We start from the raw sequence: 70,972 nt of genomic DNA on the forward strand, positions 1-70,972 counted from the left end.
TTTTCGGAACGGCTTAGCCAGGTATTGTAGTTCATGCCTATAATAATGGAGGTACGTTCCAGACTAACCTGGGTTAGTGTGAGACCCTCATCTCTCCCACCTACATAAGACTAAGTCTACATGTTATCTGCTGGCTCCCTTACCTTCCTGAGTGTGTACCCTTGGCTATGCCAGGTAGGTTCAGTCATAGGAGACTTGGTATACAAAAACAACATTAGAAGCAGGTAGCGTGAACAAATCTTTCAAGATAGAAAACAACCAAACAAACAAACAAAAAACAAAAAAGCCACAGAAAACTCCAGTTGGTTGAAGTTACTATTAAAGATTGCTTTTCCTCCAAGCCACCAGGTGAGATAAATTCTTCTCTCTTGAAAATCCAGTGAGGTGGGGGAGGGCCAGAGACTTAAAGTTAGGAAAACATGCCTCCCCATTCCTCTTCGTTCCCAACCATTAAAACAAGGATTTCTATCCCTTTGTGTCAGTGTGTCTCTGTGGATTCTGCATGTGGGTGGACACATTTAAGGCCAGAAGAGAACATCAGATCCCTTCGAACTGGGATTCAGGCAGGTGTGAGCTATTCAACATGGGTGATGGGAATCAAACTCAGGTCCTCTGGAAGAAGGCAGATGGTCTTCAACACCTAGGCATCTGTTTAACACCCTGCACCTCTTTAAATTAGTGCATGTACTACAATTCATAGGTGGAGGTTATAGGACAAATTGTTTGAGTCCTTACTGTCCTTCTACCACATGAAGGTAGAAGTAGATCAAACTCAAGTTGCAGGCATCAGAAGCAAGCGTGGTTACCTACTGAACCATCTTAGCACCCATAGGCTGGCCTTGAACCCTGGATCCCTCGTCTCCTGCTCTCAAGTTCTGAGGTTACAGGCTCCTGTCATCACTTCTAGCTTCCTTTTACAACTTTTCAGATTTCTAATGTGTTGAGGTAGCTTGGAGGAAGAGTATGTGAATCCCACATGCAAGGCCCTGAGTTACCTTCCCCATGTACACAGACACACACACACACACACACACACACACACACACACACACACACACACACACACACACACACAGTTATTTCCATGTCATTTGGAATTCCAAGTTTTTTATTTAACAATAACAACAAAAAGTTCCAAACAAAATATATTATTAACCTGGCACAGATTCATACCATTACATTTTCTGATGTGAACTGTCAAAAAAATGGCTACCACTGCTTATTATTCACTACAATAAAACTCCAAGAAAACATAAGAAAAACTCCATGAAATGTATGGTTTGTTGGTATCTCTTCAGTCATATTAGTTAAAAGGCACTTAACAAATATTTGCTGAGTGGCAGACATAATATCATGTACCTGAAGACCCAGCTACTTAGGAGGCTGAGGTAAAAGGATCACCTAAACCCAGAAGTTGCAGCCCAGCCTGAGCAATATGACAAGATTTCCTCTTATAAATAGCAAAACGGTGGTTGCAGAGATGGTACAAGAGCTCATTGCATTGTCGGCTCTTCCAGGGGATTTAGGTTCAATTCTCAGAACTTATGTGGCTGTCCCAACCATATATTGTGTGTGTATTTATATTTATACACACATACAAAATATATCTAGATAGATAGATAGATAGATAGATAGATAGATAGACAGACAGACAGACAGACAGGGAGACAGACAGACAGACAGACAGGCAGGCAGACAGACAGACAGACAGATAGACAGATAATTTTAAAAAGTGAAACAGGTGGATGGACAGATGACTCAGCATTCAGGAACATCTGATGCTGTTTCAGAGGAATGAAGTTGGTTTCCTGCACCCAAACAAGGCAGCTCACAACCACCTGTAACTCCATGGGGCCTGAAGTCATCATTTGGCTCCCCCAGGCACCTATACGCTCATGACATATATGTGTGTGTGTGTGTGTGTGTGAGGGGGGGAGAGATACATGTACATTTTAAAAAGACTAAACAAGTATCTGTGGATGAATGAGCTAAACTGATCCTCAAAGGATAGTCACAGCGAGTTTAAGTCTTCCATATTCTTTGTGATAGACTCAAAATTTTAGTTTATTTTGCAGTCAATTTTTGGGGTGACTGTTCCATGGCATCATATAAATGAAGTTTCCCATAATTTTGAAGTGTTCAAAGTCTCTATCTACTGCGAATTCTTTTCCGGTGTCCGTCAAGATATGACTTGTCAGCAAAGGTTTTTCCACACTCAGAGCATTTGCCCAGTGTGGAGCTTTTTATGAAAATCAAGGTGTTCTTTGCAGCTGAAGGGTTTCCCACATCCGTTTCATGCATGGGCTCTTTCTCCACTGTGAATTTTCTGATGAACTCAAAGGTTTGACTTCAGAGAGAAGGTTTTTTCTCACATCTAGAACATTCATAAGATTTTTCTCCAGTGTGGATTATTTTTATGTTGAGTAAGGCTCTTCTTCTGGACAAAAGCCCTGTCACAGAGAGGACATTTGTAAGCCTTCACCCCAGCATGGATCTTCTCGTGATCAATGACATTTGCTTCCTGGGCAAAAGCCTTTTCACACAGCCCACATTTGTAGGGTTTTTCTCCTGTGTGTGTGCTCTGGTGTCCACAAGAATCATTTGAAAGATTCTGCACAGTCCTTACATCTGTGAGGCATCTCTCCTGGGAGTATTCTCTTGACTAAAGTCCTTACATCTGTAAGGCTTCTCGCTCCTGGGAGTGTTCTCGTGACTAAAGGCTGAGTTTGTTGGAAGGACTGGCCACGTGCATCACACTTGTAGGCTGTTTCGTCCTTGCGGATTTTCTGGTGATTGCTGTAAGATGACACAGAGGAGAAGGCTCTCCCACAAGCTTGGCCTCTATAGAGTTTCTCTTTGGTGTGACTTTTCTGATGTTGAACGAGGTTGGTCTTCTGCCTGTAGGCTTTTCCACACTCACCACACTTATAGACTTTTCTCTCTGGATGAGTTTTCTGACGTTTACTTAGGTTCCACAGCATTTTGAATGTTCTTCCACATTTATTACATTTAAAGGATTCTTCCCTGCTGTGGATCCTCAGATGCCTCTGAAGGCGTGGCTTTGAATTGAGTAACTTGCCACAGGCATTACACTCAAACTGCTTTTCCATAGATTTGCATAAATTAGGCTCACCTGATTTTCTAGATTCCTGAGAATTGTTTTTTGTGCAAGGCTTCCTATGAAAACGATGTCTCAAATACCTTCCAAGTAGCTGGAATTCTGGTAGCCTGATTCTTGAAGAAACAGTGTCATCGTTTGAGAGAAACATCTCTTCAGGCGCAGTACCTTTTTGCTTGGAGCATGTTTTCTTGAGTGTTGATATAACTCCTATCTTGAGACCCTTTTCCACATTTACAGACATCCCAACCAGCCTTCCAATATTCTGGTCATTTTCTGAAATGGATTAAGGAGAAATGTTCTGTGAGAAAGTTTGCACTCTTGTGGTTTGCGATGAAGGTGTTAGACGTCACCAGTGGGGTTATTCCGGTCTCAGGGAATTGGACTTAAGTCTAGCCGTAGTGAGGAAGTGGTTGACGAGCTCTGTGCCACCATGTCGATGGGCTCCCAATGACCAACTGCTAGTCATACTAGTCAAGAGATTGTGGCAAGGGTTGGAGAGATGCCTTCTTCAGAACTCTCCTGAATATGTTCACACACAGATACTCATTATTAAAAATAAAAGAAAACTGGACTGGAAAGGTGGCTCAGCAGTTAAGAACACTTGCTGCTCTTCCAGAGGACCCCAGTCAGGCTCCAAGCACCCACTTCCAGTGGCTAAAAAATCACCTACAACCCCAAATTTAGAAAAAAATGATCTTTAAACAAGAACAATAACCAAATGGGTGTGGCAATGGCTCAGGGGGTGGAGCACTGGCCGTGCGAGTGTTAGCACCTGAGTGCGGACCTGAAGAACTCAGGAAGAAACTGATATGGTAGGGACGTGTCCGTCCGTGATGCCAGCAAAACAGAGACAGGAGATTTCCTGAAGGTCCATGGACCAGCTAGTCGGTTGTATTCAGGAGTGAATTAGAAAACCCTGTCTCAAATAAGGTCAGTCGAGGGGTAAAATGAGGCTCAACCTCCAAGGTTGTCCTGTGACTTCCAGCTGGTATGTCATGCCATGATCACGCCCACATTCACACACAGATATACACCCCAGACAGACGGATGGATGGACACACCCACACCCGCACGGGCACGGAAACAGGAGGAAAACAATAAAGCAACCATAAAACTCCTCTCCCGGTTCATCCTCAGCCTGGCTCACATAGGATATCCCAAACGTGAAAAGCGGCCCAGAAGCAAATATGCTCAAGCTCGAGCAGGTGCTTGTACAGTTCAGACTTCAGGCCGGCACTCCCAGCCCCCAACCTCAGCCACAATGCCCTCCTCAGCCACAGAGGCCAGGTTGCTGTAGTTCTCTAACATGCTTATACAAGCTTCTCTGCTCAGGGTGCAGCTCCGGCCACTCCTCAGGGGTGAAGTCCACAGTGATGTCCTCAAAGGTCACTGTCCCCTGTAACAGTAAATCCCCCATCTGTAGTAACACGTCACTGCGGGCTGGTGTGGTGGCTAATGCCTGCCTAGAAACTCAGTGTTCTGAAGGCCGAGGAGGGACAATGGCTTTGAGTCAGAAGCCAAAAAGAGCTAGACATTAAGTTCCAGTCCAGTGTGAGACCCTGTCTCAACATAGTAACAAGGCTAGGCTTGTGTTGCACACCTTTAATCCCAGCACTCAGGAGGCAGAAGCAGTTGGATCTCTGTGAGTTCACGGCCAGCCTAGTCATCTACACTGTGAATTTCAGGTCAGCCAGGACTATACAGCAAGACCCTGTCTCAAAAACCAAACCAAACCAAACCAAACCAAGCCAAAACAACAACAACAAAATAAACCAATGAAACAAAACAGGTAACAAAAAGCTTCCAATGGCTTATGAGGACTAGGAATATAAAACTGTGTTCGACTGTTTTGTAAGCAGAGTCATTGAGTACTATACTCTGGGAGAAAACAAACTGAACCTTTAAATATTTTGCAATCAAATCAAAACCCTAAAACTCATTCATGCAACCATCTTACTGAAACGTGCTAAAAGATTCCAGTAATTTTATATTTCAGTGATATGTCTGAAGATGAACTTTAGACAAGGTGAGTGATGGCAGTGGTCAAAAAATGTTCACCTTAGCTGGACACGGTGGTTCACACCTCTAATCCTAGCAAATTAAGGCAAAGGCAGAGGCAGGCAGATCCCCGAGTTTGAGGCCAGCCTGGTCTACACAGTGAGTTTCAGGCCTCAAAAGTAAAGAATAATTTTTTAATTTAAAGATATTCGGCTTTACTAGGATTGTTTTCTTTTCTTGTCTGTCTCTGTTTTGTTTTGCTTTGTTTTTTGAGACAGGGTTTTTCTCTGTGTATCCTTGGTTGTCCTGAAACTCACTTTGTAGACCAGGCTGGCCTATCTCTGCCTGCCTGAGAGCTGGGATCAAAGGCATGTGCCACCACCACCCAGAGAAATGTTTTCACTTTAACAGGGAAAGGGAAATTGGCTGAGGTACAGGCCTGTAACCTCAGCTACTCAGGAGTCTGAGTAGGGAAGATTAAGACTTCAAGGCCTGGCTGAGCTACAGAGTAAATTCAAGGCCAGGCTATCATTCAGCAAGACTTTGTCTCAAATCGAAAAATACAGAAGGACATGGAGATCTGTAGCTCAGTAGTAGGAGGCCTGCCTCGCTTGTGCCGGCCCTGGGTTTGATTCCTCCCCACCCCTCCCCCAAGAGAAAGAGAGAAATCAGAGTCTCTGATGTCTTTCAATAAAGGCAAGGAAGCAAACGTGGGAAATCAATAGCAGAGACTGTGAACAATGGGAACACGACTGACATGATTCTTTCTGGAGGGCTTTCAGATTTGTGGAAGCTATTATTACATTTTGTTCATTTAATGTGTGTGTGTGTGTGTGTCCATCTGTTCGTGTGTGTCCGTATGTGTGGAGTTCAGAGAACATGCAGGATTTGGTTCTCTTGTCACACCGTGTGGCTTCCAGGGATGGAACTCAGGCCAACAGTCTGGGCAACAAGAACTTTATCCACTGAACCATCTCCCGACTGAGCCATCTTGCTGGCTCCTATTTGTTTTGTTTGAGACAGGGTCTCACGTAGCCCAGAGTGGCATTGAACTTACTACAGAGTCAAAGATAGGCTTCGCTGTCTGATTCTCCTGCATCTACCCACTGGTGCTGGAATTACAAGTGTACATCACCACCCCAGCTGATTTCCAAGGTTTTAGTTATTGTTTAGGCTTATTTTGTGTGTATGAATGCTTAGCTACGCGCGCGTGCGTGTGTGTGTGTGTGTGTGTGTGTGTGTGTGTGTGTGTATGTGTGTGTGTGCACCATGTACTTGCCTGGTGCTTGCAGAAATCAGAATCAGACAGCAAATTCCTTAAAACCAGAGTTATAGATAGTTGTGAGCCACAGTTCAGGTACTGAGAACTGAACCCAAGTCCTCCACAAAGAGCAACAAGTGCTCTTAACATCTGAGCCATCTCTTCAGCATCCCGACTTCAAGTTGGGGCTGGTGATACAACGCTGTAGTAAAAAGCTATTTGCCAGACAATAGATTCAAGATCCTGGGGGTGGGCCGGGAGGAATCTCACCTTGAAATCATTCATTTCATTCATTTCTTGTTCTTTTCAAGCCAAGAAGCCAAGACAACCCTGGGGAGGAAGATTTGCTTGGAACTAAAAAAGAAAAAGGCCCGCAAGACCAGCACGTATTTGGAATGTGCCATAGTCCCCACACTAGAGCGCTGGACTTGCTCCCTGTAGGAAGCACTTTTCTCCTCACTAGCCAGGCCACGATGATTAAAGTTCCTACAACCTTCCAAACCAGCACCCTTGGCTGTAGAATGGCCCGTATATATGAACGTAGGGCCTGGGGGGATAGTTCAGCAGGCAGAGGGACCCAGGGCCAGGCTGAAGCTCTGAGTTTGATCCTGAGAACCCACACAGTAGGAGAGAACCAAATCCTCCAGTTGTCCTCTAAGTGCTACATTTGGGCCTTGGCATGCACACACCTACCACACATTTACCCATATTCCCAGACACACACAAGAGAAAGAAAGGAAAAAAGAAAGGAAGGAAGGAAGGAAGGAAGGAAGGAAGGAAGGAAGGAAGGAAGGAAGAAAATGCTATTTTGGCCGGACGGTGGTGGCATACGCATTTAATCCCAGCACTCGGGAGGCAGAGGCAGGTGGATCTCTGTGAGTTCGAGGCCAGCCTGATCTATAAGAGCTAGTTCTGTTACACAGAGAAACCCTGTTTCAAAAAACAAAAAAATTAAAAAATAATAATAGATAATTTTATAAAAGCATATGAGCCAGGCGGTGGTGGCGCATGCCTTTAATCCCAGCACTCGAGAGGCAGAGGCAGGCGGATCTCTGTGAGTTCGAGGCTAGCCTGATCTACAATAGCTAGTTCCAGGACGGGCTCCAAAGCTACAGAGAAACCCTGTTTCAAAAAACCAAAAATAAATAAAAATAAAAATAAAAAATAAAAAAAGCATATGATCCTGTGGGAGGGCGTTATACAGTCAAGTGTAACACCTTCCCTTTTTGTTTTTTTTTTCATTTCTTTTTAAAAATTACATTTTCTTATTTAAGTAATTTATTATTCTGTGTTTGAGCATGTGTGCAGGTACCCCAGAGCACACATGTGGGCAGAGGGCAACTTTCTAAGAACCTGTTTTCTCTTTCTATGGCAATGGGTACAAGGGATCAAACTCAGGTTGTTAGGCTTGATGACAAGTGCCTTAACCTGCAGAACCATCTCATTGGCCCCAATACCCTCCTTTCTTGCTTATAATCCTTAAATGCATATATATGCTACATAAACTACATACTCTCACATATTATATATGAAATATATAACATTAGTAACATTTTGTTATTTAATGTATTTATTACTTACATGTTATACAGTTATTGATTTATTAATTTATACATATTGTTAATTAATGTCAATATATTGAAGGCATTATATGACCAGCAATATATTTGCACATATATAAACGTTTTGTTATGTATAAATATAGTATGTGTTTGGTTGAAAGCATCACCTCGGCTCCCTAACACCGCTTTATACAAAAAGTCAGGATTATTTGCCTGGGGGCTTCACCCCAGCTCCTGGCATAAGCTCTCTCCCTGTTGCTTCAGTCCAAACTCCACCTCCGAGAAAGCCAACCAAATGGTGACTCCTCCGCAGAAAGGGTCAAAGAAAGCCCGCCAAATGGTAACCCCTCCCCAGGGAAGGTCGGGACTACTCCCACAGAGAATGAACACATGGTCTCCAGGTTTCACATCGTCTCCGGGTTTCGCGTGGTCTTCCCCTCTCCATGTTCTCCCAGGGCCACCGGAGTAAAGCCATCTATTAAACATGGGCGTCTTTTAATCAGGTTTAATTCAGTCTAATTGGAATTATTTATGTCCTAAAAAAAACCTAACGCTATGTGCATAATAAATGTATATATGTAAAAGACCCAAAAAGGCATAAACAAAAAGGAAAAATAACTAATTACAGATGTATAAGAAATGATGTTTTAAGTCTATAATCCCAACAGTGGGGAGGCTGACAGTGAGTTCCAGGTCAGCCTACTCTACATAGGGAGTTTGGAAGGCCAGAGTGGGTCACAGTGTGAGATCCTGTCTCAAAAGAACTAAAAATAAAATCGAGTATTCCCACTTCTAGTTAGACATCCAAAGGAAAGAAGATCAGAACTAGGCTCAGTGGTGCATTTCTGAAACCCAAGCAGTGAAGATGAGAGGCAGGAGTTTATGGCAATTCTTCTGCATCACTATCTTGAATGCTGGGACTATAAGTGTGAGCAACCACATAGGGCTCACAATTCCCAAATTTACACGCTCAGGCTTAGGTTCATTTCCAGTACTGAACTGCATATATGACACCGTTATTATTCTATCTTAGAAACGTATCAAACTGACCCTGAGGCCCCTAAACCTCCCATCCTTGCAGCTTTCACACACTAGGAGACAGCAAATCCAATGATTTAGTGATTCAGAAGTCCGAGCCTCTGTGGAGGCTGTTTTGGGCCACGAAACATCTAGGGCAGTAAGGATGGATGATGGAATAAATAAGTTGAATTCCCCACGAAGAATGTTAAGCTTCATTTTCTGTCGCCAGCTCAGAAAACTATCTTGGTAGGAAGTATCTGAAAAAGACAAACCAAAAGAACAGCTGAGCAACAGGATCCACACAAAGTTGCACGAATCCTAAAAGATATTTGTTTATAAATGCTGCTGAACTAATCCAACATAAATATTTTGAAAATACCTTGACTTTAAAATTTGGATCTAAGGACATGATGCTTTGGAAAGGAGTTTCTTTTGTTTTTACAGAAAATGAGACCGTGTGGATTGCTTATATCCCAATATGGTATGATAGACCACGCCCTCCTGAAGGTTGCTGTGAACACCCTCAAAAAATTACCTCACCCAACTGATGACTGAGATGAACCTGGCACACAGGTTACACCATGAAAGATCTGATTAACAGCGTCCCCATTGGGCAAATCTTTTTGCCTCCCAAATTTCTCTGGATGAACAACAGCGGTCTTACCCCTGTTCCTAGGTCCTCCCCTACAAATTCTGTCCTCTAGATGTCCCCGCATTTGAGGGAAACTGGGACCTTTGAGCGCCTTTTACTCTAGATGCGCTCCCCGTTTGGTCGGACAAGTGGGAAAAATAAAAAAAAAACTACATTACCCAGAAGACTATGCTGCGCGCGGGCCCATTAATAGACCAGACCGGAGTGCACTCCGGGTTAGTCGCCGCGGACGCCATTTGCCTCAGCACATCGGTTCCCAAGGGGCTTGAGGTATTTGAACATCGGGAATCTAGGGTCAGTTTCCAAGTCTGTGGCGGGATTCGAAAAGGACCGGAACGTAAAAAATTTCCCCGGAAGCCCGCACGAACCTGTGTGGTCTGGTCCTCCGGAGGACCGCAACCTCTCAGGCTCGTCCTTCAGCCCGCAGCCACCAAGAGCAACGGTTCGGGCAGGTTCGTCATTTTCACGAAAGATCCCGAGTTCCCGAGTACAGCCGGTTTCCGTGGTCACCCGGCTAAGGCCGGATGCGCTTGGGGAGCTTCAGCCGAGGCCTGCAAGGCGCTCGATTCACCCCTCTCCCCTCAAAAAAGTCTAACTATGGCGGCCTGGAAGGACCACCCGCAGGTTAGTGGTCTGTGAGCTTTAAATCACTGATCAGGGAACCGAGACAGCCCCCTGGGTGGAACTCTACCTTTGTCGTTCTTTTGGGGCCACGACGCTTCCGAAAGAAGCTAGGTTTGAACTGGAATTTCCAAAAGGAAGCTGCGCTAGAACGCCAGTGACTGTGGAGGGTCTGGAATGTTGCGGGTCAAGAGCCTGTTTAACAATTATCTTGGGCTATTTTTAGCCTCCTATAGCAGAGGTTTCTCCACTAGGCTCTAACCTACCTGCCTGAAGTGACTGTATTTGAAAAGTTATGTTATTTATGTCCTTTGCTCTGTATCTTAAAACTTTGGAACAACAACAACAAATCAGTAAAATGACATTTTGCTGGGTGGTGGTGGTATACACCTTTAATCCCAGCACTCGGGAGGCAGAGGCAGGTGGATCTCTGTGAGTTTGAGGCCATCCTAGTCTACAAGAGTTAGTTCCGGGACAGGCCACACAAAGAAACAAAGCTACACAGAGAAACCCCTATCTTGAAAAAAAACAAAACAAAGCAAAAATAAAAACAAAATCTTTTGGAACATGGCATTTGCGTTAGCCTAAATCTGAGTTCCAGGACCATGGTCACCCATATTTGGCTTCAGAATAAACTCTTCCCACCTTTGAGGTCAGAGCCGTGTTTTTTACGTTGTCATTGGTAGGTAAGCCTTTGCAAGAGTAAATGATGTTTCCTCTACGGGATCAAGTCATACTTATAATTCCTGCTGTGCTGTAAGGATCCACCAAGACTGACCAGGCGTCTGTGTAGCAATAGTTTAAGAAAGTCAAGGAAGGTTAGGGCATTCTAGGTAGGGAGATGTACCTGGTGTTATTTATCCTTGACCATCATGTTCCCTGATTTTGAAGTGTCCTAACATCGGGGGCAGGGCTGTCAGAATCCTGCAAGGAAAAAGGTAGATGTCTCATTGTGGATTTTCCCTGGGGATCTGGGAGATCTAGACCACAAGGGAAGCTGGTCGGGACGTTGTCTCAAATAGCTGCTAGTACCTTTCTTGTTGTTCTTGTATTTAGACAAGGTCTTTCTGTGTAGCCCAGGCTGGCTTCAAATTTGAAATTTCTTTATCAGCTCCCCTAAAGCTGGGATTACGTGTGTGAACTACCACAACCAACTCAAGTACATTCGTTATGAAACCAGCTATAAACCTTGCTTTGTCTAGCCATGTCAGAGGGTGTTTTTCAGAGGTGATTAAATGAGTTTGTCAGAAAAAAAAAAGAAGAAGAAGAAGAGTGGAAACACTCCACAAACTCCCGATTTTTTTTTAAAAAAGAAATTAAAAAAAACTTCCTTAAGTGATAGCATGTGTAAGCACAAAGGTATGTGCACTTGAGTACTGTGCCCTCAAAGGTCAGAATAGGCCACGTGAAGCCTGGAGCTGGAAATACTGCGGTGGGTGCTGGGAGCCAAACTCAGCAGCTCTCCGGCTCTCCATCTTGTTTTTGAATAAGCTTGTTACTTTAGATTCTCCTTGCTATTAATGGAGTGTCAGAATTACTGATACAACAACCTTAAGCCAGTGTGCCATCCTTGCCTGCAGTCTATGATGTGTGGCCCCTAGTGAGCTGGCCAAGGTCCTTTAGCTTCCGTCACTCACTGCAATGTGAAGATCTGACGATGGTGACCGCAGAGGCTGTGGGGAATTAAGAGCATTTTCATAGTGAGCACTGGAGACTTTCTCTTTTAAAAATTCCTGTTGTCAAGCCGGGCGGTGGTGGCGCACGCCTTTAATCCCAGCACTCGGGAGGCAGAGGCAGACGGATCTCTGTGAGTTCGAGACCAGCCTAGTCTACAAGAGCTAGCTCTAGGACAGGCTCTAAAGCTGCAGAGAAACCCTGTCTCGAAAAAAAAAAAAATCCTGTTGTCAGGGCTGGAGAGATGGCTCAGTGGTTAAGAGCACTGGCTGAGGACCTGGGTTTAAGTCCCAGTACCCACATGGCAGCTCACAGCTATCTACAACTCCAGTTCTGGAGGATCTGGCATTCTCATAAAGGCAGACAGACATCAATGCAGGTAAAAACATCTGTGCACATAAAAATAAGTAAATTAAAAAAAATTCCTGTTGTCGGATAGAAGTGTTTTGTTTTGTTTGTACAGTTATTTAGTGTGTATGCGTGCATGTGTAAGGAGATCAGAGGACAGCCTACGGAAGTTGTGAAGCCATCCTGGATTCAGTGAGCCGTCCTGACAGCCTCGAAAGCGGTTGCTGTGAGCATCACGTAGAGGCTCTGCTCGTGCCTGTACTGTGTCCCCTTTGTGTCTTCATCCTTCTCATTTCCTAGACTCCTTCCTGTCCGCATTTCATAGTCTACGTGTTTTTGTTGTCTGTCCGTCTGACTTTGAGGCAGTAATCTTTTTTATTTCCCGAGACAGGGTTTCACTGTAGCTTTGGAGCCTGTCCTGGAACTAGCTCTTGTAACCCAGGCTGGCCTCAAACTCACAGAGATCCGTCTGCCTTTACCTCCCAAGTGTTGGGATTAAAGGCATGTGCCACCACCGCCAGGCTGAGGCAGTAATCTTTTCACCTGTATTTATTTATTATTTTTTATTGTATATGTTTTTGTTTTTTACTTTATTTATGGGGGGTGTGTGTGCCTGTATGTAACAGCCTGAGTGTGGAGGTCAGAGGACAACTTTAGGGCATCAGTTCTCTCTCTACCATGATTTCCAGGTATTGAACTCGGGTGGGCAAACTTAGCAGCAAGTGCCCTAACCCACTGAGCGTCTTACCAGCCCAGTTTTTCTGTTTTTGTTTTTGTTTTTGAGATAGAGTCTTGTGTAGCACAGGCTGGCCTTAAGTTTGCTGTGTAGCCTGGGCTGACTTTGAAATAAGTCAATCTTCCTGCCTTCAGCCTTGAAGTTTTGGGGTTAGAGGTGTGAGCTGTCAGCCTCTGATGACTCTTAACACGGGACGCTTCTCTCCTTACACCTCCGTGTTCTCCAAGCGTTATCTCCCTAACCTTGAAACCCACCGGGAAGCATAGGTAGGAAGGTGACCTGTGTGGTTTGGGCCTTTATTGCTCTTAATCTGTTTCTGTGGGGCAGGGTCTAGTTCCTCTCATCCAACCTCAAGGTAACACTGATACCTCTGTTTGACTTGGCAAGGTGTCTCCGACCTTTGAAGATGTAGCCGTGGCTTTCACCCAGGAGGAGTGGGGGCAGCTGGACCCTGCTCAGAAGACTCTGTACCAAGAGGTGATGCTGGAAATCTCTGGGTTCCTGGTGTCTCTGGGTAAGATTTCTACTCTACTTTAAAAAATACTTTGTTTTGTATACATGTAGTATGTGGTATACACATGTTGTGTGTGGCTCAAAGGGCAACTTGGAGAAACTAGTGCTATCTTTCGACCATGTGGGTGCTAGGAATCAAACTCCGGTTGTCAGGCTTGGTGGCTAGCAACTTAGCCATCTTGCAAGCCCCCACCCTACCCTGCCCCACTTTTTAAAAAGTAGGATCTTCTCACTCTGCAGCTCAGGCTGACCCAAAATCACACTATGACCTCAAACTTGTAGGGAATCCTTTTGGGATTCATGAACATTTGTGTGCGCGCGCACAAACACACAGATGCACTGTTTAAATGAGAGATGTCCCCATCGACTCAGGCATTTGAACAATTGATCCTTGGTTGGTGATGCAGTTCGGAGAGGTTTTAGGATGTTCAGCCTTGCTAGAGGAAGAGTCTCACTGAGGGTGGGCTTTGAGAGTTGATGGCCTCACTGTCCCTCCGTTCACTCTGCTTCACGCTTGTGGTTAGTGATAGGATATTTCAGCTTCCTGCCCCTATTACCATGCCTGCCTGCTGCCGTGTCTCCCTACTGCTGTGAACCCTTATCCTGCTGAAACCCAAATGATTATGGTATTTTATCACAGCAAAAGAGAAGTAACTGATACACACATAAATAATGCAATAAGTCTTTAAAAATAAATGGATGGATAAATAAATAAGAAGACACTGGTCTCGTTTCCCATGTTCCCTTCAGCCTGAGACTCACCTGCTGCAGGCTCCGTGAGTTCAAGATCGTGCTTGACATTTTCCTGTATGTGGGGAGTGCTCTCAGCACAGTGTAGCATCTCACGTGGCTGCCATTTCTCAGCGCAGTCGGCATCTTCTCACAAGATCTTTCCTGACTCGGTGGTAAAGATGCTTGCCACCAAGCCTGATGACCTAGGTTTGATTCCCAGATCCCACACAGTAGATTGAGCGTACAAGTGGTCTTCTTGTCTCTATCCATGCACACATCGTGGCATGCCATCCCCAACAGACACAAAAACTTTATTTATTTATTTATTTATTTATTTATTTATTTATTTATTTATTTATTTATTTAGAGAAAGGGTTTCTCTGTGCCCCCTGGCTACCCTGTAATTCATTCTGTAGACCAGGCTGGCCTCCAACTCAGAGATCCCCTGCCTCTGCCTCCCGAGTGCTGGGGTTAAAGGCGTGCGCCACCACCGCCTGTTTTCTTAAAGTAAGTGTTGTGGTGTGAGCACCAAGTGCCACCTGAAGATAGTTTATCTGCCTGTCTAAGGCCCTGCCTCATTGCCACCTACTACCCGGTCTCTGCTGTTGAGCCCTCTCGGGGTACCTTTGGCTCTCTCCATTTTGTGGTACTTGGGAGTCCAGAGTCTGCAGCCAGGTCTCTGGTGTCCAGTCCCAACGTTGCTCCCTTTTCCCCCTCTCTTTGAATTGCTTTTTAAAATTTTTGTGCATGTGTATATGTCTCCTTGTCAATATGTGCAGCTCATGCATGCAGCACCCAAAGAGGCCAGAAGAGGATGTTGGCTCCCTTGAAACTGGATGGAGTTACAGGCAACTGTGAGCTGCCCATGCGGGTGCTGGGAACTAAACCGAGGTCCTTTGCAAGAGCAGTGAGTACTTTGATCACTGAGCTATCTCTCCAGCTCCCAGCTTTGCTCTTTAAAATTGTGTCACCCTGGACCTGTTATCCAACCCCCCTGTGTCCCAGCATCATCTGCTTAGCTGTGAACATGCTGAGTATCCATTTCCATGGCTCTTGTCAGTGTGAGTAAGTTGTTAGAGGAGAGGGCTCAGAGCGACACTGCACGGCAGTCCCCACCTGTGCCAGCCATCTGGGTCCCCAGCTACCATTGCGTTTCTAAGATCCTCATGGTTAGCATTCCAGTTGTGCTGCACTCCACACCTGCAGGACTTGGGGGTTAAACAGCACATAGAAAAGAGATGACTGGGACTAGGATTGTATCTTAGTTTAGCTAGTCCTTCTTGCAGCCCACCTGTGATGAAACCTGAGCCTTGCTTTGTCCAGGTATAAAATGGTCCCAATAATGGTTATAGATGCTATAAGAAAATTCTGAAATCGAATCCATATTGAGTCATTGACCTACAGCAAGAACTTAATAAAACCTGCTCAGTTATTCTCCCGTTTTTTGAGGTGAAAGTATCTACAGTAATAGCCCAGGCTAGCCCTCATATTTGCAGTGATCTTCCTGCTTTGGCCTTACAGGTGCTGGGGTTATAGGCATATACCACCATGCACATCTCAAAACTTTGCATTGCGTCTAACTAACAGTGATGATACGTACTGGTTTTGTCTTCCAGGCTCTCTCTCTCTCTCTCTGTCTCTGTGTCTCTGTCTCTGTCTCTCTCTCTCTCTCTCTCCTCTCTCTCTCTCCACACACACAGGGTTTCTTAGTAGCTATGGAGCCAGTCCTGGAACTCGCTCTGTAGACCAGGTTGGCCTCAAACTCATAGAGATCCACTTTCCTCTGCCTCCCTAGTGCTGGAATTAAAAGCCTGCCCCACCAAGGCCTGGCTTCTCCCAGGCTTTTGTGAGGGCAGAATTGTTCTTCCACAGGAGGTTGTGGAGATTGGGGAACTTTTAGAATGGAGATGGCTCATTACCATTCAGGAGTAGGGGATGATTCACCTCCCCCCCACACATTGAGCTAAGTCTTTCTATATCAGTTACCTTAATCAAGACTGTCCTCTGGCAAACATGCCCATAGGCCAACCCAGTGTAGGTAATCCCTCATTGAGGTAGTGTTGAGTTGCCAAAGCTAACCATCATACTAGTGGTTAATGTATTCCTTCATCCACTGCTGATCCTTGAGAGTGTAGTTAGAAAGGTGTGACTGTTCCTATCCCGCTGTCATGCTAACCTCCCCGTCTGTCCCCGCTTGTGCTCTGCCATAGGAGTATGCCAGTGGGGCTACTGAGGAGGACTGTCTTCAAGAGTGACTTACGCCTGTTATCTTACTGTATTGTTCATTGTATTATCCTCTTTGTTAGAGCACAAAAGACAGATACAAATAACTTACTTTTTTGTTTTGTTTGTTTGTTTGTTCTGGTTTTTGAGGTCGATTTTCTTTTTTTTTTTTTTTTTTTTTTTTTTTTTTGGTTTTTCGAGACAGGGTTTCTCTGTGGCTTTGGAGCCTGTCCTGGAACTAGCTCTTGTAGACCAGGCTGGTCTCGAACTCACAGAGATCCGCCTGCCTCTGCCTCCCGAGTGCTGGGATTAAAGGCGTGCGCCACCACCGCCCGGCGAGGTCGATTTTCTTATGTAGACAGGCTGCCCTGAAACTCACTGTGTGGCCCAGGCTGGCCTCTAAGCGGCTGTTATTCTTTCTCAGCTCCTCAAGTGCTGGGATCTGATGTCATCTTATATGGTATGGAACACTGTATTTTTTTTTTTTTTTTTTTTTTTTTTTTTTTTCTTTTTGGTTTTTCATGACAGGATTTCTCTGTGTAGCTCTGTCTGGCCTGAAACTCAGAGATCCAGCTGCTACTGCCTCCCAAGTGCTGGGACTAAAAACGTGCACCACCACCACCTGTCTATTAATTTCTTTAAAAGAAAAAAACTAATTTCAGCCCAGTATGGTAGTTACACACCTTTAATCATAGCATTTAGAAAGCAAAGGCAGATGGATCTCTGCTTTTGAGCCTAGACTGTTCTATATAGTGAGTTCTAGGACAACCAGAGCTCCATAGTGAGACTCTGTCTTTCAAAACAAAACAAAACAGCTGGGTGGTGCTGGCGCACACCTTTAATCCCAGCACTCTGGAGGCAGAGGCAGATGGATCAGCCTAGTCTCCTGAGCGATTTCCAGAATAGACAAGGTTGTTACACAGAGAAATTCTGTCTTGAAAACAAACAAACAATCACACAAACAAAAAATCAGCCTGGCATGGTGGCTCACACTGGGAGGCAGAGGCAGGTGAATCTCTGTGAGTTCAAAGCCAGCCTGGTCTACAAAATGAGTTCCAAGATAGCCAGACTGTTACACAGAGAAACCTGTGTCCACACACCTCCCCTGAAAAAAAAAAAAGAAATGAAAAAAATAAAAAATACATGACATTTAAAATGTTTGTGTGCACACATGTATGCATGCTTGCTACGGCATGTGAGGGTCAGAGAACAAGTTGTGGGAGTTGGTTCTCTTCCGTCCACCATGTGAGTCCCAGGCATCAAACTCAGGCCCTGCCTCAGTTTTAGCAGCAGTGCCTCTGCTGACTGAGTGATTGTGCCAGCCAAGTATCGGTTGCTGATGAACTGTGCAGTATGGCATAGCAAACGTTCAGCTTCTGAGTTGTGTTTCACCTTTTTGTGTAGATGGGAGCAGCTTCCTTCTAGGGTCTGGGCCAAATCCTGTGAGATGGAGGGTCTTTATCTTGTTTCCTCAAATCCTGTGAGATGGAGGGTCTTTATCTTGTTTCCTCAAATCCTATCTTTGTGTGCTTTTTTGTTCTCCCTGAAGGGTATCCTGTTCCCACACTGAAGCTGCTGGAACAAGGGCAGGAACCATGGGCAGTGACAAAGTCCCTCTCCCAAAGCACCTGCTCAGGTAAGAGTCCCCGAGGAAGGGCCTGGAGGTCGGACAGGGGTCTCCTAGGAAGCTCTTTTTATTTCCGTGTCTGTGAGTAGATGCCACAGGTGTGTAGGGGCTGGCAGAGGCAGGAAGAGGGCACTGGGTCCCCTGTGGCTGAAGTTACAGGCCGCCATGAGGCGCCTGGTGTGAGTGCTGGGAACTGAACTTAGATCCTTTGAAAGACCAAGTGTTCTTAACTCCTGAGCCATCTCTCCAGCCTTCTGGGACCTTCTTAGTGGATCACTCCAGGATAAATTAGTGGAACCCTGTGACCTGGCCCTTCTGATTCCCCAGCCTTGACCCATTTGTCCCTGCTCCTGGGAAGGAGCCAGGTTCATAAGGTACTCTCTTGGGACCCCTCTGCCTGCTTGAACTACCCTGGCTTCCTTGTCACGAGCTCTGTGGCTCTGGTGAAGCTGATCGGTCACTTGTGGTGTGAAGCGCATTCATTACTTTCCTATTGCTGTGATAAAACAGCATGGCCAAGCAACTTCAGAAGGAAGCGTTTGTTTGCCTTATGCTTCATGAGGGATAAGAGTCTGTCAGGCAGGGAAGTAAGCTGGCAAGCAGCAGAGTTGGCACCTAGAGAAGGAAGCAGAGAACACACTGGGGATGGCACGAGGCACTTGAACCTCAAAGCCTGCCCCTAGAGATGTGCTTCTTCCAGCAATGTCACACCTCCTAAGCCTCCCTAAACAGTGCCACCGACTGTTTCAAAGCCTATGGGAGACACTGCCCTTTTAACCACCGCAGTAAGTGTGACTAAGTTAGCATTAACTTCCACGTCAAACTCCAGACTCAGTGGCTCAGCATGCAGTGTCTGTGTGGACAGCTGGGACTATTGTGTCATCAGCCTCTTGGCTTTAAGGTTGTCCTGCCATCTTCTGACTGACCCCCAGACTGCAAGAGGAAGAGATGTTATACCCTCTTCCAGGAACACCAGTTCTGTTCCTAATTTATGTTTTTAAATGTGATAGGTGTTTTGCCATGGGTATTGATCACCTGTAACTATAATTACAGACATTTGTGAGCTGCCATGTGGGTGCTGGGAATTGAACCTGAGTCCTCTGGAAGAGCAGTCGGTGCTCTTAACCACTGAGCCATCTCTCTAGCCCCTTAAAATTTATTTCTACTTTATTGGTGCTTTGCCTGTATGTATGTGTGTGTGAGGGTGTTGGATCCTGGAGTTAGAGTTGTGAACTGCTGTATGGGTGCTGGGAATTGAACCCAGTTTCCCTGGAAGAGCAGTCAGTGTTTATAACCGCTGAGCCATCTCTCCAGTCCCCCAGTTCTTATCTAAAGAAGCATTTGGTCTACTTGGGGTCCATGGGGCTGGGATGTGTTACTGAGCTATGTGTTCAAGAAGAGCAGACCTTTCTTTATCAACACCTATTAGTAGCCTGCACCCAGTCTGTCCCTGGAAATTGGTAGCACTCGTTGACCATTGGATTCTATTGGAGAAAATATAACCTATGTTGATTTATTAGCATCAATGTCTGAGCCAGAGGGGATGCATCCAAGGCTTTATTGCTTATTGTTCACTGAATACTTTGAAAGTTCTGATGTACCTGTGTAGCCCATGTGGAAGAGGGGTCTGCATGGCCTGTATCTCACATTAGTCTTCTAATGTTCTTCTCACTTCCTCCCAGACACTGAGGGCAAAGATGTCCTTTCTTACTCTCCCAATTTCCATCCACAATTCTATTTCACCTACTGCCCTTTCCAGTAGTCTGTTCATGAGAGGCCTTCTGACACTAAAAGGCAATCCCTTGCCATGTCTTCTTGAATAATCTGCTGCACACACACACACACACACACACACACACACACACATGTCTCTGTGTGTGTGTGTGTAAATTTACTATTAGAAGTGGGTAGCACATGTGTGAAGGCCAGAAAACAACTTTGTGGGAGTTGTATTCTTATCTGGATTGAACAACCAGCAATATTTTACTCTCTGACCCACATCTCTAGCCCAAATGAAACTTTCTTAGTTTTTTGTTTATTTATATTTGAGACAGGGTTTGTCTATTATGTAGACTTGACTGTCCTGGAACTCACTCTGTAGAACAAAATGGTCTCAAACTCCCAGAAATTCACCAGCTCATACCTCCCGAGTGCTAGGGTTAACAGCATCCACCACCAAGTCTGATTGTCCAAGCCAAACCTTTTAATCATATAATCTGCTTTTCTTTCCCCCCATGAGACAGGGTTTCTCTGTCTGGCTGTCCTGGAACTAGCTCTATAGACCAGACTGACCTTGAACTCAGAGATCCACCTGCCTCTGCCTCCCAAGTGCTGGGATTAAAGGTGTGCATCACCACAGCCCAGTTAATTTCTTTTCTTGTATAGCTATGTCTTTCCCAGAATCATCTCTTCTGTGTAAATTGCTTGTGGGCCAGAAATGAAGTACTTATTTGGAAAGAAAAACAAAAGACAAAAAAAAAAATGGACAAACAAATGACAATAACCAACCAAACAAACAAACAAAACTCACTTATTGGCTTTAATGATAGGAATCCATAATGAATTTCAAAAGGAATTCTGGACACCTCTGGGACTTGAAGGTTATTCCTATGGTGTTGAACAAAAGCTGAGGCTCCCCCAGGTGCTTTCTTTCTCATCGCATATTGTGTGTCTTCCTTGAGGACAGTATTAGGTGCATCACCTAGAGGAATTCTACTCCAAGATGTTAGTCTCACTCTGACAAGCCACATGCAGCCTATAATTTTGAGAACTACTCTGTGAAAGGCCCTCCTCTAGTCCTGACCCAGTCTTTTACAGCATTGGAATCCAAGGACCAGGAAAAACACTGCTAACCTAGGCTTTGGAGGTCCTACAGCAGGTTATTTTTATCTTCTTGGGCGTGTGTGGTCATGTGTTTTCAATAGCATGGTTTTGGTTTTTTCTATGTTATTTCTCACAATCCCTGTTGTGTGTTGAATTTGTTTTAGGTGACAGTGTAAAAACCAAGGCCATAGGACCTACCACTTCTAAGCCACTGCTGTCTGAGGCAACCTCATTCCAGGAACAGTCAGCACCAAGAACCCCAGGAGGCTTGCAGTGGGTGCCAACCAAAGGCCACGATGATGCACCGGAAATTCAGGAGAGGCTCTTCATACAAGAGACAGAGGCCCAGGAGGAGAAGCTTCCTGCGAAAATGAGTCCTATACCAGATGATGTGGGGACAGCTGAGGAATTGTGTCCGACGTTCATACAGGAGGAAGAGGAAACAGTCTTCAAATGCAGAGACTGTGGAAAGGCATTTAGTAAGAAAAACCTTCTTGCTTCACATGAGAAAATCCACTCTGGAGTGAAGCCTTATGAGTGTACAGAATGTGGGAAGACCTTCATAAAGAGCACCCATCTCCTTCAGCACCAGATGATCCACACTGGGGAGAGGCCCTACGAGTGTCTGGAATGTGGGAAGGCCTTCAACCGCAAGTCCTACCTTTCCCAGCACCAGCGGATCCACAGTGGGGAGAAGCCATATACGTGCAGTGAGTGTGGGAAGGCCTTCACACACCGCTCTAATTTTGTCTTGCACGGCAGGAGACACACTGGAGAGAAATCGTTTGTGTGTACAGAATGTGGACAAGTCTTTCGACACAGGGGAGGTTTCCTTAGGCACTGTGTCACTCATGGTGGAGAGGACCCTTACGAGTGCTTTGAGTGCGGACAGGTCTTCAAACACAGGTCCTACCTCATGTGGCACCAGCAGACGCACACTGGGGAGAAGCCATACGAGTGCAGTGAGTGTGGGAAAGTCTTCCTGGAGAGCGCAGCCCTGATCCACCACTATGTGATCCACACCGGGGAGAAGCCCTTTGAGTGCCTTGAGTGTGGCAAGGCCTTCAACCACAGGTCCTACCTCAAGAGGCACCAGCGCATTCACACTGGGGAGAAGCCTTACGTGTGCAGCGAGTGTGGGAAAGCCTTCACCCACTGCTCTACTTTCATCTTGCATAAAAGAGCCCACACTGGAGAGAAACCCTTTGAGTGCAAAGAATGTGGGAAAGCCTTTGGCAATCGGAAAGACCTTATTCGCCACTTCAGCATCCACACTGGGGAGAGGCCCTATGAGTGTACGGAGTGCGGGAAGGCCTTTGCCCTCATGTCTGGTCTTACGAGGCACAAGCGGATTCATAGTGGGGAAAAACCTTTTGAATGTATTGAGTGTGGGAAATCCTTCTACTGGAGCACAAACCTCATTCGCCACGCCATCATCCACACTGGGGAGAAGCCGTATAAGTGCAGTGACTGTGGGAAGGCCTTCAGCCGCAGCTCATCCCTCACTCAGCATCAAAAAATGCACAGTGAGAGAAACCCTGCCGGTGTGTCGCATGAGGGACCTCTCACAACCATGCACACCTCAGTTACCCTCCAAGAACTCCTTCTAGGCAAAGACTTCTTGAATGTAACCTCTGAGGGAAATCTTTTGTCACAGGAAACAAAGTCCTCAGCATCTGATTGTTTATACCAAAGAGAAACCCCACAAGTGTCTTGATTAGAGAGAGAGAAAGAGAGAGAGAGAGAGAGAGAGAGAGAGAGAGAGAGAGAGAGAGTAAAATGCTCCTGTCGCAGAATCTTCTCCATCATCCGAAGACCAACATCAGCATCAGACCCAGTTTATAGCTGTATTTTCCACCTGAAAGGTCACCCAGGAAAGAGACCCATGGTTTGGGGCTTTGGAATTTTGTTTTGTTTTCACATAGGAGAAGCTTCAGCCGCATCTCTCTCCTAGTTTACACTGCAGTGTTATCTCAGAATTGGTTTACAGAGGAACAGATGTAAACAAAAGTAAAAACAGGTCTCTTCAGACCTCCCTGCCAAATCTATGGCACTTCATTATTGATTCCTTAGCTTATTTGGAGTTAGGTGGGTGTTTCAGAGGTACAAGGCCTTGCGCCCTTTTTGTGTCTTATGTATACATTTGTTGCTGTTAAGTTACTACAGGAGTTAGCTGGGAACAAGCCTGTAAATGCATGTGTATTTTTGTGTCCTAAGATAATTCCTTTATTCTTGAGATCTTTAGCTTTTATGAGGGGGCATTTGAGTCATGAAAATATTTCCTATTTAAGGGAATGAGGATCCATAACTTTCCTAAGTGTGTCTGTACTTTTGAAAATTCCAGTAGTTTTTTCTTATTTTCCTTTACCAAGATGTATCTTACTGTGTGTGTGTGTGTGTGTGTGTGTGTGTTTGTGCATGTGTGTGTAAGCTTAACTGGTGAGCCATCTCTCTACCCCCAATCATATAAATACACAGCGTTCTCATAGCATACAGCTAAAATTTTTGCCCTTTTTTGTGGGATGCAAATCATAAAGCCTGTGTTTTCAGCTGACGCAGACATTTCTCAGGGTAAAACAAAATGCAGTGGGGGTGGGGAACTCTTGTGAGATAGCTCAGTGGTTCAGAGCAATTCTAGAAGATGACATCCTCTCTCCCAACAAAGCTTGTCCTCAGGGCTAGGGACATCATTTAAGGGTTAATTGTTTCTCGTATAGGGTTGGGAATTGGGGTAGAAATTATGTCGGCCCAGAGATCTCCTTGGAAGAAAAAAAAGAGGGAAAATTAGATGGGATAATAGGTAGATTGGTAGAACTTACACTAATAATACTGGGTAATAGAGTGAATACTTGTAAACTATTATTTATGGACAATTTACATTGGTATAGATTTATAGGTTCTTGTATATTGATACAAGTTCAAATTATATTTGTGCTCCTATTTTTGTTTATAGTATTTGTACACCTATGCAGAGTTATTTTGTCAGATTGTATGCATTTATGTTTCTACCTCTGCTTAAGATATTTTGTATATTGATATAATTTTAGGAATATTTATCATATTGCATTATATATTTCTAACTTTGATCAAGATACTTAATGCATTGTTTACATTTTGAGGTCATTGTCCTCATTTACTGCACAGTTGTTTAAAGATTGTTTAATATTCTGACTTAGTCTTCAATTATACAGGTATTAAGTATTATAGGTCAATAAGTCATTCATGTTTGTCATACTTATAGTCACACTAATTAGGTTCTTCAGATACATAGAGATTGTATTCTGCATAGATAAGTAATTTTCAACCACTTCAAAGAGCTGTAGAATATGACATTTAAATAACTTAGGGTTCTGTTGACGTGAGACAGGATTGCTCTTGGCAGTACCAATCTATTCCTGAGAGAATGTTGAGCACCAAAGACACTCCACTTGGAGTTTGTTTTCTTCTTGGCACAATTGCCCTTTGGGCAAGGAACTGCCCATGCCTTGACCACTGACAAAAGTGCACAGTGTCTGAACAGGACAAGCAGGATACAAGAAAAAAGACTGCCAAACCTTGCCAAGACAGGGTAAGAGGGTTCTGAAAAATTTTCCTGCCTCTGAAAATGGTCTGTCAGTTACTCTAGGCCTTAGCCAAAGTTGGTTGCTCCACATTGCAAAATGACTTTGGGTGATTGCCCAGGTAGCCAGTTGTCTCTGTCATCTAACGCACATTTTGGAAGTTGCTTCATTGCACTTTCTGCCTACTCAGGTAATATTATCTCCCTTCTCACACCTTTGATGGTGTTGAAGATGAGACAGTCGTAGTTACCTTCCTCTTACGATATAGCCAAGCCATTTCTCTTTTTTTGTTTTTTGTTTTTCAAGACAGAGTTTCTCTGTTGCTTTGGAGTCTGTCCTGGAACTAGCTCTTGTAGACTAGGCTGGTCTCCAACTCACAGAGATCCGCCTGCCTCTGCCTCCCAAATGCTGGGATTAAAGGTGTGCACCATCACCACCCGGCTAGCCAAGCCTTTTCTAATACAAGACTTAGACTCCTTAGGATAGAATGATTATTAAAACAGTTAGCATATGCTCCTTGCTTAATATTGTTTATGCTGGTTTTAATTCTAATTTTATACTTGATATCTGTTCTTAGTGTATATAATTTTGTTTTGGGTTTGGAACTCTGTTATTTAGACAAAAGGGGGAGGTGATGGGGAACCTCCTTCAGCCAATGGCCTTTTAATAGGCTGGACCAGGTTGGGACATGACTTTTGGCACCCAAAAAGCAGCTGTCCTGCCCAGCTCAATCTCTTCCCGTGTTCCACACCTTGAGGTTGGACCCCCGTTCCTGTTCCATGAGTTTTCCCCTTTAATAAAGGAAAACCTTAGAATACTGTTTTTGGAGTCAGCTTTTGGGATTTCTGACTCATGTCCCCCCTCATACACGTTCAGCATCATATGTGCAGACAATTTTAGATTTTTTAAAAAGTTTTTTTGTATTTTGTTTTTTTAAGACAGAGTTTCTTAGTGTAGCCCTGGCTGTTGTGGAACATCACTTCATTGACCAGTAGTCTGAAACTCACAGAAATCCACCTACCACTGCCTGCAGAGTGCTGGGATTACAGGCATGTGCCACCACCGTGCAGTTTGAATAAGGAGTGTTTTCCAAGCCAAATAAAGCAGAGGATAATAGCTCTCCCTAGTGTGGCTCTGTAGTTGTAATCTTTTTTTCCTGAGACAAGGTCTGAGACATAGCCCTATAGCTGAGCTAGCTCCGTGTTAAGAGCGCTCTTGTGCTTGCAGAGTACTTGGGTCTGGTTCCCAGAGTCCGCATTGTGTCTAAGAGCCGTCCCTAACTCCATTTGCAGCTAATCCTGTGGGCACTAGCTGTGCACATCTTTAATCCCAGCACTCAGGAAACAGGCAGGTGAACCTATGCGTTCCAGGCCAGCTGGGGTACATAATGAGACCCTCTTTCCATAGAAAAAGAAAAGGAAGAAGCCACCAAATGTAGTGTGCCTTCAACCCCAGCAATCAGGAGGCTGAGGCAGGAGGATTACATAATGCTTGAGGCCAGCTTACTACCTAGTCTTAGTTTATCCAGGGGCTACATGACAAGACCTGGGCTTGTCTTGTTTCTGGTCGAATGAATTCAATTTGAAGTGTTTTTGAAATAAGCTCACTCCTGACCACTACACCTGGGAGGGGTATGAAAACACATTCCAAGAATAATTTTTGAGGTCACAAGACTTATTTTCTTGGAGGGTTCTCACAGGACTCCATTCCTGGACCAACACTTTGTTTTGTTTTTGTTTTTTGAGATAGGGTTTCCCTGTAGCTTTGGAACCCATCCTGGAATTCACTCTGAGGACAAGGCTGAACTCATGGAGATCCGCCTGTCTGCCTCCCAAGTGTTGGGATTAAAGGCAGGCACCACCACTACCGGGCTTGACACTCTTGATAATTGGCTGGGTTCAGAAAAATCGAACACACATAGAGAGAAGTACCGCTGTGTCTGCGTTCGATGCGCTGGCACCCAGTTGGCGAGATTCGGGCAAGGGGCAGGAGGTTAAAAAACACAAAGACTCACACAGACAGAGAGACAGCGACACGGGTCATCCTTGAATTCCCCAAGAATGCCACCTTTATTGTGTTCAGGGGCAGATTATATAGATATAGCCACACCCCAGCCAAACCCACCAGAAACCACTCTCCTGCCATCAGGAACTCCTGAAGGTCTCGTGCTCAGAGCAGCTGTAGGCACTCAGATCAGGGGATTACAAGAAATTCAGGATCTGGGGTCTCACTGCTCCCAACAGACAAGAAGTGTATTTTTTATTCTCACTCAGTGGTAGTTGACCCCCCATTGACTAGGTTGGATTTTGCAATCTTACTCAAATTGGCTAGTCTGAAAAGAAGAAATAGAGGAAGGGGAAAAGGTTACTGCTCCAGGCCGTCAAATTCCTAAAAGAAAGCAGTGAGCCTTTGTGTGAACAAAAGGTTTATTGGGTAGGAAGGATTAGAACACTTGGCAGGCCCCGGGACAGAGCACACGCGTTTGATCCCAGCGCTTCCGAGGCAGAAGCGGGTGGATCTGCCTGTGAATTCCAGGGCAGCCTGGTTTAATAGTATCAGGAGATACAGAGCTACATAATGAGATTCTGTCGGGGGAGCAGAGACCGGGGAACAAAACAAAAACAAAACTAAAACCAGAACACACGTGTACAAAAGTCTTACAGGGTGGGCAGGACTTTTGTTTTGTTCTCCGAGACAGGGTTTCTCTGTGTAGCCTTCGCTGTCCTGGAACTTGCTCTGTAGACCAGGCTGGTTTCGAACTGCCTCTGCCTGCTCACCACCGTCCTGCATGGACGGGATCTTTTTTTTTTTTTTTTTAATATTTTAATTCCCTATCCTAATAAACACAAGTTTTATAGTACTTAGTAGAAAAGACACATATTTATTACAGTGAGGCCCCTGAAGTTGATGGACATTCGTTTGTGCTCTCACTGACACACAGCGAGGCTCCAGAAGTTGACTGACATTCATTTGCATGCGCACTGACACACAGCGAAGCCCCTGAAGTTGATTGACATTCATTTGTACGCGCACTGACACACAGCGAGACCCCTGAAGTTGATTGACATTCATTTGCACGCGCACTGACACACAGCGAGGCTACTGAAGTTGACTGATTCATTTGTACGCGCACTGACGCACAGCTCCTCGTGCTGACGTCTGAAATCTCGCTAACCCCACCTTCCCGTCTTGTCCCGCCCCCATCATCCTATTGGCCGAGCGCCCTCGTGCCGGAAACTTGCTTCTCACGCTACCCTATTGGGTACGCCGTTGACGTCGGAAAGCTCAACCAATGGGGAGCCACCGGAGTCGGCGAGTCCCGGGCCAGGCGCTTTCTCCAAAAGTCTTGAGCGCCGCCCGTCCTGGTTTGCCTGTGTGTGCGCGCAGCCCGGTTCCTGTAGCGGGCTGGGGCCTTCTGGGCCGTCGGAGAGGCCGCCGCCGGAGCGTTACCCGCCCACCCCTTTCCTGAGGCCCCCGGACCTAAGCAGCCGGCGGGACTTCAGCTTGCCGTCACTTCTTCCAGAGTTCAGGGAAGACGCTGGCCGCCCTCGGGCGCAGCTACGCCCACAAGTAAGAGGAATGGGAACCGGGGCCAAAGCCCAGGGTGTGTCATCCCGACTCGGGGGAAGCCGAGGCAGGAGGATGGACGTAGATAGAGGCCCCTTTGGGCTACTATGAAACCTTATCTTAAACAGAAACAAGACACTTAGCGAGAGGACGAGCAGAAAAGGCTGGGGTTCCCCGTCAGCGTGGGTGACTTGGGCCCTGAAGACTTAAGTCTTCCCTTTCCGGCCCCTCCTTGTTCTTTCTCCTATTTCTTCCTCCATCCTCCCCTCACTGCTCCTGCAGCCCTTCAGGAGCTTTCCCTCCCCTTTCCTCTTTCCCTTCCTCGTCCTCTCCAACTTCCCTCACTCCCCCCCCCCCACTTATACTCCTAACCTCTCCCTTCCCCAATCTCTGACAGGGTCTCTTGTAGTCTATGTGGGCCTCAAAGTTGCTGTGTAGTGGAGAATGACTTTGAACTTGTGATCCTCCTGCCTCCACGTCCCACAGATGGGATTGCAGTTAAGCATCGCCACACCCATTTTTTTCCTCCCTCTTACCTTTAGCGACTGGCCAGATGGAACCCAGCACCTCAGCCAGGTGAGTGCCTTGCCTTGTTTCTAGAAGGAAGAAGGTGGGACTCGGGTGAAGAAGTTGGGCAAGTGGAGCACTGGCCAGTGAGTCCAAGACGCTATTTCCCCCATTGAACACCCAGTGCTGGGGCTGTGATCAGACTGAATGGCGGGATAGGGGGTTCTTGGGGGATCTCTAACCCGCTAGTCTCTGAATGCGGTCATCTCTTTTTCTGTTCAGGAGGCCTTTCACCATCGATGACTTTGAAATAGGGCGTCCTCTAGGCAAGGGGAAATTTGGGAATGTGTACCTGGCTCGACTCAAGGAAAACCATTTCATTGTGGCCCTGAAGGTCCTCTTCAAGTCCCAGATAGAGAAGGAGGGATTGGAGCACCAGCTTCGACGGGAGGTGGAGATCCAGGCGCACCTACAGTAAGCATGGTCTGTGTGGGATGCCCAGCTGGGGGTTTCAGGCTCCGGCTTTCCTCTTGCCGGCCTGATCTCTGAACGTGGCCTTCCCCACGAGTCCCAAAGAAGCTCTCCGCTTTCACCCTGAAGAGTTTTCTCTGTAGCTCATTCCAGTTAGACCATGTAACATTCTCTCCCAGTGTCGGACACACCAGTCTTGTGTGTGTACATTTGTGAAGGTCAGATGTCAAACCTCCAGTATTGCTCCTCAGGTGACATTTTTTTTTAAAATCATTCCCTTCTCCCCAGCACTTGGGAGGCAGAAACAGATCACTGAGTTTGAAGTGAGCCTGGTCTACATAGTGAGTTCCAGGCCAACCAGGACTACACAATAGACACTAGTTGAATTTTTGTTTGTTTTGTCTTGATTTTTGAGACAGGTTTCTCTGTGTTGCCCTGGCTGTCTTGGAATTCGCTCTGTAGACCAGGCTGGCCTTGAACTCAGAGATCTGCCTGCCTCTGCCTCCTGAGCATTGGGATTAAAGACGTGTGCCACCATTCCCCAAGAGATGCAGTTGTTTTAATTTATTAGGGGATGGGGAGGCACGTGGGCCGTGTGTGTTGCAGTGTGGAGAACAACTTGGAGGAGTTGGTTCTTACCTTCCGCCATACTGGTTCTGGGGACAGAACTCAGGCTGGCAGGCTTGGCAATTAAGTGCCTTTACTTGCTGTGCGTTCAGACCTGCCCCGACTCTTCCTCATTCCTCCTTCAGACACCCGAATATCCTACGCCTGTACAACTACTTCCATGATGCTCGCCGGGTGTACTTAATTCTGGAATATGCTCCACGGGGTGAACTCTATAAGGAGCTTCAGAGAAACCGTGTGTTAGATGAGCAGCGTACAGCCACGGTGAGGGGAGCTCTGGGGCCCTAAGGGTTGAGCATGTGATGAGTTACTGTTTGTGGCTGCTAATATCCCCTTCCCACTTTTTCTTAATTTATTATTATTATTATTATTATTATTATTATTATTATTATTATTATTTTGGGTTTTTTGAGACAGGGTTTCTCTGTGTAGCTTTGGAACCTGTTCTAGAATTTGCTCTATAGAACAGGTTGGCCTTGAACTCACATAGATCCTCCTTTCTCTACCTCCCTAGTGCAGGGATTAAAGGCATGTGCTACTACCACCCAGCTTAAATTATTATTATATGTATTTGTGTGTGACATGGGAGGGGGAACATACATGCCACAGTGCTCATGTGGAAGTCATGAAGGGAGGAGTCCGCTTTCTATTTACACCTTTACATGGGTTTACAGGGTCGCCAGGTCACCAGCTTATAGGAAACTCAGGTCACCAGGCTTGCACAGCAAAGCTTCCCTACCCACTGAGCTATCTTGCTGGCCATCATCCCTCCCTCCCCCACTTTTCTTTGTGAGTTGGAAACATTGCTAGGTAGCCCAGGCTAGCTCAGACTTCACCAGACTCTCCAGGCTGATCTGAAATTTGTGAGTCTCTTGGGAGAGCCCCACATGTGCTGGTATTATAGACATAGGCCATTATACCTGACTCAGGGTGCTATATATTTTTTTCTGAGGCAGGGTCTTTCTAGATAGCCAAGAATGACTTGCAACATCTATATAGACCAAGTTGGCCTTGAACTTGGAGCATTCTGAGTGCTAGGATGACAGGCATGTGCCATGGCACCCAGCTTTAGACTGTTTTTATTAGAATTTTTTCTGGGGTGTTGAGATGTAACTTGGTCATCCACTTTCTTGTCTAGCGTGTGTACATCCCTGGGTTCGGTGGTTTTGGTTTGTTTGTTTGTTTTGGTTTTTCGTGACAGGGTTTCTCTGTAGCTTTGGAGCCTGTCCTGGAACCAGCTCTTGTAGACCAGGTTGGCCTCGGACTCAGAGATCTGCCTCCTGAGTGCTGGGATTAAAGTTGTGTACCACCACCGCCCAAATCAGTCCTGGGTTTGATTCCCAATGTAGTTCTAGAATATTAGTGTTCATAGTTTGGATTTTTTTTTTCTTGAAAGCAGAGTCTTAGCTATGTAGCTGTGTTGGGTGGTTTTGTGTGCCAACTTGACACAGGCTAGAGTCATCAGGGTAAGGAGCCTCAGCTGAGGAGATGCCTCAGTGAGACCGGCTGTAAGGCATTTTCTCATTTAATGATCGGTTGGGGAGGGCCACAGGAGCAGCAGTGGAGTGGAAGCCGGCTAGTGCCTAGAAGACAAGCTCTGTGTCCAGGGCAGAGCCAGAGAAGCGACCCGAGCTCTCTAGAATAGTCCAGAAGGTCATGAGTGGATCCCAGATATACAGATATCTGTGTGCAGGGCAGAGCCAGAGAAGTGACCCGAGTGGATCTCAGACAATGGACGGTTGGAATTTTGTTATGCTTTGATTTAATTGTGACTGTGCCCTAATTTTTTTTTCCATCTTGAAGTAAAAAAGTATTTTACAGGATAAATAGCCCACAATTGAGAGACCTGAATTTTAAAAGACTTTGTATTTTTATTAAAGAGATTGGCTGTTTTAAAGGAGCTGACGTTTTAAATGTGTTTGAGTTTGTAAAGACTGTGGGACTTTTAAAGTTATTTAAGATCTTGGGGATGAATAAGAAAGGAAGGGTTGTGACTTGATAGCGGTGTATTTGTGTGTTGACACAATCTAGAGTCATCAGAGGAAGGAGCTCAGCTGAGGAAATGCTTCAGTGAGATCCAGCTGTAAGGCATTTTCCCATGTAGTGCTCAGTGGGGGAGATAATGCATGGTGGGTGGTGCCATCCCTGGGCTGCTGGTCCTGGGTTCTATAAGAAGGTGGACTGGGAAGCAGGCCAGTAAGCAGCTCCCTCCATGGCCTCTGTGTCAGCTCCATCTTCCTAAGGTGATGAACAGCAGTGCTGAAGTGTAAGCCTAATAACTCCCTTCCTCCCAGCTTGTTCTTCCTTTGGTCATGGTGTTTCGTCAGAGCAATAGTAATCCTAACTAGGACAGTAGCCGTGACCTGGAACACTCTATGCAGTCCAGATTGGCCTCAGAGATCCTCTTGCCTCTGACACCCGAATGCTGCCTACTGCACCGTACCTGGAGTCTTTATGTCAAGCATCTGATATAACGTGGGCTGGAAAGCTGGCTCGGTGGGTAAAGATGCTTACTGCCTAGGCTGAGCACATAAGTTTGGCCTCCTGGGACCACATGGTAGAAGGAGAGAACAAATCCAGAAGGTAGTCCTGGGACCTGTGCATGCACAAAACACAAATATAATAATAAACATGAGAACAGTGTATAAAAGGTCCAACTCTGTGATACAGGAAATGAAACCATAAGCATATATTGAAAGGGTAGTTTTGCAGGCCTATAATTCCAGCACTTAGAAGGCTGAGGCAGAAGGATCAAAGTTCAAAGTCAGCCTGGTTCACGTCAAATTCCAGGCCAGTAGGGTTACATAGTGAAACCCCTTCCCTCAAAACATTACCTAGGATTTTATAGGGCACTGAAAGGGAAGCCATGGCAGCCATTATCCCATCAGCTGTAGTTGGGTCAACTGGACATCAAAATGGATGTTTCTTGAGACGGATTCTTTGAGGGATTATCTGATTGGCTAGGCATAGGTTCCGTATCTGACTACTGTGCCAAGTCCACAGGGAGGGCCTGCCCATTTTAGTGTTCACTCAGAGCTATAACCATGGTGCTATATTAAAGATATTGGGGAACCAGGAGGGCATGGCCGTGCATACCTTTAATCCTGAACTCAGGAAGCAAAGGCCTGCAGAGCTCTTGAGTTTAAGGTTAATCTGGGCTGCCTGTACAGTGAGACAACAGTCAAGGTGGATGGACAGTAAGGAGCCACGCTGAAGACTGTCCTCTAGGCTCCACATATGCATGGGTGTACACATAGAGAAATACTCAAATTATTAGTCAGGAAATGAGATTGCTTTGCAGTCTTAAAATTCATGATGCCTATTCTACCTTGCAGGGAGGCCGTGCAAGTCTTTCCCCTACTAGATTGCTTTTGTTCACACAGATAATAGAGGAATTGGCAGATGCCCTGACCTACTGTCATGAGAAGAAGGTGATTCATAGAGACATCAAGCCAGAGAATCTGCTGCTGGGGCTCAGGGGTGAGGTGAAGATCGCAGACTTTGGTTGGTCTGTGCATACCCCCTCTCTCAGGTAGGTCAGGTGCAATGGGGGTGGGACCCTCATACCATTGAGGGGTTGCCTAGGTGAAATCATCTCACATGTTAAGACCCAGATACAGACTGAGGCTTGTATTTGGGCACCATTTTTTCCAAATGCATACATCTAAAATGTGTTTGCAGAGTGAAAGATTTGGGTTGAGTGATGGGTCAGTGGGCAAGAGCATTTCCTTTGGAAGCACAGAGTTGAGGGGTGGAAATAAGGCAGCTCCTGGAAGCTTGCTGGCCAGCCTGCCTGGCAGAAGTGACTGGTTGAGGTTCAGAGAGAGATCTTGCCTTAAAGGAATAAAGTGGAGAGCAATAAAGACACCGAGCGTGTGTGTGTGTGTGTGTGTGTGTGTGTGTGTGTGTAGGCCCAACCAGAGCTTTTCTTTCCTGGTCTTTATTAGTATGTGCCTTTGCCAAAAGATTCCATGTAAATTAGTAAGCATTCCAGGAATGAATTTTTCTGTATTGATAGCTACATTTGCTTGGATCCTCATGATATATCATCATTATGTTCCAAATCTTCTTCCTCCTCACTCTGTAGACTAGGCTGGCCTCAAACTTAGAGCAATCCTCCTGTCTCAGATGTGATTTACTACACCTGACTGAATAATTTTAAAGCATGGGATTAATGCATTTTCCTTTACAGTACTTACCTTCTCTTGAGTTTTCGGGTTTTGGTTTTCAATTTTTAATCTTATGTGTATGGGTGTTTTGCCTGCATGTGTGTCTTGTACACCACTTGTCATACCTGGTGCCCAGTGCCCATGAAGGCTGAAGAGGGCATCAAATCCCCTGGAACTGGAGTTGTAGATGGTTATGGGCTGCCACGTGGGTACTGGGAAGTCCACCTAGGGTCCTTAAGAAGAGCAGCCAGTGCTTTTAACCACTGAGTCATCTCTCCAGCCCAGCCTTCTCTGAATGATTGAGTTTCTCATGTTGTAGTCCTGCCTGGCCTCTAGCTCATTCTAGCCTCAAACGCACACTATTCTTTTCTACCTCCCACCTTCTCAAGTGCCAGGATTAGAGATGTGAGCCTCCTATACCTTCCCTGAATCTTAAAGAATTCTCTGTGTGTCCACATGTGTGCTCAGCAGGGAAGATGTCCCTCAACTCTGCCCATGCTCAGCACTCCCTTCTGTGTCCTGCTCTAGGAGAAAGACAATGTGCGGGACTCTGGACTACCTGCCTCCGGAAATGATTGAGGGAAGAACGTATGATGAGAAGGTGGATCTGTGGTGTATTGGGGTGCTCTGCTATGAGCTGCTGGTGGGCAATCCTCCCTTCGAGAGCAGCACTCACAACGAGACATACAAGCGCATCCTCAAGGTGAGCTGGCCATGCGTGCGGAGTCCCGCACATCCACACAGGTGTGGAGTCCCACACATCAGGGAGCCAGACACTGTCAGCTGAGGGTTGGAGTGCTTACAGGAGATAGTCTGCTCTATCCAGAAGGGTGCCCGAAGAGACTGACAGAACACAGAGGAAATGAGCTAAGGAGATAAACTAGGTTGTCATTCTTCTTCCCTGGCTCATTAGGTGGATTTGAGGTTTCCTCAATCAGTACCTGTTGGGGCACAGGACTTGATCTCCAAGCTTCTTAGGTACCATCCCTCAGAACGACTGGACCTGGACCAGATCCTGAAGCACCACTGGGTCCGGGACCACTCCCGTAGGATGCTGCCTCCCTGCAATCAGACGGTTTCCTGAGCTCTGCCTGTCTGTTAGTTTGTGTTTTTCTCCAGGCTCTGTTACTTCATCTGTTTTGCTTGTTTTCTCTTATAAGATGTGAATTAAAACTGATAAATATCAATCTTTTTGGTTGTGTGAGTTAGCATGTCCATGTGATAGAATCTTTTGTCTTGCGTGTGTGGTGGGGGTGAAATCCAGGGTTCCATATCGGGTATCTCCCTCTATTGCTCTGTTTGGTTGGAAGCATCACCTCAGCTCCTGACATCCTTATCCAGAGTCTGGAATGTTTGAGTGGGGCTTCACCACAGCTCCTGGCATCCATTTTGGAATGTTGGGTGGAAAGTTCCATTTCAAGCCCCTTTCCCTGGGAGTTGCCACAGTCCAGACTCCACCTCTGAGAAATCCTGCTAAATGGTCACCCCGCCCCAGAGAAGGTCAAGACCATTCCCATAGGCTATTTAAACCGCCCTCCAGAGAACAAACGTGGTCTCTCCCGGGTTTTCGTTTCCCCCTCTTCGTGTCCCCCCCACCCCCAGGGCCACCCGGGAGCACTGGCATCCATTAAACCTGGCTTCTAATTTGGTCTGATTTGGATTATTGTGTTGGCAGAGAGGTTTGTTGGACCAGAAAAACAACATTCTCCAGCTCATTTTTTTGTTTAGTTTGTTTGGTTTTTCAAGACAGAGCTTCTCTGTGTTAACAGCCTTGGCTGTCCTGGAACTCCCTGTGTAGACCAGGCTGGCCTCAAACTTAGAGATCTGCCTGCCTCTTCCACCATGCCACGCTTCCATTTCATTTTTTGAGATGGTAGGTCTATCAACATAAGCTCACCCATTTGGCTAGACTAGCTGGTCAATGAAACGCTGATCCTCCTATCTCCAGCTCCCCAGCACTAAGACTACAAATGCTTATCACTGTTTGTTCCAGGGTTCTGGGGCTTCCACTCAAGTATGGAGGCACACCTACGCTCACACACATACAAAATAAGTAATAAATGAAAAGGGGGTGGATCAGGAGTGGTGATACATGTGTAGAGGTCTGGGTTCCTGCAGAGTGCCCAGTTTCTCATCTTTATTTACCCAGATGTTTGGCAAAGATTCCAGACACATCCTCATCTCTAGTCTACATTTTACACTGGAAGAATGGCTTTCTCACCCAATGCCCGAATCCTCCCAAGTGGTGTGCATTGTTACTGGGTGGGTCTGTACATGCCTACAATCTTAAGTGTTCAGGAGACTGAGGCAGGACAATTTCAAGGTCTGCCTGGACTGCTGAGGAAGGGAGTTCAAGGCCAACCTGGCCAATTTAGCAAAGCTGTCTCAAAAACAAAAGTGCAACAATTTCAAGTAAAAAAAAAAAAGCAATAGGTGTGTCTAAACTGGGATTGTAGTCTATTTTAGGAAAAGACAAGGGCTCCATTCTCGGGGTGGGCTCCAGCAGAGAAAGAACTACATTACCCAGAAGGCACAGCACACGAGTCTTGCGGTTCACTCGGCAAATGAAAGGCCTAATAAAGGACACTACCCCTCTGTCAAGGAGCGGAACAATTTCGTGACGTCATCCTGGCGACCCTCTAGTCCATGCCTGCTGTGGAAATCCTAACACAGTCCGAGGCCATCTCTGAGAGGCAAATCCTGTAGATCGCGCGGTGGGGCCTCTCTGTCCTGGGCATAGCTGTCATCAGCCAAGGTCGCCTGCCAGGGGCAGGACCGCCTGGTCGCAGCCCACGGGGGTCTCATGATGGCGTCGACGCTGAGGGACTCCGGGCAGGTGGGTTGACGGAGGTTTTTGATGCCTCCACGGTTTGGAAAATCTGTCAGTCGTGAGAGCCTCTCGCTTTGTCTTTGCAGTTGTGTTTGTTTAGGAAGAGTGGCTCTGAATGGTACTCAATTTATTTCGAGTCTTAGTGTTAAGTCTCAACCCGGGACAGCGGCGAGGTGCCTACTTAGCATATCAGAGCGCAGGTTTCCCCAGCATCCGCCAGTCCCTACCTGTCCCAGGGTCCTCTTGGCGGGCATAGCCTGCGCTCTTCCATAAACTTCTCCAGCTCCTTCTCCCAGCTAACCTTCCCTATAGAGTCCAACCATTTTGGTTAACCGTCCTCTTTTGGGCCTCCTGACTGCTGCCCCTGGTTCCCTTTCCCCTCACATAGCTCAGGGTCATGTCTACTCTTCCAGATGTCTCTGTCTCTGACTATACTCCCCTACATATCTATAATAAACTTTTTCCTCCACCATACCCGGGAGCGGACATGTCCTTTCCTTTTCTTTCTTTCTTTTTTATTATTTGCTTAGTACCTGAGAGGGTCATTTATCTATACATATGGACAGTGAAGACCGTAGCTAAAGAAGTAAGACTTCGAGGCATAATCCGTAGCAACCTGCCACCTTTTCTGTAACAAAACACCTTGAAGTCAGTCTGTAAGTCATTTCTACAGTAAGCCAGATGACTATTTCTCACGATAATCTAGAGGTCTAAAGATAACTTGGTATAACTATAGGCAGCAGACGTCTAGGATTTGGTTTAATAACTGGTCCCTACTTGTTTCTGCGTCTAATAAAGGACACACAACCCTTAGTTTCCAGGATGCCCCTCAGCTAGTTATCCCCTACAGCTTCCTCATGTCAAGAATGTCAGGCCTCTGGTAGGTAATTTAAGGGACTGAAAGGTGAATGAAGCTCCAGGCTAAGGGCTTTCATCAACTCACAAACCACTCAGACATGGTCTATAAGTCTCTTATTCTTTTTTTGAAACAGGGTTTTTCTGTAGCTTTAGAACCTGTCCTGGAACTCTCTGTAGACCAGGCTGGCCTTGAACTCACAGAGATCCACCTCTGCCTCCCAAGTGCTGAGATTAAAGGCATGCCACCACCGCCCAGCAAGTCTCTTATTCTTTCTGGTTGACCACTTATGATCTTGTTTCCTTTCTCTCTCTGGCTCACTGCTATTCGGGTGTACCCACCTGACCAAAAATTCCCTTTCCTCTCTCCTTTACCGTTGCAGTTCACTCTGCCTTGGACGATCCTCAGATCCCTGCGATTTCTGCTCATGATGTCACTTTTTAAATATTATAAAATGTGTGTGCGTAGTGTTCAAGTGTGTATGGGTTATATCCACTCATGTGCAAGCAATGACTTGAGTGTGGAGGTCAACCTCAGGTTGTCTGGCTTGGAGGAAAAGCACTTCTACACTGAACTACCTCACGTGCCCAGATAGCACTCCTTTAGTTGTCCCTGTAAACCCCAGCACTGGAGAGGCAGGAGCAGGAGGATGGCGAGTTCAAGGTCAGCCCTGGCTACGTAGCTAATTTGAGGCCAGCTTGAACTGCTTATGACCTTGTCATACATAACAAAAACAAATAAGCAAAGACGTGAACCCCTACTTGAATTAGTGGCTCTCTTTTAGCCCTAAGTCACTGATATGTAGGTGACCAGATGCTGTTGAAGTTAACAGAAACTAAGACAGTTAAGTGTGGTGTTCTTTTGGTTTGGTTTGGTTTGGTTTTGAGGCAGGGTTTCTCTGCGTAATAATCTTGAGTGTCCTAGAACTTGCTTTGTAGATCAGGCTAGCCTCGAACTCTGCTACCTTCCTCCCGAGCGTTTGGATTAAAGGTGTGAGCCACCACAGCCCAACCCAACTATGGTATGCTTCATCAAAAATCTCATCTCAGTCTCATGGCTGGTTTTTTTTTTTTTAACCCATGTTTACCTTTTTCTGTTTTTCTGTATTTTTTTCTTTTCTCATAGCTGTTGTCGAAGTAACAATTACTGTGTTGATCTGGACATGGAGGCTCAGAGATGAAGTGAGGTACCTAATGCTGTACAGCTGTCGAGTGGTAGTTTCAGGAGCTTGCATTGAAACTCTAGGAGTCTGACTTCAGAACTGAGGACTTGTGAAGCGTTCAGCATGGGCAGGAACCTAGCTGGACCAGAGAAGCCCAAGAAGTGCTGTTCTTAACATCATTGGTATTGGTTCCATTGTTATTATCGTTATTTGTCATTCCTGTGATACCCCAGACAGAACCTCTCTCACAGCCCACAGTTTGTGTTCATTGGCATGGGAGGTTGCTGCCCTTCGCACTGACGTATTATGCCATCTTAGCTTTGTTTTCTATCACCGAGATAAGATACCCTGACAAAGGCATTTGAAGGAAGCAGGGGTCTATTTGGCTCAGGGTTACGGGTCTGTCCTGAACAGAGAAGTCACTGCAGCAGGCGTTTGAGAGAACTGGTTACAGCATGTTCATGGTCAGAAAAACGAGAGCAATAGATGCACGCATGCTTGTTCCCCTTCGCATGCTTGTGCCCCTTCGTTTTCTCTGGGTGGTTGCTTTTGAGGCAGGGTCTCACCAAGTAGCCCGGGCTGGCCTGAAACTCACAGAGACCCATCTGTCTCTGCTTCTCAAAGTGCTAGGTGTGAACCATCACTCCCAGCACTTATTTTTATTAATTTGAAAGTTAGATTTGTTCATTTATGCATATGTAGGTTTGCATTTGGAAATCAGGGTTTTGGGAGTTGGGTTCTTGCCTTTTGCTATGTAAAGTTCCAGGGGATAGATCAAGTTGTAAAGCTTGGCCCCAAGTGCCTTTTCATGATGAGCCAACTCAGTGACTCCACTTTCTCCTTTTATATGCAGTCTAGGGCATGAACCCAGGCAATGAATGGTGTTTATCTTCTTTAGGTTGGGTCTTCCTACCTTAACATAATCAAGATGATCTTCCATAGACACACCCACAGGTCAGCCTGATCTAGACAGTCCCTCCTTGAGACTCCAGGTGATTGTTGATTGTGTCAAGTTGTCCGTTAAGTCTAGCCATTATATGCCCCAACAGCATATCTCTCCTCTTGGAGCCCAGGAAACAGCATAGCCTTAAAGGATGTGCTGTGTAGTTTGGGCCTTAATCTCTCTCTGTACCCTTTGAGCAAAGCACACATGACATCTGCCGAGCAGCCCGAGGCCAACACTAATAGGCTGTGACTTTTCAGGTGGCTTTCACCTTTGAGGATGTGGCTGTGGTTTTTACTCAAGAAGAGTGGGGGCAGCTGGCTCCAGCTCAGAGAACCCTGTACCAGGAGGTGATGCTGGAAAACCTTGGGCTTCTGGTCTCTCTGGGTAAGTCTGTTACCTCCCACTCCCAGGGGGCAGGTCCTCTGCTGCTTCCATTCTCCCCTCTGGCTCCAGGCCCTGATGGTGAAGAGGTCCTCTGAGCCTGCCTTTTCTTCCTCCTGCTTCAGACATATTCTAGACTCATCTCTTCCTATGCTGTATCTCTTTGGGCGATAAACGTAGTACCTTTAGACTCCAAGGGTAATGTAGAGAGGATGGTAGTGGGAGGAAGGGGCATTTGGAAGGACCCGGACGCAGAATTTCCAGCTGCTTTAGCTAGTGCTTTTTCCTCACAGGATTTATTTTTATTATTTTTAGTCATTTGTATGTGTATGTGAGTATCTGCAAACACCATGGCCAGCAGAAAGTTGATGCTAATGAGTCAAGAAGGCAGTCTGGTCCAACAGAGCTCAGTAGCTGGTGTTGGTTCAAACTTTGAGAGTGTGACAGCAGACAGTTTATTTTAGACATATTTAAGCACAGGACAATTTAGAAAAAAGTTTCCTGGTGATATTTAATGCACGGCTGCTTTGAAACTCTTTGTAAAGTACATATGGCCTCTTCCATAAGGATAAGTTCTGTGGATTAACTAGGAAAGCAGGCTCAAGGTAAATAGCTCATGATAAGGGTCCAGGAGAGGAGAGCACTACAGGTTGACTGAGATAAACATGGGAGTCTGGGGAGCCAAGGTCGTCAGGCTGTAACCACCTCAGTCCCAGGCTTCTGGGTGGAAAATAGGTCATCAAGAAATGAGGCTTAGGGTTGGCAGATAGCTTAGCATTTGCTTAAACTGGAGGCTGGAGAGATGGCTTAGTGGTTAAAAGCACTGACTGTTCTTCCAGAGGACCCAAATTAAAAATGTAACACCAGCCTGGAGGCCAACAGCCATCTGTGGCTCTAGTTCTAGGGATCTGAGGCCCTCTTCTAGCCTTTGAGAACAACAGGCACACAAAAGGGGTACATACACACATGCAGGAAAAAACACCCATATACATAAACAACAACAGAGTCCCAAGTGCTAACTCCAGGACCCAAAAATTTGGAAGGAGGGAACCAAAAGTTCCTGGAGCCACTGTTCTTTCCAGGGGTTAATGTGCTTATCAACGTAGTTCCGGCTTGGCCTTAGCTACAGTGGATTGTATAAAACCAGTACTCGTTGACTGGTAGTTCATACCTATCTGTAATCTTAGCACTCTGGAACCCAAGTCAAGAGGATCAGGAGTTTGGGGCCACCCTAGGCTTAGATAGTGAGACCTTAGTAAAGGGAGGGAAAGATGGGGAGTGGAGGGAAGGAAAGAAAGAGGAGTGCAGGAAAGGCTTACCTCTAAACTGAGCTAAATAGACTTGATTTTTATCTTTTGTAGAATGGTCTGTTCTTGTGTAGCCCAACTAGTCTTGAACTCATTATATAGCTGAGGATGACATTGAGTTCCTTATTATCCTGCCCCCATCTCTGAAGCGCTAGGATTATACTCTGTGTGTGTGTGTGTGTGTGTGTGTGTGTACACACGCGCGCGCGCGCATTTGTGCTGTGATACATAGAGCTCAGAAGACGATTTGTAGGACTCACTTCTCCCCACTGCATGGATCCTGGGGATCAGTTTAAGGCTTGGCGGCAAGCACTTTCAGCTGCTCTATTTATATGCACTTTGGGGTGCATTTTTGTTTGCTTTGAGACAGGGTCATTAGACCAGGCAGGCCTTGAACACAGAGATCCACTTGTCTCTGCTTCCTGAATTCTGAAATTAAAGGAATGTGTCACTCACTACACTTGGTTTTTGTTTGTTTGTTTTTGTTTTGTTTTGTTATTTTTAAAGACAAGGTCTCACTTTACAGCCCAGGCTGGCTTAGAACTTAATGTGTAACCCATCTTGACCTCAGACTTGTGGCATTCCTTCTATTTGACTCAGCCTCCCAAATACCAGTTGTCCTAGTTAGGGTTTCTGTTGCTGCGATGAAACACCATGACCAAAAGCAAGTTGGGGAGGAAAGGGTTTGTTTGTCTTACACTTCTACACCATAGTCCATCATCAAAGATTGTCAGGACAGGACTCAAACAGGACAGGATCCTGGAGGCAGGAGCTGATGCACAAGCCATGGAGGAGTGCTGCTTCCCCTGGGTGCTGAGAACCCAGCAACACCTACCTACTCAGGGGTGGCACCACTCATGTGGGCTGGACCCACCCACATCTTCACTAGTATAAAAATTCCCCACTGGCTTGCTTACAGGCCAGCCTGCTAGAGGTATTTTTCTCCTTGGAGGTCCCCCTTCCCAAATATGTCTAGGTTTGTGTCAAGTTGGCAAAAACTAACCTGCATAAAAATACTTGGTTTTCTGTCAGTGCAAGGGGTGTACTTGTCTCTGCACAGTCTAGGCAAGCTCTCTACCACTGAGTTGTGCCCTTAGCCCTCCTTTTTGTTTTAAAACAAGGTCTCATCACAGTTGCCAGGCAGGCTTGGCCTTGCTGCCTTCTTGCCTCAACCTCTCTAGTAGCTGGATAGTAGTCTTGTCCCACCAGGCACACCTTTTACAGTTTTTGACATATTCTTTTAAATATAAGTCTAAGTCAGATGTTAACTTTATTGATAATGCTGAGAGCAGCTTCATTCCAAGGTCAAATTCTGGTCCCGAAATCCCAGGTGACATTGATGGTCTTTATCTCTTTTTAGAATATATAATATATATTCTAAATATATAATATATATTCACATTTCTCTCCTTGAAGGGTATCCTGTTCCCAAACCTGAGCTGATGTGTCGGCTAGAGCACAGGCAGGAGCTGTGGCCGGTGATGAAAGACCTTTCTGCAAGCGTCAGTGCAGGTAAGGGAAGTGGGCAGGACTGGTGGCTCTCCTGAGGACTTCCCTCTCTCTGCTCCTCTACCTCCTCTTCCTCTCACTCCCTTTCTTTCTTTTTTCTCTTTCCTTCCTTTTTAACTTTGTGTGTGTGTGCACATACATGCCACAATGTGCATACGGGAGTCAGAGGCCACCTTGCGTGAGCTGGGAGTTGGTCTCTCCACTGCGCAGACTGCTTATTAAACCCGGATTATTAGTCTTGGCTGCAAGCACCTTTACCTACCGAATCATCTCCTGAGCCCTCTGTTTCCTTTCATACTGGACCTTGACTAGAAAGTGACACATCAAAAGTAAGTTTTTCTTGTGCGGCAGAGGCAGGTGGATCTCTGTGAGTTCAAGGCCAGCCTGGTTTACAGCACTAGTTCCAGACTACACAGTGGGACCCTGTCTCAAAACACAAACAAAAACATCAGCTTTACCATTCGTGTTGTATAGGTTGCTGTGGCACAGCATGTCTTGTAAGAAATTTACTCCTGGGGAATGTGAAAGAATAGACTCAGTTTGACCTCAGAATAGCAGAGCAGACTTTGCTAGTGTGAGGGGTTGGTGCCCCAGTCCCTGTGGCTCAGTATCTGGGGCTACAGGAGAAGGGTTTGTGCAGGAGAGTAAGTGGGGAGAAGGCCAGAAACTGCTTTTTGTTGTTTTGTTTTTTTATAAACCATTGGATGAAAGAGAAGCCAGATTTCCTGTGAGTATGTGATGAGGGTTGGTTCTTCTGAAATTCTATGGTGGGTAGGTTTCTTGAATCATTGGCCCTGTTTATGGCCCTGTTTTTTTTTTGTTGTTGTTTTGTTTTTTAATTTTTTTTCTGAGACAGGGTTTCTCTGTAGCTTTGGAGCCTGTCCTGGAGCTAGCTCTTGTAGACCAGGCTAGCCTTGAACTCACAGAGATCCTCCTGCCTCTGCCTGCCAAGTGCTGGAATTAAAGGCATGCGCCACCACCACCCGGCTGTTTTTTAATTTTTAAAATTGTATTTATTTAATTAACTTTTTTCATTCATTTTATATACCAACCACAATCCCCCCCTCCCTCCTCTTCTACTGTAACCCCTCCCTACTCCCATCTACCCTCCCTCCGCATCCACTCCTCCTCTGTCCAGAAAAGGGCAGACCTCCCACGGGCTTGAACAAAGCCTGGCACATCAAATTGAGGTAGGACTGAGCTCCTCCCCCTGCATCAAGGCTAGGCACGGTAATCCAGCATGGGAACAGGTTCCCAAAAGCCAGCTAAGTGCCAGGGCCAGGTCCTGATCTCACTGCCAGGAGCCTTACAAACGGACCAAACTACACAACCATCACACGTATGCAGAGGGCCTAGGTTATTCCCATACAGATTCCCTAGCTGTCGGTCCACTTCCCTCTCGCTCAGGTCAGCTGTGTCTGTGTTCCTCCGTCACGATCTTGACCTCCTTCCTGGCTCATACAATCCCTTCTCCCTATGTTCAGGAGGACTCTCGGAGCTCCACCCAGTCCTTGGCTGTGGATCTCTGCATCTGCTTCTATCCGTTACTGGGTAAAGACTCTCTGATGGTAATTAGGGTAGTCACCAATCTGGTTACAGTAGACGGCCAGACCAGGCACCCTCTCCACTATTGCTAGGAGTCTTAACTGGGGTCATCCTTATGGATTCCTAGGAGTTCCCTTGACACCAGGTTTCTCCCTAACCCTGAAATGCCCCCCCCATCAAGATGTCTCTTTCCTTACTCTCCCTCTCCATCCCACCTTCAGCCTCCCTCCAGCCCCCAACTTGCCCAGCCCACCCAACCCACTCCCTCAAGTTCCCATCCTCCCACCCCACCCCCAGTTTCCCCAGGAGATCTCTTTTTCCCCTTCTCAGGGAATTCATGCATCCATCTTTGGGTCCTCTTTGTTCTCTTGCCTCTCTGGGGCTGTGAACTGTACTCTGGTCATCCCGTACCTTATTCCTCATAGACACTTAGGAGTGAGCACATACCATGTTTGTCTTTCTGGGTCTGGGTTACCTCTCTCAGAATAATTTTTTTCTAGTTCCATCTATTTGCCTGTAAATTTCATGAAGTCATTGTTTTTTACAGCTGAGTAATGCTCCATTGTGTAAATGTATCATGTTTTCCTCATCCATTCTTTGGTTGAGGGACATCTAGGTCGTTTCCATGTTCTGACTATTATAAATATTGCTGCTGTGAACATAGTTGAGCAAGTGTCCTTGTGGTATGAGTGTGCATCCTTTGCGTATATGCCCAAGATTCTATTGCTGGGTCTTGAGGTAGATTGATTCCCATTATTCTAAGAAACAGCCATGTAGATTCCAAAGTGGCTGTACTCGGACGAATAGTGGAGGTGTGTTCCCTTTACCCCACATCCTCTCCAACATAAGCTGTCATCAGTGTTTTTGATCTTAGCCATTCTGACAGTTGTAAGATAGAATCTCAGTCGTTTTGATTCGCATTTTCCTGATGACTAAGGATGTTGAACAGCTCTATAAGTGTATTTCAGCCATTTGATATTCTTTGATGAGAATTCTCTGTTTAGATTTGTACCCCATTTTTAAATTGGAATATTTGGTATTTTGTTGTCTAGTTTCTTGATATGTATATATGAGATCAGTTCTCTGTCAGATGTGGGGTTGGTGAAGATCCTTTCCCATTCTGTAGGCTGCCATTTTGTCTTTTTGATGGTGTCCTTTGCCTTATAGAAGCTTTTCAGTTTCAGGAGGTCCCATTTATTAACTGTCCATATCAGTGTCTGTGCTACTGGTGTTATATTCAGGAAGTGGTCTCCTATGCCAGTACTGTCAAGACTACTTCCCACTTTCTTTTCTATCAGGTTCCATGTAACTGGGTTTATGTTGGGTCTTTGATCCACTTGGGCTTGGGCACTAGATACGATCTATCTCAGTCTTCTACATGTCGACATCATCCAGTTATGCCAGCACCATTTGTTGAGATAGTTTTCTTTTTGTATTGTATAATTTTGGCTTCTTTGTCAAAAATCAGGTGTTTATAGGTGTGTGGATTTGTGTCAAGGTCATTGATTCAATTCCATCGATGATCTACATGTCTGTTTTTATGTCAATACTAAGCTGTTTTTGTTACTATAGCTCTATAGTAGAGCTTGAAGTCAGGAATGGCCATACTTCCAGAAATTCCCTCATTGTACAGGATTGTTTTGGCTCTCCTGAATTTTTTGTTTTTCAAAGTTAGTTATTGTTCTTTCAAGTTCTGTGAAGAATTGTGTCAGGATTTTGATGGGGAATCTGTACATTGTTTTTGGTAAGATTGCCATTTTTACTATGTTAATCCTACCTATCCATGAACTTGGGAGTTCTTTCCATCATCTGATATCTTTTTCAATTTCTTTCCTCAAAGACTTAAAGTTCTTGTCAAATAGGCCTTTCACTTGTGTGGTTAGAGTTACCCCAAGGTAGTTTATATTATTTGTGGCTGTTGAAAAGGGTGTTGTTATTCTGATTTCTTTCTCAGGCCATTTGTCATTTGTATATAGGAGGGCTATTGATTTATTTTTTTCAGTTAGTCTTGTAACCCACCACATTACTGAAGGTATTTATCAGCTTTAGAAATTATTCCCTGAGGGAAAAAAGAAATTATTTCCTGGTAGAATTTTTGGGGTCACTTCTATATACTATCTATCATCTGCAAATAGTGAAAGTTTGACTTTTTCTTTTCAGTTTATATCCCCTGATTTCCTTTTGTTGTCTTACTGATCTAGCTAGAACTTTGAACACTATATTGACTAGATATGGAGAGTGTGGACAGCCTTGTATTGTTCCTAATTTTAGTGGGATCACTATGAGTTTCTCTCCATTTAATTTGGTGTTGGCTGTCGGCTTGCTGTATATTGTTTTTATTATGTTAAGATATGCTTCTTGTATTCCTGATCTCTCCAAGACCTTTATCATGATGGGGTGTTGCATTTTGTCAAAGGCTTTTTCAGCATCTAAGGAGATCATAATGTGTTTTTTTTTTCTTTCAGATTGCTTATATGGTGGATTACATTGACAGATTTTTGTATGTTGAACCATCTGTGAATCTCTGTGGTGAAGCCTACTTGATCATGGTAGATTATTATTTTTTTTAATTTAATATGTTCTTGGATTCGGTTTGCCAGTATTTTATTGAATATTTTTGCATCAATGTTCATGAGGGAGATTGGTTTGTAATTTCCTTTCCTTGTTGTGATTTGGGTATCAGAGTAACTGTAACCTCATAAAAAATAATTTGGCAGTGTTTTTTATGTTTATGTTGTGTAGAACACTTTGAGGAGCAGTGGATTAATTTTTCTTTGAAATTCTGGTAGAATTTTGCACTGAAACCATCAGGCCTTGGGTTTTGGGGTTTTTTTTTTTTTTTGTTGTTGTTGTTGTTGTTTTTTTGGTTGGGAGACATTTAATGACTGCTTCTATTTCCTTAGGGGTTATAGGTCTATTTAAGTTGTTTACCTGGTCTTGATTTAATTTTGGTATGTGGTACTTATCAAGAAAAGTATCCATTTCTTTTAGATTTTTCATTTTTATGGAGTACAGGTTTTTGAAGTATGATCTGATGATTCTCTTGCTTTCCTTAGTGTCTATTACTATGTCCCTTTTTCGGAGTAGATTCAATAATCTACCTTGTTATCCTAGCATATCTATATCTCCCCCTTTTCTCTTTTTTCTTCCTTTCTCTCTCTCTCTCTCTCTCTCTCTCTCTCTCTCTCTCTCTCTCTCTCTCTCTCTCTCTTTCTTTGTTTTTTTGAGACAGGGTTTCTCAGTAGTTATGGAGCCAAATCTGAAACTCTGTAGATCAGGCTGACCTCAGACTCACAGAGGTCCTCCTGCCTCTGCCTCCTGAGTGCTGGGACTAAAGGTGTGCACTACCACCGCCCAGCCTTTTTTTTTTTTCAAAACAAGATCCTACCTATATCCTCCCTTTTTTCTTTTCAGAGTAGATTCAGTAATCTACTCCTTTATCCTATCATGTTATAGTCCCTCTTTTTGTGTGTTTTCAAACATGAACCTTGAATATAATCTCCTTTGTTCAGTTTTTTCCCCTGACCATTGCCAATAATAACTTGTAACCAGCACTCTAAACAAAGACAAACATCTATAATCTATTTTTTGGGAATGTGGGGGTAGTTTTCTAGATTATTTTTTGCTGATTGGGGACATTTCTTATGGGGAGCCAAAGAAAATTTAGGATTATGGTCAAGTCCTGACTTGAGTATTCTGTGAGGCTGGATCATCTCCGCAAGCAGTCTTGAGGCTGTTCTGAATATAAAACGCAGAGGAAATTGCAAAAGAGGTGCTCTAAAGTGTTGGATTATCTTGGCCATCCGCTCCTATTGGAGATTTTTCAGGGGGTCTTCCTTGATCAAACCTTATTTTTCTTAACTCAGAATGAATCCACAGCCTCTCACTTCCTATGGAAACAAAACAAAAACTCTTCTCCAAAGTAACATATCTTTTGACTTAAGTTTTGAAGTCAAGGCATTTTCAAAATATATAGGTTGTATTAATCCAGCAACATTAATAATCACATGTCTTTTAGCATCTGTTGCTCCTTTCTCAGCAGTCAAACAAACAATTCAAAGACAACAAAATAATATACAGTATTTAGAGTCTCTGTGTATTTTCCATCTTTACATGGAAGCTAAGCTGGGGTGGATGGGAGTTGGGAGCATTAGTTTTTCTCCTGAACTCAGGTGGTTAGGTTTGGGTTTGGCTCTGGTCTGAGCCAGTGGCTAACAAGCCTCAGGCAAATGGCCTTTTTTTTTAAAAAAAAAAAATATTTGTGCCCCATGTTGGGCTGTAAATGAAGCATGATTAATAAAAACTCATAGAGATAATTAGGTTCAACCTGAAGATCCAAAAAGCAAAGTAGCCAGCCACTGGCTCTTACCTCCACCTCAGTCTGAAATGGTGATCCTGCTTCCAGGAGTGTCAGAATGAGACTGTGCCTAAGAGCTGTCTCCTCCCATTTTGTAATCCTCTCTAGTTCTGGGATTAAAGGTGTCCACCACTGGGATTAAAATCATGCACCGCCCAGTTTCTATGGCAACTAGTATGGCCACTGTGTTTAAAGGTGTGTGTTACCACTGCCTGGTAGTAAGGCCGACCAGTGGGGCTGTTTTGCTCTCTGATCCCCAGGCAAGCTTTATTTATTAAAACACAAGTGAAATACCACTACAGGTTTGTCTGTCTTGTTTATTTTCTTGAAGAACCAACTCTTTGTTTCATTGATTCTTTGTATTGTTTTCTTTGTTTCTATTTTTTGATTTCAGCCCTGAGTTTGATTATTTCCTCTATGGCCTGGTTTTAAGGTGGGGGATTTCCTCTCAGTCTCATGTTTCTTTCTGAACTCGAGCTGTGCTCTGTTTACCACCGTTTCTCATCTCTTTCACTCATTCGAGTTGTAGGGTGATACTAAAATGAGCAGTTCTTTACCAGAGTCGCCATGCATGTCCTCCTTTGATCCATAGCACTTGATGCTGTAAGGGCGGGTTCTCCTCAGGCTTTGCTAATCAGATGGAAGGTGGGTTAGTAGCTTAGTGTAAGATATTTGGCCATTCTGTGTCATCTGTGAAATAAATCAGATAAGTGATTTTTTAAAAAAAATTATTAAGTTGAAGTTCTTTGCACATTCTTTTCTCTCTCACTCTCCTTTTCATTCAAAAGCCTCAGACGTGCTAGGCAAGTGCTTACTGCTGCTTGCACCCCAGCCCACACTCAGATGCTTTTATTAGTTCTGAATGCTACAAATATACTTTTTCAGTTTTTAAAGTAGCATTTTTATAGATCTATTGGGCTTGCCCTCAAGCTGTCTATGTAGCCCAGGCTGATCTCAAACTTGTGATCTTTTCTCTCTGTCTCCTGAGTGTGCTGGGAGACCCAGACTGTTGTTTTCACCACGTTTTTATTTTGTGCACGTGTGTGCATTCATTCATGTATGCATGTGCTACAGAACATGCGTGAAGCTCAGAGGACACCGTTCAGGAATCAGTTCTCTGCTTTTATCTTGTGGGACCAGGCATTAAACTCAGGTCATCAGGCTTGGTGGCAGTCGATTTTACCCCCCTTCGTTCTCACTAGTCCCTGGGCTACCTACTGTTTAGGAGATAATAATGAGCTGCTTTTATGGATATACAAAGTCAGGAATTCTTTTTTGTTTCTGTTTGTTTGTTTTTCGAGACAGGGTTTCTCTCGGTGTGGCAGCTCTGGCTGTTCTGGACTTGCTTTATAGCCCAGGCTGTCCTCTAAGTCAGGAATTGTGAGTGTCTACCCTAGACTCTCCCATCTTCAGCACTTTAATTTGCTCTGCTGTTAAGAACCGGGAATTCAGGAATCCCAAAAGAAGGAAATTACAAACCAGGATTCACAGACATGTTTTTCCTTAACATGGAACTTTTATTTTTCCTGGTTTATTATTATTATTATTATTATTATTATTATTATTATTATTATTATTATCATTCTGGTATGTGTTACTTATTTCAGGTAACAATGGAATAACCAAGGCCACAGAACTTACCACGTGTGAGTCAGCACTATCTAAGGGAGTCTCATGCCAAGGCAAGTTCACAAAAGAAGTCTCAAAGGACTCCCAGTCAGTGCAAACTCCTGATCAAACTGGTTCTTCAGAAATGCAGCAAGGATACTTTCAAACAGGGATAGAGCCCCAGAGCAAGCTGCTTCCTGGGAGAATCAGCCTTGGACGTGACAGCTTAGGGACAGCTGAAGACATGTGTTCAAGGGTTAGAAAGAAGCACGTCTCTTCAGGAAATGCCATCCATAGTTGTGACTCGCATGAGTCAGATAAGGGCCCTGTAACTCAGGAGGAGGAGGAAAGTGTCTTCAGATGTCATCATTGTGGCATAGTATTCAGCAGGAAGCGCCTGCTTGCTCGACATGAGAGGAGTCACTCTGGAGGGAAGCTGTATGAGTGTACCGAGTGTGGGAAGGCCTTCAGCAAGAGCGCATACCTTCTTCAGCATCAGATGGTTCACAGTGGGGAGAAGCCTTATAAGTGCATGGAGTGCGGGAAGGCCTTCGGCCGCAAATCCCACCTCACACAGCACCGGCGGATCCACAGTGGGGAGAAACCGTATAAATGTGACGAGTGCGGCAGGGCTTTCACACACCGCTCTACATTTGTCTTACATAACAGGAGCCACACTGGAGAAAAACCTTTTGTCTGTAAAGAATGTGGAAAAGCTTTTCGAGACAGGCCAGGCTTCATTCGCCATTACATCATCCACAGTGGGGAGAACCCGTACGAGTGCTTTGAGTGCGGACAGGTCTTCAAACACAGGTCCTACCTCATGTGGCACCAGCAGACGCACACTGGGGAGAAGCCATACGAGTGCAGTGAGTGTGGGAAAGTCTTCCTGGAGAGCGCAGCCCTGATCCACCACTATGTGATCCACACCGGGGAGAAGCCCTTTGAGTGCCTTGAGTGTGGCAAGGCCTTCAACCACAGGTCCTACCTCAAGAGGCACCAGCGCATTCACACTGGGGAGAAGCCTTACGTGTGCAGCGAGTGTGGGAAAGCCTTCACCCACTGCTCTACTTTCATCTTGCATAAAAGAGCCCACACTGGAGAGAAACCCTTTGAGTGCAAAGAATGTGGGAAAGCCTTTGGCAATCGGAAAGACCTTATTCGCCACTTCAGCATCCACACTGGGGAGAGGCCCTATGAGTGTACGGAGTGCGGGAAGGCCTTCAACCGTAGGTCAGGACTCACCAGGCACCAGAGGATTCATAGCGGGGAGAAACCCTATGAATGCGTCGAGTGTGGGAAAACCTTTTGTTGGAGCACAAACCTCATCCGGCATGCTGTCATCCACACGGGAGAGAAGCCCTATGAATGCAGCAACTGTGGGAAGGCCTTCAGCCGCAGCTCATCCCTCACTCACCATCAAAGGATGCACAGCGAGAGAAACCCTGCCGGTGAAGCAGATGAGGAAAGGCCCTTTACAAGTGGGCAGACTTCTGTCAACATCCAACAACTTCTATTGGGAAATGGCTTTTTTAATGTGACCACTGAGGAAAATCTTTTCCAGACAGAAGCATCTTACATAGCACGTGCTAATTCATACCAAAGAGAAACCCCACAAGTGTCTTCACTGTGAGAGAACTTGTTGCAGATTGCTGCTCGTCATATGAAAACATTAGATATGAGCATTGTTTTCCAGCCGAGAATGTAAGAGAGACACCCAGTGGGTACTTTGCACTCATAAAAACCTTCAACCGTATCTTTCTCCTACTTTGAAGCGCGGTGTTAGCTCAGGAATTTTTGTGAGGAGGAGGTGACATAGGAATAAAAACTTTAAGCACCGTTTTCATGCTGCCCTGCTAAGTCTTTGGCATTTGCTAGTGAATTTCTAATGTGGGTGGAAAGAACTTTGGGTTAGGGAGTAAAGGAGTAAAGGACCTCGACCCCTTATATGTCTTGTGTTTGTGCATACATATATACATACATACACACATATAAAGAGAGAGAGAGAGACTATATATGAATATATATGTATATATATATATATATATATATATTGGACAGCAATGCTGTCCAGTATTTAAAAATGGAGAACAAATCTATAAACTTACTGAATATTTCCCTTTATCCACATAATTCTGCAGTAGATATTAGTTATATGAGAAATATGGAAGCATAAGTTATTAAATACTTTAAGGATGTAAGGGAAGGTGTGTGTGTGTGTGTGTGTGTGTGTGTGTGTGTGTGTGTGTGTGTATGGGTTTCTGGGACTAAACCCAGGGCTTTTGCCATGCCAGGCGTGTTGCAAATACATACAAATGGCCACTACTTATTGCACCGCAAAACTTTCTGTGTCATTCCAAACACAACTCAGAATTTTTATTGATTCCCAACTATTGGATTACTTAATTGCCAAAGCTATATAGTAAGTATCAAAATTGGTTAAGGTGATTCTTTATTTAAAATTGGTTTAGCACAATTTTTTTAAGTCTCTATATATGCTTCAGTATATGTCCTGGTTTTATAAAAAATGAGATCTTGTCAAAATTTAAAGAAGTTGGGTTAAATCTGTGGGTCATTTTTTTTGAGAATTAATGTCTTTGTTTCAAATCTTCAACTCAACAACGTGGTCTGTCTTTTTATTTAAGTATTTCTTCACTTATTCCATTACTGTTTTATAGTTTAAGCCATTTAACTTCTGAACATTTTTGGGGATGTTTATGTCTTTTATTTTTTAGAATTATAATTATGATATTTAAATTTTGAATTTCTGCATGGTATTTGGTATAGTGTACAAAACGGTCTTTTTTCTTCTACAACTTTGATGAAGTATCTCTAACCATTTAAAAATTTTTTGATGATCCTTAAAATAGTAAACATGTCTGAAAACAAATAGTTTTTCTTCCTTCTCATCTATATGGTTTTTTTGTTTTTTGTTTTTTAAGACAAGGTTTCTCTGTGTAGCTTGCTCTGTAGACCAGGCTGGCCGCAAACTCAGAAATTTGCCTGCCTCTGCTTCCCAAGTGCTGCGGTTAAAGGTGTTCGCCGTCACCAGCTGGCTTCGTCTGTATAGCTTGTATCTCTTTTTGTATTGCACCAGCACTTCAGTATGGCATTAAGACCGGTGAGAATGCACCTGTACTTGGTTCTGATGTGTTAAGTGTCTCATAAGTGATCTTAAATGTAAGGTGTGCGTCTTAAATCAAATGTCGGAAGTTTCCTTTTGCTGATGTGTTTGTTACTGGGTGTTGGAATTCATCAGATGTGTGAATCAATGTGATGATGAGTTGTCTGTTGATGTGATGCTTCACTTTAAGCTTCGAATATTAAACCAGACTTGCATTCTGAGAATAGCCACAGAGTATACTTTTGTTTAGATTGTTGATACTTGCTAGTATTTTATTGAAATTTTCTAACTTCCTGAGTGATGCATTTGCTGTCATCAGTGTCTCGTTTGACATCGTCTGGTGTCAGAACCGTACCCGTCTTTCAGTATGACTTGGGGATTATGTCTTCCTCTTGTTTATTTGGAAAATGGTTTGTAAAATTGGCGCTATGTCTTTTTGTAATGTTTTGTAGTATTGTCCATTAAATCATTCAGTCTTGGAGATTTTTTGAATGTCTAACTTTATATTTATTTTGTTTACTAGGTCCAGAACTATTGACTTTTTTTTTTGGCTTTTTGGCTTTTTGTCTTTTTGGCTTTTTGAGATGGGATTTCACTGTGTAGCCCTGGCCATCTGGAACTTGGTCAGTAGATCAGCTTGTCCTCAAACTCATAGAGATCTGCTTGCCTCTGCCACTTGAGTGCTGGGATTAAAACTGGTACTGCCACCAGATAGAATATTTTATATTGAGTGAAATTTCTGGTACTTTTCAAAATTTCCATGTTATATAAAAATTTTAGTTTTGCAGCATTGTTTAAAAGTTTTTTTTAATTTTTATTTTTGTTTTCGAGACAAAGCCTGACTATGTATTCCTGCTAGCCTTGAACTCAGCAGAGATCCACTGCTTCTCAAGCTCTGGGAATCCTGGCCCTGATATATCTTCTTACTATCCTTTTTCCACAGGAAAATCTATATTTAAACATAGCTTTATTCCTGATGTTAGAAATATATCCATTCTGTTGATCTTCGTGCTCTTAAACATTTGTCAGTTGTCTTGTTTATTTCAAATTAACCAGTGCCTTGTGTCATTGATTCCCTCTCCCTCCTGTTGTCTGTTCCAAGCTCTATGGAGTCTTGCTTTGGGCTCATTGCAGTCTTTTATTCTACTGGCACTTGGCTCTTAGTCATTTGCTGTTTTTTTTTTTTCTCTTCTCTTCTCTTCTCTTCTCTTCTCTTCTTTTCTTTGTTTTTTGAGACAGGTTCTCAGTGTTACCACCCTGGCTGTCCTGGAACTCACTCTGTAGACCAGGCTAGCCTCAAACTTACAGAGATCCATCTGTCTCTGCCTCCTAAGTGCTGGGATTAAAGGCATGCACCACCGCTGCCTGGCTCTTAGTCATTTCTTAAGTAGGGGTTTAGATTTTGTTTTTTCTTTTTATTATGTGTACAGTGTTCTGGTTGCATGTATGACCTACACACCAGAAGAGGGCACCAGACCTCATCATAGATGGTTGTAAGCTACAATGTCGTTGCTGGAAATTGAATTTATGACCTCTGGGAGAGCAGCTAGTGCTCTTAACCTCTGAGCATCTCTCCAGCCCCCTCTTTTTTCTTTTCTAAAGTAAGAAGGAAGTTCTGAATTCATCCCAGTATTGTTACCACATCCAAGTTGTAATGTTTTAACTTCATTGCATTCAATTTTGAAATTTCTTGATTTCTTCTCTAATACACAAGCTATTTAGAAATGCATTGTTCAGTTTCCTAGTCTTTTGAGTATTTTTTGCTATTTGTTTTTGTTTCTGATTTTCTCTATTGAAACTTCATCTCCAACAATTACCCTAGTCCAGAATGTGGTCTGTTCTGCTGTCATTGGTGGAGTGTCTGTGAATGTTTGCATGAGCCTGTTTGTTGGTGGTGCCATTCTGACATTTTGTGTGCGTGATGATTTTCTGTTGAAGTCTTGGCTATAATTATGGACTTATCTGTTCCTGGTCTAAATTCTAAAGGTTTTTTCCTTCACGTAATTCCCAGTTCTTTTTGATATACAGACCTGTAAGTTTACTAAGACTTTTTGGTATGTTTACCTTTTTAACATTTTGTGATATACTTCTGTGTCCTTAAATACTTTTAGCTCTGCTATAAATATAGCTACCCTTGCATCTTTCTTTTTTCAGTCCATTCTTTTTACTTTTTAGCCTTTTTGTTTATTTGTTTTTTGTTTTGTTTCTTTTGTTTTTCAAGATAGGGCCTCTCTATGTAGCCTTGGCTGTCCTGGAACTCGCTTTGTAAACTAGGCTAACCTCGAACTCACAGAGATCTCCTGCCTCTGCCTCCTGAGTGCTGGGATTAAAGTCGTGTGCCACCACTGCCCAACTCTGGCCTGTATCTTTCTCTCTTAAGGGACATATTTATAGACAATTTAAAATATTGGCCTGTTATAGTACTTAGGTAAGGTGCTGTTTAGATTATGAGTTTGTGTTGTTCTCATTCAGATTATTCCTGTGACTACTCAGCAATTTTCAAATTCCATTAGATATATGTTTTGTATTTTTTACATTTAATTGTTGCTTTAAGTATTAAGATGTACATATATAACATGTGTATATAAAACTGTTTTATGCCCCCACGTTGCTGTGATAAAGGACTCTGACAAAAGCAGTTCTGGGGTTATCTTTACTAGTCTGGGTGCCACGCACCGACCTGGTTCCTTTGCCAGGACAGGTGTCTTAAATGCTGAGCCATCTCTCCAGCCCTTTCTCTATTCTTCTGCAAGCCATACTTCCCTGTACAGGGTATGGTGCCACCCATAATCCCTTGCAAATATGCCCATGGCCAACCTAATCTAGGCCATCCCTCCCTGAATCACTCCTTTCATGGTGATTCTAAATTATATCAAATAACCAAACCAATACATGACCTTAACATAGTTTAGCATTTAGCATTTTGGTGTATAGATACCTTATTGCCACAGTTCCCTTTATTTTCCCTGTACTCATTCCATTGTTTTTTTTTTTTCTTGTTCTTGGAATTACAGGCCTTCTGTTAATATTTCCATTCTGATTAATGAATTTTATCTGTGTTAGGCTGGTGACATTCTCATTTTCTTCTATCTAAGGATGTCTTCACATTTCCTTCTTTTCTTGGATGTAGTGTTTATGGCATATAGGATCCCTAGTGGGCAAGTCTTTTCAGTATTATTCCATCCCTTCCATTCTCTCCACTGTGGTATCTGATTAGAAATCTGCTACCAATTGAACTGTTCATAGCCTGCCCTTTCAGTTGAGGTATATTCAAAATGCTTTTCTCTGTAATGTTCAAATTTGTGATGTGCCAGGTATAAAATTTTTTGAGTTTCTTTTTCTTTGTGTTTTGATAGAGTCCTGATATGTACTCTGTAGCCCAGGCTAGCTCTGAATTTAAAGCAGCCCTTCTGTCTCGGTGTTCTGAATAGTGGGATCCTAGCTATGAGAGTTTATCTTAATTGATAGTGATTTTTTTCTTTCTTTCTGAAGGTTTATACCCTTTGCCAAACTTGGGAGATTTAAAGTTATTTTTTCATCCCCATTCGTTCTGTTCTTTTCCAGGAATTTCACTAATATAAATACTTTGTTATTGGCCTCTCACTTTCTTTTATTTTTTCTATATTGATTAATGTCTATTGATTTGAAATGCCTTTCTTTTGTCATGTCTAGTGTGCTGTTGCACTTCTCCTTTAATTCTGTTTTTAGAGTTTCCAATGTCTTAATTTGCATTTTGTTGTTTTTGTTGTGTTTGTTTGTTTTGAGATGGAGTCTCACATGGCACTTTCTGTCCTCAAACATACCATGTATTCAGGAAAGACCTCGAGCTTTTTATTCCCCTGCCTCCACTTCACACATTTGATTATTTTTAAACCTTTCATTCCTATGCTAAGTTTATAATGCCAAAGAAGGGCTCCTGAAAAAAATAAAAGTGTGTATTCAAAGTCTGATAGTCTTCTGGTGTTTTCTTCTTTCTTGATACTTAAATAGAAAGTTACCTGGAAGAGTAGAAGTCTGTAGTGGTGGCCAACTGGTTGACCTATGTATCTGATATGTTAAAAAAAAAAAGTTCAGCCAGGACATCTGGTTGGCCTGCTGCATCCACCAAGGAGTCTGGGCTCACCAAGGAGTCTGTTTTCTAGGTAAGAATTGCATATAAAACTTCCCAGCTCTCTAAATGTTGTGTTTTCCAAGAAAAGCGGTATCTCCTAAGGTTCCCCCTCCTTTATATTTAGACACACACAGCCTTTCCCATTTCTCTATATTTCATATTGTCTTTGTTAATTTTATCACCTTCCTTTCCCCATATCTGTAGTCGCACCTCCCCCCAACTGACATACACAGTTTGACATGAACATGTCATTCTTTTTATTAAAGATTTATTTATTTATTTATTTATTATACAGTGTTCTGCCTGTACATATGTCTGCAGACCAGAAGAGGGCACCAGATCTCATTATAGATGGTTGCTGAGAACTGAACTCGGGACTTCTGGAAGAACAAGCATTGCACTTAACCTCTGAACTTCTCCAGCCCCTCACTATTCTGTCAACTGAGGTACCCAAGTCTGGGGTCCATGAACTAGAGGAACATTTCACTTTGAAATGCAAGGGCCCCACGAGTAATGTCCACTACATTTGGCAGAACCTAAACCTTCATCCCCAAGACTGGTAGATGCGGAGCACTTGTCTCTGGACCTCAGAAGCAGGAAGGTTAAAGAATAAGTCATGTGCTGGGGATTCCTGAGTCATGGCATTAACCCAAGTAGCCAGAGAAATAGACGTGAATTCCCTTAAGGTGAGGGTGGTGGGCCAAGATACTATTTTCTCTATCTTCTTTCCAGGTCGGGGATCAGATACGTGGCAGGGTACAGGGAAGAGACTACATTACCCACAGTCCTATGCCAAGGGCACTATTGGACAGGGTGGATTTATGTCATCACAATTGTGACGTCTGGGTTGCTGCTGGCTCTGTCCAAAGTGCTTTAGGAGTCTGCTTGCTGCCAGGTCTCATTCTATCCACGAAACCGTGAGGGGAGACCCCAAGAGCACAGCTTCTTTCTCTATACCCGTATGACAGCTGACAATTTCTATCCTGGCCCGTACCTAGAGTCCACCACCGTGCAGGCTAAGGGTACCATAGTTGTAGGGTTGCGACTGAGTGTCCATTTGGCTGCTATACAGAGGGACCGAGCTCAGATGACTCTAAGTTCTCTTAGATTCTCGCCCAGATACAGAGGTTTATATGTCCTGAACGTCTCACCTTCATTGCTTTCTCTCCCTGAGTATAAGCACCCAATGGGTGATCAGGAATGCCAGGTCCTGTTTCTTAGCGTTGGCAGGCTGAAATGTGGAAGAGTTTCAAAGCAACAATCCTCGGATGTAACAGTGAGGAGAGTTTCAGAAACCACAAGCATTCTGAGAGGAGGGATTCAAGCTTCAGTTGAGAACCACAACCTGAGAATCTGGGTTTCCCTCCTGAGGGTAACTGGAAATGCAGTGCAGAGATGGAGGGGCTGTGGCACAGGTTTTACCAGCAGTCCCCTAGCTTCAGAGCGCAAATGTGCATGAGCGTGTGTGTGTGTGTGTGTGTGTGTGTGTTGTGTGTGTGTGTGTGTGTGTGTGAGCGTGTGTGCTCAAATGCTGATACGAGAAAAGGGTGTTGGGTTCCTCTGGATCTAGAGTTACAGATGACTGTAAGCTGCCTGATGTGGGTGCTGGGAACTGAATTCAGGTCCTCTGCACAAGCAGTATACAGTCTTAACCACTGGGCCATCTCTCGAGCCCTGACAGTCCTTTAAAATTATTACTATTGTGTGCATATGTAATGTATACCTGTACTTGTGTGCCAAGAAATGTGCATACCACAGTGCATACGGAAGTCAGAGGACAACTTTGCAGGACTGGGTCTCTCTCTCTCCACCTTTATACAGATTCTAGGGATTGAACTAAGGTCATCAGGCTTGCAAGGAACTACTATCTAGACACTGATAATCTTGTGTCCCTAGTATTGGTGGCTTCTAGAAGACAGCTGAGATTTGTGTAGGGGCGTGAGACCGGCTCCAGCCCCTACCCAGGGTTCCTAAGGTGAAGTCCTTCTCAGGAGCAAAGAGGGTGGAGAGGATTCTATAGTAACTTCAAACAGATAGGCTCATGCTCTTCATTTCATGCGCTCTCTATTGCTGTTTCTACTCTAATAATCCCGTCCTACCTCTAACTCCTCTGCTTCTTCTAGCTTCTTCTATTCTAAAAACTTCTCCTACAGGAACATTGAAGCCATAAGCTGAGCCACTCACCATGGCAACACAAAGGTCCAAGGCCATAGGAGCAAATCCTCAACCAGACTTGGGTGGGGGTGCACAATGCTCAGTGACAACTTTGAGACACAGATCCACTGTCAGTAGACTGGCAAGTGAAGAACTGGCGTGATTTTCCTTAGCAACCTTGGCTGGATATCTGTGACTCTGACCTTGTGTGAGCCTTAAGTCTAGTTGAACTTGTTCTGCGGTGAAAGTGAGCTAATAGTGTGTAGTTGGCAAGACAGACTTTAGGTGTCTGTAGTCCTCATGGAACAATAGATCTAGTTATGAAGCATGTCCCAGTATATATTCTATATGTCAAAACTATATAGCTAAATGAAAAGTCATCTATTTGACCATTCACGGATATGTGTGCCAATAAGATTGAGATGCAATCATAAGATTCCATGTACACATTGTATGAGAATGCATGGGCATAGGGAGATTCATAGCTGTTACTGCACAAGTGAAATTACAGAAGACAGCAACAGCTTTCAGAGTAAGCTGTGATTGTGTTATGGCCTGCAAAAGCTTGTGATATATGCTTCTGACAGAATTGGTTGTGAGGGGGAGGGATAATATAGACAAACTCAAGAGAAATGAGTGTTAAGAGTATTTGATGGGGTTGGAAAGATGGCTCAGAAGTTAAGAGCACTGCCTGCTCTTCCAGAGGTTGTGAGTTCAACTCCCAGCCACTATTTGGTGACTCACAACCTTCTATAATGAGATCTGGTGCCCTCTTCTGGCTTGCCAGCATACATGCATGTAGAATACTATATGTGGTAAACAATCTTTTTTTAATATGGTTTATTTTTTTATATTTAAAAATTTCCATCTCCTCCTCTCCCCCCCCCCCCCCCCCCCCCCCCCCCCATACCCCCCTCCTTCCCTCTCCAGGCCAAGGAGCCATCAGGGTTCCCTACTCTATGTTAAGACCAAGGTCCTCCCAACTCCTCCCAGGTCCAGGAAGGTGATCAACCAAGCTGAGAAGGCTCCCACAGAGCCTGTCCATGCAGAAGAATCAAAGCCCAGCGCCATTGTCCTTGGCTTCTCAGTCAGCCTCCACCGTCGGCCACATTCAGAGAGTCCGGTTTAGTCTCATGTTCCATCAGTCCCATTCCAACTGGAGTTGGTGATCTCCAGTTAGTTCTGTCCCACCGTCTCCATGGGTGAACGCACCCCTCATGGTCCTGACTTTCTTTCTCATGTTCTCCCTCCTTCTGCTCCTCATCAGGACCTTGGAAGCTCAGTCCAGTGCTCCAATGTGGGGCTCAGTCATTTTCTTCATCTATCGCCAGGTGGAGATTCTATGGTGATATGCAAGAAATTCATCAGTATGGCTATAGGAACTGGCCTTTTCAGGCTCCCTCTCCTCAGCTGCCCAAGGAACTAGCTGGGGGCGTCTCCCTTGACAACCCTCAGATGGCTCCCTTAATTAAGATATATGCTTCCCCGCTCCCATATCCGCCCTTCCTGTATCCCAAGCATCCCATTCCTCCGAGCTCCTCCCATTCTCCCGTTCACGCTTTTCTCTCCCCATCTTCCCTTGGCCCCATCTCGCCCCACACTCAAGTTCCCAATTTTTGCCCGGCGATCGTGTCTACTTCCAATATCCAGGAGGATTACTATATGTTTTTCTTTGGGTCCCCTTCTTATTATCTTCTCAAGGATCCTGAATTATAGGCTCGATGTCCTTTAATTATGGCTAGAAACCGATTATGAGTGAGTACATCCCATGTTCATCTTTTTGGGTCTGGGTTACCTCACTCAGAATAGTGTTTTCTATTTCCATCCATTTGCATGCAAAATTCAAGATGTCATTGTTTTTTACCGCTGAGTAGTATTCTAACATGTATATATTCCACACTTTCTTCATCCATTCTTCCACTGAAGGGCATCTAGGTTGTTTCCAGGGTCTGGCTATTACAAATAATGCTGCTATGAACATAGTTGAGCAAATGCTTTTGTAGTATGATTGGGCATCTCTTGGGTAAATTCCCAAGAGTGGAATTACTGGGTCCTGGGGTAGGTTGATCCTGAATTTCCTGAGAAACCGCCACACTGCTCTCCAAAGTGGTTGCACAAGTGTGCATTCCCACCAGCAATGGATGAGTGTACCCCTTGCCCCACAACCTCTCCAGCAAAGGTTATCATTGGTGTTTTTGATTTTAGCCAATCTGACAGGTGTAAGATGGTATCTCAAAGTTGTTTTGATTTGCATTTCCCTGATAGCTAAGGAGGTTGAGCATGACCTTAAGTGTCTTTTGGCCATTTGAACTTCTTCAGTTGAGAATTCTCTGTTCAGTTCAGCACCCCATTTTTTAATTGGGTTAATTAGCATTTTAAAGTCTAGTCTAGTGCCAGAAGAGGGCACGAAATCTCATTACAAATGGTTGTAAGCCACTATGTGGTTGCTGGGAATTGAACTCAGGACCTCTTGAAGAGCAGCCAGTGCTCTTTACCTCTGAGCCATCTCTCCAGCCCCTCAGTTACATATTTCAATATTCAGTTGCAGCATCTCTTCTCACATGACTACATATCTTTCTCTTACATACATTTCTCCTCTACATCTGGTCTATACAACCTCATCTCCCTTACTTCCACAGAGTTCCAGATCCTCACACAACCGCAGCTATAGGGCAGTTCTTTCACTTAGTTCTGTCTTACACACACACACACACACACACACACACACACACACACACACTTCTCCTACATCCGTCATTCATTCTTTACTCACTCACTCTTTCACCAGTTCTCTCCCACACACTTCTTCGTCTCTCACTCAGCACACACCCACTGTTCATATTCTGCAGCAGCTCCCACACAGCCATCTGTCTTCACACCGCTGCCATTGCTGCCTCTGCTTTCTTCTCCACTGCATTGCTCAGCGCTTCTGCCCTGTACTCTGCCCTCTGCTTTTTGTTCTTCTTCTGTGCTTTGCCCTGTTGCCTCTGTCTCTTTTCTCTGCTTCTTCACAGTCCAAATCTGGACAAATATAAGTTACATTTTTAGGGCCTGACCCCTTCTCAAAACCCAAGATAAGTCATGTAGTTTCTCTCAGGCTAGAAATATCACATTGACCCATGCATGTAGCTCTAGGTTGGTGAGGGTTCTCAGACAGTAAACAATTGGCTGAATCCTGAGGTTGGAAAGTATGTGCAGACTAAAGTTGCTTCACGTTCTGGTCTTGATTTAGCAAAACAATACCTGGAAAGATGACCTTGTGTATTTGTCTCTAGGGACAACCAGGTATTGTTTCTAGGGGCCACCAGCCTGCTTTGAATTTGCTTTGATTTCTCTAAACTTAGCTTGTCTGTGTAAAAGGCTGTCTTTGTGACTGAGAACCTTATGTGCATCTTCCTGGTCATCCTATGGTCCTCTCCCAACCATTCACAGCTATATGTGTTCCCAACAAGTATAAAACACACCACCAAAGGGTTGTGGAAAGAGCCCCACAGCTGTTCTTATTAGGGAGGCATTGCAGTGGTACCTGAGAAAGTTACAGACAGGAACAGTTAGTTATCCAGTCAACAGCCCTACGGCTTTGCCAAGTAGGGCCCCCCAACCAGGGAATCATGTGTCTGATGGGTCTACTTGTTAAACACCAGTTGTCACTGCTGAACAACCCACGGCCCTCTGCAGGTGCCCATCTGGAGAAGGGCACATGACAGGACAGCCATGACTTTAGTGACAGTGGGATAGGTCTGGTGAAGAATGAGAGCTGCAGGGATATCATATCAGAGCTGGCTTCAGATCGAACCTTAGCCTGAGCTTATTTCGAGTTTAGCAATGTTTCTTGCCAACACAGCGTGCTATGTCACTTCTGTCCTTCCTTCACCATCCTTGGCTCTTTGCCCACTTGTCCTCCTTTTCTGCCTTGCACACCACCTTGGCCATTTTCCTACTTTTTTGTTCTCTGTCTTTCACAAACTCTTCTTTACCCACAACGTTCTGCAACACTGTCCTGTCTCAACAGGAAACAATTTGAGTATTTGAGAAACCTTTGGAGGAGATATTCATAAGAGTGGAATTACCCTTCAACACAGCTCAATCAACACCAGCAGCCAGCATCCTGCTGAAACCCTTTTGCCCCACCCCGCCCCCAGTGAAAATTAGGTTTCTCTCCTCTGTTCTGTATCCCGTATACCTTTAGTAGGTCAATGTTAATAAAGTCTCTCCATTCTGTGACCCTTCAGTGCCTAGTACCAGCTACCAGCTCTTACATTGATCCTGGCTCCTCAGACAAACTGGTAGGCTTTCGTTATGATGGGCTGCTACTTCCCTCAAAGCCAACTTGCTGGTCCTCAGCTTTCCTTTGCTTTCAGGTTATTGGTGTGAAGCCAATAGCAAGGAGGCACCTTGTGAGCACAGCATCTCTGGAGAAGTGGGGCCACAGACCGGGACTGTTGAATCAAGTCTCTCGAGGCAAACAGTTCACCCCTGTGGGAAGTATAAGCCACTCCCAAAGAACATTCTGAACCTGGATGAACACCATGGCTCCTGCCCTAAGTAGGCGCTGCATCAATGTAGGCTCAATGGGAGAGAATTCTTACTCCCTGTACAACCTTTGTGCACCAGAAGCAACATGGTAGAGAGAATCGCATTGGATGGGGCGACAGAAGCCTCACGTGCTGGGGGGGGGGCAGTTCCCGTGGTTGAGACACCTTTTACATGCAGAGATGAAGAGATGGACCAGCTCAACAGCTCCAGCCTCTTTCAGCACCAGAGCCAGTGCACAGCGCACAGGAAGTGAACTACACAGAAGGGACGAGTGCCCGGAGCCTCTCACCCCGAGCTCCAGTCTTGGGAGACACCAAGGAGATGGTGCTGGAACAACCCTCAAAGGCAGTGATGGTGGGAAAGCCTCCCTGAATGCCTTTACTGCTCTTGACAATCAGATACCTCTTACTGAGGTTAAACCCTTTAGATGCCTGCCAGTTGGAAATGTGTTCAATGAGATGTCAACTCTTGTTAGTCACGGAAACATCTACAATAGAGAAACACCTTATGCATTCAAGGAGTGTGGCTTCACCACACTATTGGGCTTTTAGGGAAATGAAAGGGAGTGATTCACCTGCCCGTGCACCATGTGAAGGCAGGCCTTCTTCTAATACCCCCTGGTGGAAGCCATTTTGGTTGCTCTTTTTTTTTTTTTTTTTTTTTTTCAAGTCTTCAGGCGTCTGGAATGCCAGGTTGTCACCGAGGTGACAGGAGAAAAAGCGCCAAAAGATGTTTGGTTCCTACTCAAGTCCAGGAGGAGTTCTCACTGAGCTGCGTCATCAATAGCAGTACCTCTGGCCTACCCCTGTGTCCTCCTCTTCTGTGGATCCCTAGGCTGAGCTTCACCCAAGAGTTCAACAAGGGTGCTGTGTCCCCAGGCCTTTCCTGGGCCAACTCCTACCTCTGAATGCTAAAACCTGGATGGAGTTGGGATCTACACACTTCACTGAAGGCCAGGTCCGTGTCCAGGCAAAAAAGACGGGGTGTGCGGGGGAGTGAGGGGGGTGAATCTTGAGTCTCAGAAAGGGTGCTTGGTTGGAGACATCAGATGAAATGGGTATGTAGACAAGGTCAGGGAGTGGCTGTTCTGAGGATCAAATCAAGGGAGTTGCTATTTTGTTTTTGCTTTTTTAATTTTAAAACTAAAATTTATTACATAGCTCATCCAGTTCTGGAACTCAGTATGTAGACCAGCTGATCTCAAACTCACAGAGATCTGCCTGCCTTTGCTTCCAGAGTATTGGAATTAAAGGTGTGCACCACCACACCCTGCCAAGCTATTATTTTATTTTGGATGTGCGTTGAGGAGAGAACTGAGGCATGGAGGGCAGAAGACGGTTGAGTCCACAATTCTGAGCCTCCGGAAAGTGCATAGCCAGCACAGAAAGGATTGTGGGTCATTCTTCCAGGAGAGTTGGATAGGGTGAGGAGCTAACTGAGGATCAACTGAGGTGTGAGGTGGTTTAGCTGTGGGTTTCGCTGGCCCTTGGGACCATGGTCTGATAGAAAAGTCATTGAGGCTGGTAACAAACGGCAGAGCAAGGTGTATTTTTTCTCCTTTGCTATAGCTCAGGCCAAGATGGGATAATTCAGTGTTGCGGTCATGAGACCCCAGCAGTCTATTGTCTGAGAGCTTTATATTGCTAGTAGACCTGGGTGCAGCGAATAGTCGACCTGCTTGCTTGTCCTCTCCATATGGTTCATTATCAAAAGACCATTTATAGATTTCAATACCAGTTAACCATCATTACACTAAAAGTGTACATGTGAGCAGATAACTAGAAATAATTTTTTTTAATATCAAGTGAAGATTAGTAAGCCAGTTTTTGCACATATATTTAGTAACTACATTAAAGAAGGTAGATAATGAAGTCAAATAAATTCCTTTTCAGCTCTGAATTTCTTTGCTGGTGTTAGGAAGTTCTCTTGAGTTTTATAATATACAATGCCTGCCAAACTGAAAGTTCTATTATTGTTTCATAAGAAGGTCAGAGATGTACTGACCCCTTTTTGATTAATTTTACATCCTGCCTGTGGTTTGAAATAATTTTTTTCTGTAGTTATTTTTTCTCCTTTCTCTTTCTTTCTTTCTTTCTTTCTTTCTTTCTTTCTTTCTTTCTTTCTTTCTTTCTTCCTTCCTTCCTTCCTTCCTTCCTTCCTCCCTCCCTCCCTCCCTCTCTCTCTCTCTCTCTCTCTCTCTCTCTCCTCTCTGAGACAGGGTTTGTGTAGCTCTGGCTGTCCTGGAACTCACTCACTCTGTAGACCAGGCTGGCCTTGAACTCACAGATACACCTGCCTCTGCCTCCAAAGTGCTGGGATCAAAGGTGTGTGCTACCACCACCCTTGGCAGTACTGATTCTTCCTAGTTTATTCATTTTCACTCTCTCTTCAGTTTTTTAAAAGATTTATTATGTAGACACTGTTCTGCCTGCATGTATGCCACGGGCCAGAAGAGGGTGCAAAATCTCATTACAGAGGATTGTGAGCCACCATGTGGGTACTAAGAATCTAACTTAGGACCTCTGGAGAACCGCTAGTGCTCTTAACCACTGAGTCATCTCTTCAGCCCCTTATCTCTTCTTTATACATCACGAGGCCTGCTTGTTGCTAGGCTACATCTACAAGGAGCTCATTTTCATTCACCATAACTTGATTTAGCTGCTTTCCTATAAAACAGGCAACTGTGAGTCAATCCTGGTGCATGTGAGACAAAAATACAGGACTTACATTGACTGAAGTCACATCAAAAGCCCCTGCAGGAGACTCTGCTCTTTATGATCTGGGAAACATGAATGGGCAGAAGTCCATGCAAGATAACATATACCAGAACTTTTTTTCTTTTTGATTTTTCAAGACAGGGTTTCTCTGGCCATCCTGGAACTAGCTCTGCAAGCCAGGCTGGCCTTGAACTTATAGAAATCTGCTTGATTCTTCTTTCCAAGTGCTGGGATTAAAGGCATGTGATACCACACCCAGCTCGATATCAGAACTTTCTACATCATATCTTTTCTGTTCTAATGCTAGGAGCATTGTCAGATTAGATATAAATATGACTAGACTTTCATGGTTAGAGAAATAGCCAGTGAGTTACAAAGGCAGGAGACATGCACAAGCCTTGACAGATCCAGGTAAGGTAGTATTGAGAGCTAGAAACAGTGGGACGGGTTGGTGTACATACAACCCCAGGGCTCAGAAGACTGAGGCATGGGCTTCAAGAATTTGAGGCACAGGGAATAGCGAGGCACCCCACCTTTAATCACAGCACTTGGGAGGCAGAGGCAGGTAGATCTCCATGAGTTTTGAGACCAGACTGGTCTACAGACAGCTCTAGACTAACAAACTGAGAACCTATATCAAAATAACATAAGCAAAGAAATTTCAAAACAGTAATATGCACAAAGAAATGACCAAAAATAAATAAACAGGTACAAAAATTGATGACATATATCCTTCAAGAAAACAGGTATGGGGCTGGAGAGATGGCTCAGAGGTTAAGAGCATTGGCTACTATTTCAGAGGCCCTGAGTTCAATTTCTAGCAACCACATGGTGGCTCACAACCATCTATACTGAGCTCTGGTGTGCAGGCATACAAACACTGTACACATAATAAATCAACTTAAAAAAAAAAAGCAGGTACAATGGTACTGGAGAGATGGGTCGACGGTTAAGATTAGTTGGTTTCTAGCAAGGACCTTGGGTTTCATTCCAAAAAACACATGGTGGCTCCCAACTGTATATAGCTCCACTTGCAGGGCATCCAACAACTTGGTCAGCTTCTTCCAGTACCGAGCATGCGGAGGATGTCCATATACATGCAGGGAAAAGCTCATATGCATGAAGTAAATTAGTTAATCTTTTAAAAAAATTTAATTTATTCTTTGGAAATTTCACACATACATACACACATGCATACATACATACGTACGTACATACATACATACATACATGTAGACATACATATATACATACAATGTATTGGTTTTTTATTTAATTTTTTTCATACAATGTAGTTTGATTATATTCTTCCCCACCCCCCAACTCCTTCCTGACTCTTCCCACTTTCCTACCTGCCCAACTTCATGTTCTTTCTCTGAAAAACAAAAACTAAACTAAAACTAAACAAACAAACCAAAAACAATTACAAAACCCACACCTAAACAAAAAGTGCACGTGTGCACACCACACACACGTTTTCTGTTGATCCACCCCAGAGTGTGGTTGACGTACCTAATGACTGCCCACTGGAGAAATGTTGCTTTTTCCCTTTCCCAGTGGGTATCAATCACTTCTTGGTTAGAAATGGGATTCTATATGCATTTCCTGTTGTCAGTACTAAGATTTCATCTGGTTTGAACCTGCCTTGTGTGTGCTGCTGCAGTCTCTGTGGTTCATATTTTATCAGTCCTGCTGTGCACAGACTTCCTCTTTCCTAGGAGTCATCCACTCTCTCTGGCTCATACAATCTTTTTGCCTACTCTTCCACAGAGATCCCTGAGCCTTGAGGGGAGGGGTTTAAAGAGCACATCCTACTTAGAGCTTAGTGAGCCAAAGTCTCTCCCCCATCCACACACTGTTCCATTGTGGGTCCCTGAGTTAATTACCAGCAAGAAGCTCCTCTGATGAGAATCCCACCAGCTGCTGGCCTGGGAGAAGGTTCTCCACATCTGAAGCATTTAAGTTTGTTCCACTGAATCTTCAGGTGTTTAGAGGACGAAAGGACGTCCGGCACTCGAGACTCTCACCAGCATTCATCTTCCGTGAATCTTCCGATGTTTATAGAGGCCGGAGCTGTTGCAGTACACTTTGCCACAGTCCTTGAGCTCATACTGCTTTCTCGTGAGGTGAACTCTCTTATGTCTAATGAGGTTGTAATTCGAAGTAAAGACACTCCCACACTCATTGCACACTAAAGGCGTACTATGAACTTTCTGGTGCTTCACAAAATTACAGTTTTGGATAAAACACTTTCCACACTCACCGCACCAGAAAGGCCATTCCTCGTTGTGCACTCAGCCATGATAAAAAAGGCTGGATTTTTCCCTAAACGACTTTTCGCACTGGTCGCACTTACAGGGCTTTTTGCCAGTATGAAATCGATAGTGACTTGCAAGGCTGACTCTGTTCCTATACGATTCCCTGCACACACTGCACTCAAAGGGCTTCTCTCCAGTATGAATCCGATAATGACATACTAAGCTGGACTTGTTCCTATATGATTTCCCACACTGACTACACGAATAAGGCCTTTTCCCATTGTGAGCATTCAGATGATGAAGGAGGGAGCTTTTATGGCCAAAAGCTCTTCCACACTCGCTGCACATAAAATGCTTTTCTCCAGTGTGAATTCTCAAGTGTACAACGAGATGGGCGTTTTGCCAGAAGCATCTCCCACATTGACCACACTTAAAAGGCCTTTCTCCAGTGTGTGTTGTCTGGTGTTGAATAAGCCAGAACTTATGACTGAAGCTCTCCCTTCAGTCGCTGCATTGGTAGTGAATGGACTCTGCATTCCCAGAGCGTCTGTGTGGCTGACCTGCACTGGGGGTCACCTGAGACCCAAGAAGGCTTGGGGAGTCTTGGAAGTCCACCACACTGTGCTTTGTGCCATCTTCTCTGGCGGGTCACTTCTGCTGGTCTTCACAGCTGGGATCCTGACCTGTTCTCTTTGGAGAGGCCCCTCACCACACACCTGCTTCTGCTGTTCAGGCATGGCTGCACATCCCTTCCTCTGCAGAAGTATTCTGCTCAAGGGGTGATGTTTCCTCTCCGTTCTGACCTCCTGAGCACAGAGAAGCACTGATGAATGGAATAGAGACTATGGAGTGACAGACAAAACATACTGTTCACAGTGACCTCAGAGTCTTCACAGAAGAACAGGGCTACTTCATGGTGGTGAGGGCCCATTAGCATGCTGACACTGTGAAGACCATAGCTTTCCAGGGGCCTTTGGAGCAGCAAGAACGCACACAAGGAGCAAAGCACAGGGAGGAGCGGTGCAGACCTTAACACAATATTAATATTAAGCCTCTGAATGATTATTTAGACATGGCTGTGGGACGGGGTGAGACAGAGAAACCTCTGCTTACACTTTCAAGTCCAGGTTCTTAGCTACTGAGTCACGCACACCTCCCGTCTTTCCCTAAATCCAACAAAGACCTTGCACACCTGCAGATTTCTGAGCATTCTCAATCCATCTCAGTTCCAGACTTTATTTCTTTTTTCCTTTTTAATTCTTTTCCTTTTTAGTTCCAGGCTTTCTATAATGGTCTCACTGGAATTTTTGTTTTGTTTTTTGTTGTTGTTGTTGGTTTTTTTTTTTTTTTGAGGCAGGGTTTCTCTGTAGCTCTGGCAGTCCTGGAACTAGCTCTTGTAGACCAGGTTGGTCTCAAATTCACAGAAATCTACCTGCCTTTGTTTCCTGAATGCTGGGATTAAAGGCATCCACCACCACGTCCAGCGACATCGCGAGAATTTTAATGATTCTTATTTTTAAGGCAGCTCTGCCGCAAGTGGGAAACTGCTGGCTAATCTTATGTCAACGTAACACAGAAACTAGAGCTATCTGAAAGGAGGGAGCCTCGTTGAGAAAATGCCACCATAAGATCCAGCTGTAAGGCTTTTTCTTCACTAGTGATTGATGGGAGAGGGCCCAGACCATTTGGGATGGTTCCATCCCCAGGCTGTTGGGCTATTGCCATGAGAAGCAAGCCAGGAAGCAGTACCCTCCATGAC

General features: G+C 44.6%; 2 protein-coding genes across 7 annotated transcripts; both read left to right on the forward strand.

Moving 5' to 3' along the window:
- Positions 1-9,845: 9,845 nt before the first annotated feature.
- On the forward strand, positions 9,846-52,155 carry LOC119820396 (zinc finger protein 805-like). Of its 6 annotated transcripts, none has more exons than XM_042055499.1 (5): positions 9,846-10,238; positions 13,381-13,507; positions 18,011-18,097; positions 21,076-22,432; positions 50,734-52,155. In XM_042055499.1, exons 1-5 carry the CDS (start codon positions 10,212-10,214, stop codon positions 51,944-51,946), a joined length of 2,811 nt encoding a protein of 936 aa, XP_041911433.1. In that variant the 5' UTR covers positions 9,846-10,211; the 3' UTR covers positions 51,947-52,155. The 6 variants fall into 6 exon arrangements, with proteins under 6 accessions (XP_041911433.1, XP_038194598.1, XP_038194600.1 ...); XM_038338670.1 differs by lacking the exon at positions 50,734-52,155 and adding an exon at positions 12,373-12,515 and having other exon boundaries at positions 21,076-23,113; XM_038338672.1 differs by lacking the exon at positions 50,734-52,155 and adding an exon at positions 12,373-12,483 and having other exon boundaries at positions 21,076-23,113.
- On the forward strand, positions 27,855-34,999 carry Aurkc (aurora kinase C). Its single transcript, XM_038338701.1, has 7 exons — positions 27,855-28,041; positions 28,581-28,614; positions 28,828-29,019; positions 29,769-29,907; positions 33,027-33,175; positions 34,341-34,515; positions 34,726-34,999. The coding sequence occupies exons 2-7, from the start codon at positions 28,592-28,594 to the stop codon at positions 34,894-34,896; spliced, it is 849 nt and encodes a 282-aa protein (XP_038194629.1). The 5' UTR covers positions 27,855-28,041; positions 28,581-28,591; the 3' UTR covers positions 34,897-34,999.
- Positions 52,156-70,972: the final 18,817 nt, after the last annotated feature.

This window comes from Arvicola amphibius, chromosome 8 (assembly GCF_903992535.2).
Source record: "Arvicola amphibius chromosome 8, mArvAmp1.2, whole genome shotgun sequence".
NCBI lineage: Eukaryota > Metazoa > Chordata > Mammalia > Rodentia > Cricetidae > Arvicola > Arvicola amphibius.

Coding starts and splice junctions, on each gene's coding strand:
- LOC119820396 (XM_042055499.1), top strand. CDS start 10,212: ATGGCGGCCTGGAAGGACCACCCGCAG. Junction 13,508..18,010: donor TGGGTTCCTGGTGTCTCTGG/GTAAGATTTCTA, acceptor TTCTCCCTGAAG/GGTATCCTGTTCCCACACTG. Junction 22,433..50,733: donor CTCACTCAGCATCAAAAAAT/GCACAGTGAGAG, acceptor ACATGAGAGGAG/TCACTCTGGAGGGAAGCTGT.
- Aurkc (XM_038338701.1), top strand. CDS start 28,592: ATGGAACCCAGCACCTCAGCCAG. Junction 28,615..28,827: donor GAACCCAGCACCTCAGCCAG/GTGAGTGCCTTG, acceptor TTTTCTGTTCAG/GAGGCCTTTCACCATCGATG. Junction 33,176..34,340: donor GTGCATACCCCCTCTCTCAG/GTAGGTCAGGTG, acceptor GTCCTGCTCTAG/GAGAAAGACAATGTGCGGGA.